Consider the following 61,608-nt stretch of genomic DNA (forward strand, 5'->3'; position numbering starts at 1 on the left):
TATTTTTACTAAAAATTGCTTCTATAATATCCCCAAGAAATAGTTAGTGAACTTAAATTTGGTGAGAAGAGTTAAGTGTTTTCTTCTTTCTTTCTTATTTATCTTCAACCAGTCAACCCACAAGCATTTACTAAATGACAGGTACTTAATATTATATGATATGGTAATAGAATACTACATAATATGATATATTTATTATATCATGCGTATCATGGAAGTACCATTTAAATCTCTGACATACAAAGACCAAAAAACCGAAAATTTCCCTCCTCTCACCAAGCTTACATTCTATTAGAGGAGATTCTGTCTCTATCTCTGTCTCTCTCTCTTTTACATACACACGTACATATAAATATATACATATACTTACATTTATATATTTATGCTTTAGAAAAGCATAGGCAGAATAAATATAAAATATAAAAATTTTTAAAATTTCAATGGTATTTTATTTTCCCAATTACATGTAGAAATAATTTTCAACATTACTTTTTGTAAAATTTACCTTTCTTCAAGAAAGCGAATTTCTATATTGCAAACAGAGAGGTGTTTAATAAATGATTGTTGAATCATTTCTTTTGCAAAAATAATCTGCAAAGGGATTCTTGAATTTTCCTTTTTTGGTGGAATTTTAGGGCATACAATTCTTCTTTTCCTTTCTCTAAACCTTTTGAAATGTGTTCTTCCCACCACTGAGGATGCACAATTCCAGACTGTGTTTGGCTTTTCTTTCTTTATCACAATTTTAATACAGAACAATTTATTCTCCCTTGGATTCCCATAATTTCTGCTTCAACAATTAGTTTTTCCTTACTGGTCAGAATCAAGATCAGGATGTCTTTTGTTCCATAAATACAGCTTGTTCTTTTGACCTGCTATCTTCTGGAAACAATTCTATACTTAGTGGCATGTTGTTATTTCAGAGACTCTCTCGAATTTCCTCAGTCTTTCATCATAGTTAATACCAGAGAATTTTTACTAAGGAAAGAGCACTGGCTCTGAAGTTCAAGAATCCTGCCTCTTCCATTTAAAACTATACCCAAAAGACTATAAAATTGTGCATATCTTTTATCCAGCAGTGTCAGCGTCAAGAGATCATAAAATAGAGGAAAGGACCCACATGGGCAAAAATGTTTGTAGCAGTTCTTTTTATGGTGGCAAAGAATAGGAGATTGAGTGGATGCCCATCAATTGAGGAATGGCTGAATAAATTATGGTAGATATGAATGTAGTGAAATATTATTGTTCTTTATGAAATGATGAACAGGCTGATTTCCTGGAAAGGCCTGAAAAGACTTACACGAACTGATGCTAAATAAAATGAGCAGAATCAGGAGAACATTTTACATAATAACAAGATTATGTGATGATCAACTATGATAGACTTCGATCTTCTCAGCAATGTGATACTCCTAGATAATTCCAATAGACTTGGGATAGAAAATATCAGATGCATCCAGAAAAAGAAATATGGAGACTAAATGTGCATAAAAGCATATGTTTGTTTTTTTCTTTCTCATGGGTTTTTCCCTTTTCTTTGGATTTTTCTTTCACCACATGACAAATATGGAATTATGTTTTAAATGATTGTACATGTATAATCTATATCAGATTGCCTGCTGTCTTGGTAAGGGAGAGAGGGGAAAATTTTGGAACTCAAAATCTTATCAAAATGAATGTTGAAAACTATATTTACATATAATTGGAAAAATAAAATATTATTGAGGAAATAAAGGGGAAAAGAAAGAAAGCACATTAATAAAATTTATTTTTTAAAAAGGAAAAAAATGAATCTGAGAAGTTACCTGCAAAATGAGGGCGGGGGTCTAGGAGGCTTCTGTGGTCTGTTCTAGGTCCCCCTATATCTGTGAAACTATCATGGGGGGGAGGGGAGGAGAGAGGAATGTGTACAGCTAAAATACACACACACACACACACACACACACACACACACACACATACACACACACACATAAACACTTTAAATTTTACAAACTTAAGTTCTTTATAATATCTTATTTCTTAAACTTTACACATATTTTAGGAATTTCTAGTTCCTTGGTTTCTTTTTTCTGCTTTGTCCCTATTTCATTTATTCTCCTTCCTACTAGCTTGTATTTTTGCTTCTGAATGTGCCCAAACTAGCCATTCCATTCTCTCCCTATTTCTATCCATTTTCACTTCTGCTGCCAAAGTGACTGTTATTCCTAAAACATGGGTCTGATCATGTCATTTTTGTCATTCAATAAGTTCTAGTGGCTCACCATTAATGGCCTTTAGAATCAAATATATCTTCCTCTGTTTGACATCTAAAGCCCTGTTTTTGTAAAGCCTAATGAACCACATGCACTGGAAAATTCTGGAATAACTTTATTTGTATTGAGTGTTTTTTGAATTTTTAATAATATTTTATTTTTGTAACAATTTTTGTAAAAATAATTTTTAACATTTATTTTTTAAAATGTTGAGTTCCACATTCTCTCCCTTTCTTTCTCTCTTTTGTGCAGCATGAAACAATAAGCAATCTGATATGGATCATGTAAAACATTTTTATATTAGTCATTTTGTGGAGAAACACTCAAAAAAATAAAGAAAATTAAAAATAGTATGTGCTTCAGTTTGCATTCAGACTCCATCAGCTCTTTTTCTGGAGTTGTATAAGTTTTTTTTTTTTTTTTTAATCATGAATCCTTTGGGATTGTTTTAAAACATTGTATTATTGAGAAAAACTAAGTCCTTCACAGTTGATCATCTTATGATATTGCTATTACTACATACAATGTTGTCCTGGATCTGTTTGATGCTGTTTGAGTGCCTAGTCACTGTTTCTAGGGACAGAGTGTGACAAAAAGAAGCCTTTTGTCAGAAAATGCACATATTCTCCTTGGGAGAATACTGCTCAAACAATTCAAAACCTCACTTGGTTCTGAGTGTCCAGATATTCGGGATTCCCGATCAGGGAACCATAAATATCATGCAGTTTGAGTGGTCTAGATTCCTGGTGGTCTAGAGGTTAGTGGCTACAAAAGAGTTGTTAAGAATACGCTTTAAATCGGCTGCGGATTTTAGGAGAGAAAAAATCCAATCATTCCTGAATTATTAGTTGCAAAATTAAAGTTTATTGTTGGATAGAAATCAGTTTACCAAGAGACTGATTTCTATAGTGGCAGATCTATGGAAAAATGGAGTTTTGCACTGAGAATTCAGTTCTCAGTGGACTGAGGGATCCTGATAGCTGAGTGAGCTATGTTGCCCACCTGCAAAGGACCTTCTTGATGGAAGCTATTATATTGGGTGTCTTGGTGGGGGTTGGGATAGCCCCAGCAGGTCAGACCCAGTGGGGGTTGGGTCAGCCCAAATCTCCTACTGGAATTAACAACATTCAAAAGGGTGCTTTTTGACCAGGATTTCTAAATGAATCAAAGGCCCTGGCATCCTGGAAAGATACCTTATCTGGGGAAGATATTCCTTTCTCAAGAGGGCCTGAGAATCTGAAAGGGATCACAGATCAATAGGAAATAAAGTTTCTTAAAGGGACCACAACCTGCTTCATGTTCAGTTTGCATCAGTTCATGTAAATCTTTCCAGTTTTTCTGAAATCATCTTGCCCATCATTTTTTATAACAACAACTTTCCAGTATTCCATTACAATTATAGACCACGATTTGTTCATTCTCCAATTGAAGGATATCCCTTTAATTTCCAGGTCTTTGCCACCACAAAAAGAGCTGCTATAATATATCAAGTGTTCTTAATCTAAAGTCCACTGACACTCAGAGTTCATATACATATATCAGAAAGTTTGTGAACATGGATGGGAAAAACTACATCTTAATTTCAATATAATTTATTTCCACTTAATCCAGTGAGTGTGGCAGTTGAGAGAGCAGCATCAGAACATGTATTACATACACATACACACACATTCTCTCTCTCTCTGACAGTTGTCATTCGTGTGTGTGTGTGTGTGTGTGTGTGAGAGAGAGAGAGAGAGAGAGAGAGAGAGAGAGATTTAATGTCTTTTCTCAATCTTCATCAATTTTGATCTCTCTGCAACCTTTGACTATTAATTTCCTCCTCCCTTTGGATACTCTTTTCTCTCTAGATTTCATGACCGTGCTCTCTCCTGTTTTTCCTACCTCTGTTTGATTATTCCTCTTCATTTTCCATTGTTTGATCTTCTACTTAAGCACACCCAATAACTTTAGTGTTTCTCAGGGTTCTTCTCTCTTTTTCCTCTAAATGCTTCCTAAGAACTTTCTTCTTATGAACTCCTATTGATTCAATTACCATCTGTGCAGATGACACCCAAATCTAGGTATCCAGCATTTTCTTTCTCTAGATTTTCAATCCCCATTATTAATTGTCTTTTGAATTCATTCCCCATCCCCCACCTTTATTCTTCCATTCTAGTACTATTGTGGACATCATCAGCCTCTCAGGCTAGAATGTCATTTTAGACTCTTCACTCTAACGATATATTCAATCTTTTGCTAGTCTTTCCTCCTTTCAATGGATCTCTCCTATAAATCCTTGTTTCTTCAATCATCCAGCCACCGCCCTAGTTCAGGCCCTGATAACCTCTCACCTGGATTATTACTTCAAGTCTTTCCCTCCAATTTATCCTCCACTCATCTGCCAAGGTGATTCTCCTAAAACTTAAGTTTGCCTAGTCACTCTCTAGTGATTCCCTATTGCCTTCAGGATCAATACAAAGTCCTCTGACTGGCATTCAAAGCTTTTTGTAATTTGGCACCTTCCACCTTTAAAAGTCTTTTACATTGTTCACTTTCCATGTTCTATGATCCAGCTAATTTTTCAAAGGACTCCATCTCCAGTCTCTGTGTGTGTGGACGAGCTGCCTAGGCCCAAGCCATGGCATTCTCTTCCTCCTAGTTACCCTGGCTTACTTGAAGACTTAACTCAGATCCTACCTAATGCCTACCTAATACCTAAGAGCCTCTGAGGCTCTTTCATCTACTTTGTCTATAATGTGTTATATGTATGACATTTGCACTTCGTTTTTGTGTGGGTACAAAAAATTTAATATTTGGACCAATTGTAGTTAGAACGTGACCTTTTTGAGAGCCGGTACTTTAGCCTTTCTTTGTATGTAAGTACCTGGGACATAGATAGCATTTAACAAATGCTTGCTGGCTGACTGGAAAGGTGCTAGACTAGGACTAGAACTCCCCGGTGCAGGGCTCTTTGCTTTACACCCCAAGGTCCACACCGGATTGAAACTGTAACCGCTTGCCTTATAGACAAAATTGCCACAGCTTTCTTTTCCCTGGCACGAAGCATCATATCATCGCATCTGCCAAGATTACACTGTTGCAGCAGCAGGAGAGCCTCCTGCGCCCGCCCTATTTTAGGGGAGGACTAGCTCCTGGGCTCAAGGCTCCTAGCCTCCAATGACGTCAAAGCCGCGGGAGCGCGCGGGCGAGGGAGAGCGTTCCAGAGACCGGTTCCGGTTTTCTCCAGTCCGGGACGTGAGATATAGAGAGCGCGAGAACGGGCGCCAGGGTCGCCGCGATCTGCGCGTGCTCAGAAAAGGGAAGGGGAGGGGGAGAAGGAAGGCGGGCCTGCATTGAGAGACTCCGTGGTTGGTCGACGCCTCACTAACGGGGATCCCTAGGCGATCTGGCAGGGGTAAAACAATAAGAGTGGGCGGTGGTGAAGGGGGCGGGACCCTAAGGTTCCCTGTCGCTCAATGCCAGAGCCCGGCGCCAGAGTAGGAGGGGAGTCGGAGGGAGAGACACGCGTGCGCGCGCCCCGCAGGACAGCGCCCGAGACTCGCTCGGGGGTTTTTTGTTGCGTCGGGGAGGCCGGGCCGTGCGGAACGAACGCGGACCATCCGTCGCAGCCTTTTCTGTGAACTGAATCTGTTCATCGGCTGGCCTCCGCCGCTGTTGGTTGGAGGTGTGTGTAAATGTCTGTGTGAGACAGGAGGAGGGGGGTAGCTGCTGGTGTGGTAGCCGGGAGAGAACAAACTGCTGGCGCACCGCGGCTCGAGGCAACCGTCTGGCGCGAGCCGCCGCAGGACATTGTTCTTGCCGGCGCCGCGGGCGCGCAGAGGGAGCCAGGGCCGGGCGCCGAGGTGAGAGCGGCTGGAGGTGGCACGGGTGCCTAGGGCCTTCGGGGGAGAAAGCGACGAGCGCAGACCTGGCTCCGGGTGGGGGTTAGCGGGGGAGGGGGGGAGATCTACTGCGGCCGGCACCGCCCTTCCCGGGGGTAGGGAGGGGAGGAAGGGGGGAAGGAGGAAGGCCAACGCGGGAGTCGAGGCCTTCGGGCACCATTGCTACGAGGCGAGACCTCGAGCCGGCCGAGGTGGAGGCTCCGGCGTCACCCCCACCCCCCACCGGGTGCATCCATATTTCCCCGGGTGGGGGGAGGGGAGAAAGGGGGGGTCTTCTACCTTTTCCTAGGCGGCCTCCCGTTGCAGGTGGGAGGCCTTTCTCCGCAACCTCTCTTGGCGTTTACTGTTCAAAGGAAGGGAGCTCATCCTGGTCAAGCCTCCCTTCTTCCACAGACCCGGAAACTGAGATGAAGGGACTTGAACCAGAGGTCTCGATCATTATGCCATTCTCCTCCGCAGACGTGCAGGGAAAAATTACTTGGGGGCGGGCGGAGATGTGGTTAGATAGATAGGCCATCCTTGTGTCTGTCGTTATTTAGATAAAAAATAGTGAAATCCAATTTTTAATGGATTTTTTGGGGGAGGTTGTTTTGTTTTTGCCATTTTAAATGTTATATTTAGTGCTGAATCTTGTTAATATACAAGCTTTCTTTTTTTGTTATACGATGGGCACGTTCACTTTAGAACCCACCACTGTTTGGCTCCAACCTACCTTTGCGGCCATGTTTTATAATAGTCTCCTTTACACGTCCCTGGTTCTGTATTCGATCCTTAGCTAAACCTCACTGCTAGCCATTCCAGATCGCATTTCTTGCCACCCTGTCCAAATAGGCTCCTTCCACACATGCCTTAGGGCCAGCTCAAGCATCCTCTTCAGCACTCCCCCCAGTTGGAAATAATTCCTTCTAGTAATCTCTTATCTCGCCGATTTTACCCATGCATTTATGCTGTTTTAACTTGTATCACATTGAAACTTATTTTTTACTTCCGTGTATCCAAACGTATCTTAGATAAGTGTCTGGAGCTTATGTCTTGTGGCATGGATGGGGGGATGGGCAGGAGACAGTGGGGGCGCAGCCGCTGCTTGAGGTTCTTCATCTTTGTCTCTCTAGGGCCTTGCGTGAAATAGGTTTAATAAATGTCTGTTAAAATATAATTCAGTGGATGGATATTAGGGTATGTATGTACTGTTGAATGATAGAGTACTGATGACAAGAAGGTCTCCTGCAGTTCATCAAAGTGCATGAATTGCATATACCTGGACCTTTATAATGCTGTACTTTCGAAGGGTTGAGGGCCTACTAAGCAAGCCTTAACAGTTTGAAAATTCCTACCCGAGTCTATATTTGCCTCTTAATTTAGACTTCATTATGTGAACAAAATGACCTAGCTAAACATTCTATGGGCCTTTGGGCATCTAATTTTAATTGAATTTTGGCAGATAACCTGAATTTGAATCCAAAAGGATGATTTTCCAGATGAAATAATTTTCTGACATAATATTTTATTTCTTGAAATGACCATGTATTTTCTTTCTGATTTCACTTAATTGTCTACTTTAACAATGCTTCATTAAGAATCTATAGGGGCAACTAGGTGCCATAGTGGATAGAACACTAGCCCTGAAGTCAGGAAGATCTGAGTTCAGATGTGGCTCAGACATTTAATAATTCCTAGATGTGTGACTCTTGGCAAGCCACTTAACCCCAATTGCCTCAACAACAACAAAAGAAGAATCTGTCTTGCTTGTGGTCCAGAATGTATTGTTTGTTACCTGATATCTGTCATTGTTCAAGTGGAAATATATAATTTGAGAAGCTAGTTTTTTAAAAAAAATTATTAGTGGAATCAATGTTAGGGGTTATAGTTGAAAAACAAATTTTGGTAGAGTGCAGAGCAGAGATACATTTATTTTAAACTTTGATATCAAGGCATCCTTAGTAGAGAAGGTAGGAAAAGCCAACCCTAATCTAGTTGATGAGGATTTTTTGGGGGGCAGTTTGAGCAATTGAGTAATATATTGTGATCAGATAACCTCCAATTTATGTTTTAAGTTATTTTTAATTGATTAGCATTTATACGAAATTCAGAATATCCTTTAAAGCATTTTACTGAAGAAAATAATTCAAGCTTTATTAGTAGCTTTCAAATATTTAAATTTGATATCTACTTGCAAATGTAGCATTTCATGCCTTAAAAACCTCTCCTCCCACAACCTTTTGATTTTTTTTTATTTTATCCTTTATTTTTCATATGATTAAACTGAGATGTAGCAGCTTTTGTCGTGCCCATAGGTTTGTCAAACTAGTAACTATCTTATAAATTCATTCAAGATTATGCCTGAATTTGGGTTTCTCTTTCTATCCTCCATTTATTTTTTTCCTTCAGCAAACATTTAGGAGTCAAAAATTGTCCTCATGGAGCCATTTTTAAAAGTTTCTCTTTTATTAACTAAGGCAGTTTGTTCCTGTGAGTAAAAGGGGAGGAATATTTTAAAGACTTAAAGATGAATATTTTTTTATAAAGCATTTACATATTCCTTAAAACCAAGGCTTAATGGCCAACTTTCAATCCATTTTCCATTATTGGGTCAATGATTTTTTTTTCCATAATTGGGTCAATAATGGCTGAAAACCTGTTTCTTGTTTCTACCATACAAGATGCCAGTATTGGCCTGCAAAATGATATATTTAGTGATTATTTTTTCTTTTTGAATCTTTTAATTAACTTCTGTTGCCCCAGTTTGTTATTTATTTCATACATTTTGAGTCTCTTAAAAGAGAGAGTGTGATATAGAATCCTGGAGTAATCTCTGCTTTTCTCAGTTTGCTTACTAGCTTGAAATAAAGTAGCTGTAGATGATTTGGACTCCAGTGAAGTTCTTAACTCTGCATCCCCAAAGTTCTGTTGCCTCTGTCTCTTTTGTAAACTAGTGAAGGTGGCTTGCCATCCTCCCAGAGTTGTTAAGATAATTATGTGAGAGATGGGAAAGCACTTTGGAAACAAGCTATAAATGTCATACAATTGTGTTGTGGCATTACTCTTTTAGTGATATTGATGTAATTCTAGATCTTTGATTGTAATCTTAATTTTTACCTGGTGGATAGCATCTTACTGCCCTAGATATATTGCTGTCATAAGATTTCTGAGTCTGCTTATCACCTTTGATTATGGCTGAAAAATTTAGGGCTTGGGAGAAGTGACGTGGCAGACTATATTCCACAAAACCACCTTTTTTTTTGGTGTTTTGTGAAGCTGTAGTTGTACTGAATTTCACATAGGTGAATTTTTCATCTCCATGTAAGAAATAGCTTGTTTATAGACTAGTACAAAAGTTGGAATGGGCTATTATCAATCAGCAAGCATTTATTAGATATGAACTATGTGCCAGATACTGAGAATGCCAAGACCAAACTTTTGTTCACTGCCCTCAAGGAGCACACATTCTTTGGGGAATTGGGGGAGTGGGCATTGGAGAGACATTTACATTATCTAGACATGCATAGGCTAAGATTAAATGCAGGAAGGCCTGAGCAACGGAGGGAACTAGGAAAAACTTCCTATGGAAAAGTGGCACTTGAACTAGGTCTTGAACCTTCTAGAATTTGATGGAGTCAGCGGAGGAGAGATTTTTAGAGAAGGACGGATAGCTAGAGTAAAAGTCACAGAAAAGAGAGTTAGACTTCCTACTGGAGGAACAATAAATAGTGCCACTATAGCTAGGCAAGAATCCATAAGTAAAGGAGTAAGTAATGTGGGAAAGGTCAGGTTGTGAAAAGCTTTGAATGTCAAGTAGAGCTGTTTATATTTTGTCCTAGAGATAGTAGAAACTCACTATAGTTTGAAAGAAACAGGCCTGAGATGGAGCTTTGGGAGACACCCAAGGTTAGTGGGTATGACCTGGGTAAAGATTAGGCAAAGGAGATCGAGAAGGAGTCAAGGCAAGTAGAAGAACCAGGAGAGCAATGTCCTGAAACTCAGAGAGGAAAGAATATCCAGGAGGAGGTGATCAGTAGGGTCCAAGGTTGCCAGATATCAAGAATAATGAAGACTGAAAAAAGGCATTAGAATTGGCAGATAAGGGGTTATCAGTAATTTTGGAGAGAGCTGTTTCAGTTGAACAATGAGGTCAGATGTGAAATCAGATTGCAAAGCATGTAAGGAGAAATGAAAAGGAAAGAAAGTGGAGGGACCCAAGTATGGATAGTTTTTTGTTTTTTGTTTTTTTTTTTTCAAGAGGGGTAAAGGAAGAGATAATAGATTTGGGTTTTTTAAATTTGGAAGAGATGTTCATTGAGTGCTGAGGAGCTTGTAGATGGGGAATATTTTAACAATAAGAATAAGTTAGTACTTAGAAGATTGGGTGAAGAACTAGCCTCAGCTAAGTGGCTGTGCTTCTTGTGTGATTATTTTCAGTCAAATCTGATTCTTTATGACCCAACTTGGAGATTTCTTGGCAAAGGTACTGGGGTGTTTTGCTTTTTCCTTCTCCAGTTCATTTTACAAATGAGAAACAGACAAACAGGATTAAATGACTAGTCCAGGAACACACAACTATGATCTGAAATCAGATTTGAATTCAGGATCATGAGTTTTCCTGACTCTGAACCTGGCACTCTATCCACTATATTACCTAGCTGCTTCGACAATCATAATAGGTTCCCCTTAATAGAATTTTTCAAGTAGTTGGTGGTGCTAGGGAAAGTATTCTAGGTTTGCTGTGATTTGTCATAGATAGCTTCAGAGATCTTCTTCACCTTTGGATTTAATTATCTTTGAAAAGCTTACCAAATTGGAAGTATATTTAGAGAGATAGCTGTGCTGCTCAAAATGTTGGACTTAGAGTTAGCAAAAACTGAGTTCAAATCCTGCCTCCCACTTTTTGGCTTTGTGACCCCAAACATTCACTTAATCTCAGTAAAATAGGGATAATAGCAACACTCATATAATTTTGTGAAGCACTTTGCAAATTTTAGTATCATCATCATTATTGTTCTAGTTCCATTCTACTAGTTATGTGACTTTGGACAGGTCACATATGTTGGGTCTGTGAAACCATTAAAGTTTTTATTTATAGTTCAACTAGAAGTAAACAGATTACACTATCACTTCCAGATGAGCACTAGACTTGAATCAGGAAAACCTCTTGTCTTTGAATCCTGCTTCAGTCACTCACTAATACTGTATGATCCTGGGCATCCATTTTATTTTAGCATCAGTTTCTTTATCTTTAAAGTGGGGGTAATAATAGAACCTGACTCAGTGAATTCAAATAAGTTAATACATGTAAAAAACTGCAAAATTTATAAATGTTCCATAAGAGTAAAGTTTCTATAAGCAAAGCCTGGGTATAAAGGGTATTGGGGAAGCCTCCATGTTGACAAAGTGTGGCTCTTTCTCAGACCTAAGCCACTGGAAGCTGGGCCAGGCTCAGAGAAATACCTTACTAGACTGCCAAAAAGAAGATGGGAGTTTCTCCATTCTTAATTAATATCCTGGAATGCATCTCCTTTGTATCAGAGGTACCAAGTGTCTGGAAACAAAATGTGTTCTGTTAATTAAGAGGAATATTACTCACTCCCACCAGCATAATATAGATGTATATTTATATATAAGCATGTAAGTGCTTTTTAAAAATGGTCTTTAGCATTTTATATTTAAGCCAAATATTAAGCAGCTTGCCCTAATATAGGAGATTGTTGCCAGGAAAGCCTTTAATTTGGGGGAGGGGAAGGCTTTTTTTTTTTCCTTTGGTAGAAAATTTATTTATTTAGAAATGGCTTTTTAAAATTTCTGTTAAGGTCATTAAGGTTGTGATTTTATAGATATAAATAACTTGTTTTCAGGGGTAATTAAATTTTTTTTTTGTTTCTCTTTCTGTCCACTTTTTTGGTATTTTGAGGGCTCCTTCAAATGTCCAACAAGGGTGGATAAGTATAGGAAAAGGAGATAAAAAAAAACAAAACAATTGCCTTTGCTAATTGTTAATTTCTTTACCATTCTCCACCTTCAAAAAAATTTTTTTTTTGGGGGGGGAGGATGATGAGGGGAGATTTTGCAACTATTGGCTAAATTGAGGAGATTTCACCAATTCAAAGATAGACATAGGTAACAGTTTTATAATGAGTAGAATTATTCTCATAATTGAAATGCTTTTGTATGTCTATTTGACATGCTTGTGTTTTACAGTTAGCTCTAATTATCAATTCTTATGCCAATCTACAGTAAACTTTTTAATCCCAGTTCAGTTTATTCCCCAGCTTCTTTTGTGAAGATGTATGTGATACTGGATATGTTGTTAAGTAATTTCAATTGTCTGATTGTTTATACACAATTTCTTGTTGTTGAGTCAATTGGAGTTAAGTAACTTGCTTAGGATCACACAGCTAGGATGTATAAAGTGTCTGAGACCTGATTTGAACTCAGGTCTTCCTGACTTCTAGACCAGTGCTCTATCCATTGTGTCATCTAGCTGCCCCTCTGGGGTTTTCTTGCAAAGATAATGGAATACAGTCCCATATAATACCTCTCAGATTGGCTAAAATGACAGGAAAAGATAATAATAAATGTGGGAGGTGATTTGGGGAAACTGGCACACTAATGCATCGTTGGTGGAATTGTGAACTGATCTAATCATTCTGGAGAACAATTTGGAACTATTCCCAAAGGGCTATCAAACTATGCATAACCTTTGATCCAGCAAAGTCTCTACTGGGTCTTTATCCCAAAGAGATCATAAAAGAGGAGAAACCCTTATATGTGCAAAAATGTTTGTAGCAACTGTTTTTGTAGTGAAAAGGAACTGCAAGTTGAGGAATGACTGAATAAGATATGATATATGAATGTAATGGAATATTATTCTGTAAGAAATGATGAATAGGATGATTTTAGAAAAGCCTATTTAAGACTTATGTGAACTTATGCTGAATGGAGTGGGCAGAATCAAGAGAATATTGTACATAGTTAGAAGATTATGTGATGATCAAAAGTAATAGACTTGACTTTTTTCAAGAATGAGATGATTCAAGGCAAATCCAGTACACTTGGAATGAAAAATATCATCTACATCCAGAGAGAAAACCGTGGAGACTGAATGTGGATCAAAGTGAAGTATTTTAAATAAGCTTTTTTCCCCCTGATGTATCGTTTTGTTTGCTTTTTTTTTTTTTCCTTTTTTGTGTTTTTTCTCTTTTGATCTAATTTTGTGTGTGTGTGTTGAATATGGAAATATATTTAGAAGAATTCCACATATTTAATCTATATCAGATTGCTTGCTGTCTTGAGGAAAGGGGAGAGAAAGGAAAGGGAGAAAAATTTAGAACATAGGGTTTTGCAAAGGTGAATGTTGTAAACTATTTTTGCATGTATTTGGAAAAAATAAAATACTAATTAAAAAAAGGGAAAAAAAGCCATGGCATTTAAAATTCAAATATAAATGAATTTTTGTGCTTATTGTTTGTGCTATAACTAACATGCTGCTAATTACATTTTAGCTTGTGTATTAAATTTAGCCTTTTGACCTTATTAGAACTGCTAAATAGGGGTAATTCGGGAACCTGAATTTTAAATGGTTTATGGTGGCCAGTATAGAGTCTGACCTTTGGAGGCAAAAAAGCAGAGGTAGTATTGATACAATATCAATTTTATTTCTTGTATTATTATTTAAGGATTCATAAATACAGGCCTGAAAGGACCTGAGAGACTATTATCTATTTCTACCTTCTCTCCCTTACAGAAACTTTATGCACAAAGTCACACAGGCAGGATTTGAAATCCAAGGTCTAGGTTTCCAGAGATAGTGTTCCATATTAATACACAAGAACTAAGGAACATATTTCTCATTATACTGTAGTTGCTTTTGATTCTATTTGGAAATCTGCTTTTCTTGAAGCACATTTATGTATTTTTTTCCCAGTATAAATCAAATACTTTTTAAGTATTTGCTATATTTTAGCACTTAGGTGATATAGGGAATTCAAAAGAATTGTGTAGTCTTTGTTCGCAAGAAGCTTTTAACATTTCAGAGGCACAGTGAAGATGAGAGGTTTGAGTCTTTTTTTTTTTTTTTTTTTGGAGGCAATTGGAGTTAAGTGACTTACCCAGAGTCACACAGCTAGGAAGTGTTAAGTGTCTGAGGCTAGATTTAAACTCAGGTCCTCCTGACTTCAGGGCTCTATCCACTGCGCCACCTAGTTGCCCCTTGAGTCATTTATTTAGAGGTGAGTTTTAAAATCATGGTTAAGGTCTCAACTTAGCTTTATGGGTGAGAGAATAAAAGAAGTTCCAACAAAGGTGATTAAATTGGCCTGATTACATCATAAATGGAGGAATAAGAGTTTTTTTTTTTTTTTTTTGCTGATGGAGAATGTTGTAAACTAAGAAAATGCCATTCATTTGTCAGGATTTATTTGGTTGCTTTTAAGAAAAAAGTTTTAGGTAAATGGTTAAGGGAAAGATTGCAGGGTTTGGAGAATAGGCTGGGTACGAAATGGACTTGGGTGAAAACCATAGGAGAGGAGAACAATTTAGGAGAGTAGTATCAGGTTAAATGAAAATTATTTGTTCAAGAGTGGAGAAATCTGAGCATGTGGAGGCTGGCAAAGAACCTTTGGAGAAAGAATAACTGGAGAAGCCAAAGATTGTGGAATGAGTAGAACTAAATAGTTGCTCCTGAGAATACTGTGGAGCAGGGTTCTTAACTGCGGATTTGGAGCTTAAAAAATTTTTTTTATACTTTTATTCCACTTTAATTGGGTTCTTTTGTAATCTTTCTCACCTCTTTAACATACACACACACAGAATTTATCTGACTATCCTCAGTTTCTAAGACAAAAGCTTTAAAACCTTTACTATAGAGTACCATTTTGAGTTATTAAAAAAAGCTTTAGGTTACAAGTGAACTTAGATAGAATCTGTATATGCTTAACTTTAAAATTAAAACATTCCATGCACGTGTATAAAGGAAAGCAAATAAAAGGTGAACTTAAGTAGACTAAATTGATGTTATTCAAGGCACATTTTCATATTCTCTATTCTTTCTCTTTCAAAACCCCCTTCTCCTTCCTTCCCTACCCCCTCTAAAAAAAAATCAACATAGCACTCTGTTCTCTTCCTTGCTCAGTATGTTGACCACTCTACATTGAATTTGGTGGTATTTTTTTATAGCTAAACTTACAAGAGTAGCTTTTGGTTACTGGCTAATGTCATTTATAACATACATTTGTACCCAGGTAAGTTTAGCATTATGTTAAATCTAGACAGGATTATGTTTAAGTTAATATCTTATTCTCTTCTCTATCCTTCCCCCTCACCTGCCATCGTGATCATATCTCAATTCTTAGCCACATATTACAATCATTTGTTATTATGGTGAGGTGTGTGTATGTATGTTTCCATAAGTAAACATGGTTTTTCTAACTTTTCACAATGAATGTATGTTTTCTGTTTACAGTGTTGGTGCCATTGTGTATGTTTTCTGAATTTTGCTCATTTCATTCATTTATTTCATTTAAATATGATCTTTTGTTAATTGATAGGTAGAGATCTAGAAAGGCTATATGCAAAATGATTAAAGCATTGTAAATGACAAAACCATAAAAATGAAACTCTATGCCATGTCATAACAACTAATTTTGGCTCTGAAGAAGGGATGAGAATATGCATTTCCCCTTTTTTGCAGAGGAGATGTTGTAGCTATACTGTCAGAATTGGTGTGTTGGTTGGATTTGCTGATATTCTTTTTTCCCTCTCTTAAAAAAATTCTTTGTTATAAGAAATGGTTTTGTTGGAGGAGAGAGAGACACAATGAAATAAATGTTATGTAAAAACTAAAGATCAATTACAAAAACTTAAAAGATATAAAAAGGGGAAAAATGTTCTGCATTCTTGATAATTTCTGTTTCCTTTAATTCAAAATATTCCCATCCATTCCTATACCACAACAATTCCCAAATTAACTGGTAGTAATTTTTGCTTCCACTTCAAAAATTATTAGAAATTTGGCATTTATGGTACTTTTCTATGTTAGAAGCCCTTAAGGTTTATTATCTAACAGGATCTCAAAATCAAAGGGTATGGACACTTGAGCCACTTAAAAAAAAAAAGAATTCCATATTGCTTTTCGAATGATTGGGCTAATTCTCATTTCCATACTATATTCCTATTTTTCCTCTAGTTATATTTGGGAATTTGTGTTTCTTTTTGCCCATGACAATCTTTTATGTGATGGTTAGTTGTTTGCAGTTGTTTTGAGAATAATTTGTTAAAATTCTTTGGCTACTTCTCTATAGGTAAATGGCTCCAATTTTATGTATTTGTATCAAATTCTTGGCTGTCAAACCCTTGACAATCATATCCCTTAATCTTGATCATTAGACTTTTATCAGAGATTTAAAAAAAAAAGTTAATATTGACATTTCATTTCAGTCAAAAAGACTGTTATGTGCCAGACTATTATATTGCTACATTTTACTATACTACTACAGTAGAGATAAAGGAAAAATTGAAAACAATCCCTGCCCTCAAATTTAATTTAAACTCTTAACTGCATTGAATTTATTTGTTTAAAAAAAAAGCCCACAAATTTATTTGCTAATACTTTAAAGGCTTCAGTGCATAGATTTTTATAAATAACAATAAATTAAATGTTGCTGCAGGACAGAGGATGAAACTCTTCTATAGTTGCAGCTTTCTGTAAATGAGAAGGAAGATGTTTCTTGGATACTGTACCACAGTCTTATGTTACATGGTATCAGACAATCGCTTAGTGGGCTGTCAGGTACCTTGAAAACATTTGTATTCTGAACCATAACCAAGTCACTATTTTAATTTATGTTTTTTGCCCTTTTTTTCCCTCCTGGATCTTTCAGGCTATTCATGTTCTCATATCTTTATTGGACTTGGTCCAATTAAGTCCAAGAAAATTGTTAGAAGGAGTATATGTGACAAGTGTAAAGTACTTTCTATACTATAAACCATTGTATAAATCATTTATTAGAATCCATAAATTTGTTCACATCTCTTTAGTCTGATTATTCTCATCTTGCTGTTTTCTCATTTTATTCTTCAGTCGTTTATTCTTCAGTTCAGGGAACAGTTATTCCCATCTGTTCTAGCTTTTTTATTGTTTTTTATGGTACATCTGTAGTCTATAGGTATGTAGTTAGTATTTCATTTTTTAATGAAATGATTAAATTCTATTTATATATTAGTCTTATGTGTAAGCATTTGTTTTAATTATTATTGTCTTTTAGGCCATATTTGCTAAGAAGAAATTATAAGAAAGTTTTTTGTTTTTGTTTTTTTTTGCTTGAAATCAGCCATCCCATTAATATCCATAAAAGTTTGCATATCAGTTTATACAATAGATCAGTTAGTCCAACCCCTTTATAAATATAAGGAAGTAGACACACAAAGGTTGTGTTTTGAACCAAGGACTTCTGATTTTGTCCAAAGAACTTTTGGAAAAGATAGCTTGGTTAAATAAGATGGAGAAAATTACCTATTTATAGAACAAGAGAATTGATAAGAAACACTTTAAAAGAATGTATATTGAGCACTTTCCTACAGTATGGACAGTCCGTAAACTTGGTTTGTCTTATCAGATTTTTCTTAAAATGTCTTCCTCTTGTCTCTTTGTGCTCTTTTTTCCTTCCTATCTTATGGTGTCTATACAGTTTAGCAAATACTAAATTATATTTGAATGCATGATGTGGCCATCTTAAAAGTTCTTAGGCCCCTACAAAGCAGATTTGAGGAGCAATTCATTGAATGATCTGTACTTATAATGAAGAATAAGTGATTTTATTCTAATTCTTTGGAAATTGTACAGTTAAATATTGCTAAGAATATATGTGAACTTAACTTTTAGTAATTAAAAATGAATTTTCATTAATTTTTTCCTCTCATTGTAGTAGTTTTGGACACTTTACCATTATTTCCACACAAAATACTTCACATTTATTCTAGGGTGCAGAACACTGGACCTTGAGCTGAAAGCTCAAGAAAATAGTCTTCACTTTCAGATAAAATGTTTCAAATTCTATTTCCTAACTCTGTTGTCTTGGATGAGTGACTGCCTCAATTTCCTTATCTGTAAAATGAGAAGTTTGGATCAAATTTTTGAGTTGATTCAGCTCCTTAACATTTTGTGATTCCAAGGGTGGGATGGTAAAAAGAGAAAAGGTAAAATTCAGTGACAGCTCTTGATAATTTTTTAGGGAAGGTTTGAGTTCAGAAGGACTCTGGGGAAAAAAATTGCTTTCCTACTTTTATTATCCTTTCCCCCCGGTTTGTTTTTTTGAGGAGGGTTATTGGTTTTCTTCACTATAGTTCAATATGAGTATAAGTCAATCTCAAGTTTTAATAAAAGGCAGGTTTGAGGGGAAATTATATCCTGCATTTGAACTAGACAAATATCTGCGGTCTTGCATGCTACCAGTCATGCCTTTTTAAAAAAAAAATATATATATATATATACAGGGGGCAGCTAGTTGGTGTAGTGGATAGAACACCAGCCCTGAAGTCAGGAAGACCTGAATTCAAATTTTGTCTCATACATGTAACACTTCCTACCTGTGTGACCCTAGGCAAGTCACTTAACCCCAATTGTCTTAGCAAATACACATGTGTGCGCAAATTCATTCAGACCATGATAAGTATATGCCCTTTAGAGCTGTTTTAAATTTAGGTTCCCAAAGAAATCAGATATAAAAAGAATAAAAGTTTTGGAGTTGAAATGGACATGACTAGAAATATGACCAAATTGAATGGCTACTTGTCTTTTTTTTTTTTTTTTTTTAAATCAGTCTCTATCTGAATACTTCCAATTATATTGTCTCTAGAGCTAGATATGAAGGATGTTGAAAATCAGGAAAATATCCATGAAGATGACAGGCAAGAAAACCCAGCCCTGTAGATGAGATTTGAAATTAGCAGATGTTTAACCTTCAGAAGTGACTTACAGAGATAAATATGACCATCACTGTACTGCTGAAATATTTGAAAGCTCTGTAGAAGAGGTATTTATTACATGTATTATGCTTGACTTCAAAGGGAAAACAAGTATTTGCTGTATGCCTACATTGTGCTAGGTATTGGAAATACAAAGACAAAAGGGAAAATAGTTTTTACCTTTGAGGAGCTTATTTTTTGTTAGAAACATGTGAACAATTAAATAATAAGCACAAGTTATATGCAAAATAATTTGAGGTGGAGTGGGAACACTGCTAACAATTAGAGAAAGACCAAACTTTTTGTGGCACATGAGCGAGTTTTGAAGGGAAATAAGGATTCTAGGGGATAGGAGGAAGGGATCCCATTCCAGGCTTGTAAGATAGCTTGTGCAAAAAGGCTTAGGGATAGGATATTGAATATAGACTAGTAAACAATAAGAAATGTCTAGAGAAAGAGATTGGAATAATATTGTAAAAGGATTTAAATGTCTAACTGGGATTTGTATTTTATGTTGAAGGCAATAGAAAACCCAATGGAGCTTCCTGAGTTCAGGAGTGACATTTAACCCTAGGCTATAGAAATAAAACACCAGTTTTTCCCAGAATGAATTGAAGGAAGGCCTTGCAGATGGCAGGACCAATTATTAGGAGGCTATTTCAGTGGTCTAGCAGAGAGATGTTAAGAGCCCAAAGTAGTGTGAAATAGATGGATGGATTTGACCAGTGATTGTTAGAAATTGTGAGAAGGAGCAAAGAGTAGAAAATGATTTGTAGATTGCAAATCTGGGTGACTTGGCTAATGCTAGTACCTTGAACAGAAATAGGGAGTTAGGAAGAAGTGTGAGTTTGGGGAATGATAATAACCTTCTGTTGAACATGTTGAATTTTAGATGTCTGTAGAATATTCATTCCCAGATATTCTTTATACTGAGCCAAAATTTGCTTACTTGTCATTGTAAATCATTGATCCTAATTTTCCTCTTTGGAGCGAGGCATAATAAAGATAATCTTAATCCCTCTTCTACAGAACATTTCAAATATTTCAGCAGCAGGGTAATTATTTATCCTTGTCAGCTTCTCTTAAGGTTAAATATCTTTAATTCTAAGCCTCATCTAAAGAGTTTTGAGTTTGTGTTTCTTGTTTTTCTGGTCACCTTATTGGATGTTTTCCTGATTATTAACAGCCTTCCAAAAACTTACTCTAGAAAAGTATTTCAAATATAGTTAAAACCATGTTTTTCATTATGGACACAATCATTAACATTCCTATATATGTAGTGCTGTGACCACCTAGCCTTTGGTGTACTCTATTTTATACCTTGCTTAATATTTATAATTGGGTACATGAAACAGTTATCTCTAAATCTATGATTATAACATGCATGGAAGACAGCTAGCATATGCACTGTTAACAAATACAATTTTTACATTCAACAAATCAATCAGTAGCATCTTGTTTTCTCTGTAATTTGTGTCCAAAGGATGGTTTGCCATAAAATATAGTTAGCAAAAACCTGTTTTCTTTTCAAAATGTAAAAGGAATTGTTTGGTATATTGATTGTTCTCATGTCTTTATAGAGGGCATTTAGAAAAGGAATCCAAATAGATGGTGAGGTCTTTCTGATGTTTCTATTTGTACTGGCTGCATTAAACTCTTAAGTATTGTCAAGCTTGGTAAATAAGAATCCATAATCTGTCAAAAAATGAGTTATAACTAACCACAGAGGAAAACCAAGTGGATAAAGAAAGTCTATTGACCTATACTATGATATTTGAATTGATATACAATTTGTAGATTTTGTCATATAAGTATATTCTGGAGAGACTGCATTTGGGTCCAAAATCAAATAGATGAAAAAGTTATCTGGATTGACTTTAGTGAATTGAATAGCCCTTTTCAATGATGATCAACTTTTTCTTCTCTTGGACGAAACGTAATTATTATATTTAGAGAATATTTAACTTCATTTTTACCTCGGTGTTGTATAACTTGTTTGTCCTTGTTATTTCACTTAGTTCATACATATCTTCACATGATTCTCTGCATTTATACTTGTTATTTCTTGCAGCACAGTGGCATTTTTCATATGTGCTATGCTACTTTTTTAAGCTATTCAGTAAAATGGCAATCTTCTTTGTTTCCAGTTTTTGTACTATCATAAAGAAAAGTACTTTTTAGTACTGATATTCTTCTGGTCAAGTTATACATACTCAAAACATGAAATAACATAATTTCCAAGGAATTAAAGTTGCAATTTAGCCAAAGGGAATAGAAAAATCATAAAACTTGATAGTTGAAAGAGCACCATCTAGTTAAGTCTCTACATGAAAAGGAATTCTCACTAGAATATACTTAGTAAGCACTAGAATAGCTTCTCTTGAAGACCTGCAAGAAACAGGAACTCACCACCTCGAAAGGAATCCAAATCCTGATTTTGGGTAGTTTTACTTTTTCTTGATATCAAGCTTACATTGACTTCTTTGCTATTTTCATTTGTTCTTCCTTATTCTGTCTTTGAGGATCAGACAGAACAAGTTGAATCTTTCAGCAGCTGGGTAGTACAGTAATACAGGAAAACCTGAGTTCAGATTTGGTTTTGGACACTTAACTGTATAACCCAGGATAAGTCACTTTAACTATAAGAGAGAATAAATAATAGCACCTACCTTCCAAGGGGGATCAAATGAGATATTTGTAAAAGTACTTAGCATAGTGCTTGCTTCGCACACAGTAAGTGCTATATTAATGCTTATTTTCTTCACTCCCATTTCCCTCCCTTGTCTTCTTTTAACAACTCTTCAAATACTTGAAGATTTGTCATGCATGCTTTGTCTTTTCCAGACTAAACATATCTGGTTTCTTCAGTAGTTATTTATGTAACTTGGACTCAAGGCTCTTTACTATTTCAGTTATTCTTCTCTGGAAACTTCAATTTAATAATGTTTTTAAACCAAAGTGCAGAGATTTGAAACATAACGTCCTAAATGAGATCTGAAGAGGGCAGAATACAAGTATGTCCATCACCTCTATTTCCTGAAAACTGTGTACCTTTTAGTGGTGCTCAAGTTTGCATTAGCCTTCTTGCTAATGCATCACACTGCTGACTCATTGAACTCGAAGTCTACTAAAAACTCTCTAGACATTTGTCTTACTCTCTAAGCCAGCCTTATGCTAGTAAAATTATTTTGTATTCAAAATGTAAGACTCTACATTTATCTGTAGAACTTTGTCTTAGATTCAGTCTATTGTTCTAGCCTGTGAAAGATATTTAAAGAAGTTGCTGTTGCATCAGAATGAGTTTCACATGAGGTGAAATTGCAATTACAAGTCAGTCATCTTGCACCTAGTTCTCCCCTCTCTCCCCCCAGAACCAAATCAGGATATTGCAATATTTAGAATATTATTTGAAGACAATAGCCATCATTGTGCAGTATGTAATTTTTAGAAACACTGTTAATAAAAATGCTTTAGTGAATAAATAAAGCATTTGCTGCCATCAGACCAATAATACTTTCAGAAAAAAAGTTTCTCTTGGTTTCTTCAGATTGTAGAGAGGTTTGTGCAATGGTCTATATTATGCAGGGGAAAAAAAAGAGTCTACTTAGTAGAAGGAGCAGCACCTGAGCAAGATAGCAGTTTTATGCTTTGTGATGCAAGTAAAATTCTTTTTAAAATGTAGGCTTTGAAAAAGGGGTTTCTGGGAGATGGGAGCCCAAAATTTAGGATTTTTAGAGTGGAGGATGTTTCTAATTAGGAAACAAGATAGTTAATGTAGTTGAGTTGGGAAATAGAGGTAAATGTGGGATGTAGAGTTATAATACAGTTTGACTCAGCTTCAGATTGGGGAACAGGTTACTGAGGACTGGTGAAAATATGAATTTTTGTCTTTCATTAGGTTTAGGATTAGTACTCTTTCATTCTTATCCTTCATCTGTGATTTTTAAAATATTTTGTGTCATGTGCTCTAGTGAAGAAATTATTTTTGTTAAAAGTTTAGTTGAATGCAAGCACTTTCTATTTGTAAATCTCTATGCTAGGTCCTAGGATTGAAAAAAAGTCTTAACCTTTAAGAAGTTAGACTATTAAAAATTTTAAAAAGGTAGGGGTGTGTGTGTGTGCGCGCGCGTGTGTGTGCATGCATGCGTATGCGTGTGTGTGCACGCACATAGGTATATATATTTCAAAGATCTGTAAGATATGGAAGAAAACTTTTTTAGCGTAGGGAATCAGAAAAGGTTTTCACATGAGAGGCAAATATGATAGTTTAAGATAGAGCTTTTTAATTTTTCCATCACAATCCCTTTTTGTCTGAAAATTTTATGTGACCCTGGGTATATAGATATATAAAATAGTTATACAAGTCAAATATTTACTTATGTCATAATTTTGTACTCATTTAGTTACAAGATTCCAGAAGAGCTCATGACCCACAATTTAAAAAGTGTCAGTGAACTAAACATTTTTTAAGGTCCCTTCTTGATTTAAATCTGAGACTCTGATTTATTTCCTCTCTTATCCTTTCTTAAGCATATCCCTTCCCCTTTCTCCTTCCTCCCCCCTCCTCCATTCCTCTTTATTCATTTATCTGTGGTCTATATGCATTGCCTCCATTTCCTCATTACTGCTCAGAGGATTATATATTTAGATGGAAAACACTTTAATTAATCTTTAATTCAGGGATTCTTCACCCTTTTTTGTGTTCTAGACACCTTTGATCTGGTGAATCCTTAGACCCTTCTCAGAATAAAGTGTTTAAACATGCATAAAATTAAATTCATAGCAATACAAACTAAATTATGCAGAAATAGTTTCTCTCTCTCTCAAACACACACACACACACACACACATACAAACACACACACACACACACACACCACACACACACACACTTTTTAAAGTTCACAGGTCTTAAGTTTTACCTAATTTGATCCCCTCGTTTTATAGAAGTCCCAGAGAGGTAACATTACTTAGGTGTTCTCACTTTGATCACATCTGCTTCTAAGATTTCACTTACCTAAACACACACACTTTTCTTCCATATCTCTGTTTCTAATCCTGACTCTCCTCTGAGTTCCATTCTCACTCTTGCTGGTTATCTCTACCTTAAACATGTTTAATCTCTACCTTAAACATTACATATTGCAAAAAGAATTTATTGTTCTCCTACTCCTTTCCATTTCTGTTAAAGACTAAACAAAGACTAAGCTTCAGTTTCCTTTTGCTACTTCCCCAGTCAGTCAGTTACCACAGCTTTGTCAGTTCTATCTCTGTAGTATCTCTCAAATGTGTCCTCTCTTGTCCATTCATAGTGGCACCACGCTAGTTAATTAAGGCTCTTATCCTTTTGTGTATAATATCATTAAAAATCTAAGTAATTTCCCTGCTCTTAGTTTCTCTCTCTCAATCCATCTTCCACATGACTTCCTAAATAATCTTCCTAATGGCATTCTTACTTCAGTTCTCTATATACAAAGATTTTTATTCATTCCCCATTACCTATAGAATAAAATACAAACTCCTAACCTTTATGTATATGGCTCTCCAGAGTCTGGCCACAGCATAACTTCTTAATTCTATTTAAGCACTTTGTACATTTCAGCCAAGCTGAATTATCTCATTTTGTATCCTTGTATCACATCACATAGTTCCTGGTTTCTGCCTATTAAAATCTTTTTATCTCTCCTTTCAGGACTAGCCAGGTGCTTCTTTTCATGTTAAAACTTTACTGATTTATTTCTACTCTTTTTTCTTTCTCTGCTCTCCAGGATCCCCTAATTCCATTCCTACTCCCTCCATTTTTGTTTGTAGAGCTAGAGGCTGACTTCCTATTTAGCATCTGCTTGGGATTCCAGTGATGGAGCCCCTTCATTTTTTTGTTTTGCTCCTTCAAGAAAAGTTGTATTGATGCTTTTTGTTTTCATATCACAATCATTTTGTAATACTACCTCACTGAATTGTTTCTTGAAACAAATAGTTAAGAAAACTCAATCAAGGCTAAGATGACAGGAAAAGATACTGATAAATGTTGAAGAGGAAGTGGGGTAACTGGACACATGCATTTTTGATGAGATTGTGAAATAATCTTATCATTCTGGAGAGCAATGGAGCTATGCCCAAAGGGTTATTGTGCATACCCTTTGATTTATCAGTGTCACTACTGGGTTTATATCCCAAAGAGATCATAAAAGAGGAAAAAAGGATCCACATGTGCAAAAATGTTTGTAGCAGCCCTTTTTGTAGTGCAAATTGAGTAAAAATTGAGTGGATGCTTATCAGTTGGGGAATGGCTGAATCTGGACTTAGCTCTTCTGGGAAATGTGATACTTAAAGACAATTCCAGTAGACTTGGGATGGAAAATGTCATCTGCATCCTGAGAGAGAACTGTGGACACTGAATATGGATAGAAGCATAGTATTTTTATCTTTTGTTTATTTGTTTGTTTCTTATGGTTTTTTTTTTTCTCCCTTTTGGTCTGACTTTTCTTGTACAACATGACAAATATGGAAAGAATTACAGTTATTTAACCTAAAAAACCCCAAAAAAACCCCAAATCAACTTACCAATCAGTCTGACATTATATATAATTTGTACCTTCAAATCCCCTCGCTCCTCCCCTCCCTCCCTCTCTTTGTGATAAGGGCATCATATGTTTCATTGTATGTTCTTGATCACTTCAACTACTAGAGTTCTACAACTTTAGGATTATTTTATATACATTATGTGTATTTTCCTGGTTCTGTTTACTGCATTACTTCACACAAATTCTTATTTTTCTCTGAATTACTCATTCACTTATTTGCAATAAAATTACATTGCCATTATATGTTAAAATTTGTTCAGTCAAAAAGTGCAGCTATGAATATTTTGCTATGTTTTTGCTTAGTAGTGAATTTTCTGAGTCAAAGAATATGTGAGTAGTATTTAATAACCCCACTCACAATATCAAATCATTTTCTAGACCATTTGGGCCAATTCATGGCTTTACAAATAAGTATAATAGAGTGCTCTCTTTCTGTAATCTTTGTCACCTTAGGTATAAAGTAAAACCTCATTCATGTTTGAATTTGCTTTTCTTCTTTTGGTTATTTTGAGCATTTTTGTTTATTGACATTTTGAAGTTCTTTGATAATTCATATTTTTGGATCACTAGGTGTGCTTTGCTTTTGATAATGTGTTTGTTTCTAGTTTGATGTATCTTTTGAAAGTTCTAATCATTAAAATTCTCATTTCTAGAAATCTTCCTTCCTTTAGTTTTGTTTCTAGTTCTTCCCTCTTGAATAACACAGAATAAACTTAATGGCACCTGATAGCCCTCCAAATATTTGACAACTTTGATGTGTGCTTTTGATGTTTCTCCTCTCCATGTTAAATATTCCTGATTTCTTCATCTGTCTTTCATGTGATATTGTTTCCAGACTTTTGACATTAAGATTATTCTTGAATGTTCTCTATCAGCTTCTTTAAATTACCTCAAAATGAACTTTTATAGCCTGTAGGCAAAGTGTAACCTTTCTCGGTTTTCTTGTTCATTTAAGGGAAGGAGAATCAATGATATCTTTTAGGAAAGAGAGAGATAGATAGCTGTGTTTGTAGGCAGCATAGAAGAGCCAGTTGATAGGGAGCAAAGTGGATAATAGAAGAGTTAGTCTACAGGACAAGATAGGAGGAGATGAGATCCAAGTCTGCATGTTGATAGATTGACATTGACAAGAAGACACTTCTTCAAGCAATATGGATATAAAAGAGGAGAGAGGGGAAATTAACAAGTTTTGTGAGATGAATTGAAGAGAAAGAGGGAGTTCTTGGCAAATGACTTCAATTTTTTCTGACGTATAAAATAAGAATCCAGTTGAGATTATTTCATATAAATTTGTAGTGAACCCAGTCTATAATTTTGTGCTTTTTCTACAACTCTTCATCAGTAAGTGAATAAATATGAACAGTGGAAGTAGATGTTGGGAATAATCTAAGATTGGGATTTGGCAACATGTGATCAATGATAGGACAAGAAGACAAAGGACTTTTAAGGAAGAGGGAAGCCAGTGACTCCATTGTAGGGTTGATAGCTTAGAGATTGTAAAGGTAAAGATGAAAAAATAGGTCAATGTATTGTAAAGTGCAGACAAAAAAATGTATAAGATTATCATTAGATAAAGGAATTTTGGAGTTCATAAACAGAAAATTGGAAGAATTGTGAGTGAAAACAAGATCCGCCCCATATGGAGAAGGTCATGATAATTAGTGTGTTATGCTATTAACTTGGAAGGTTAGGATATTTAAGGGAGCAGCAATATGTATATTCAAATTTCTTAGTATAAGGGCAAGATCAAGTAGAAAGACTGAGCTGGGTATTCACTGAAGAAGTGAATGGTCCTGGGAAATTGATAGATAAATGGTTGCCAGAATCTGCATTGGGTTATAAACATGAATTGTGTAGACTTCAAAAGAAGAGAGGTTACTAAGTGATGGGCAATGAGACTGAAAGTGTTTTCCAATTCTCCCAACAAAACCAGTGAGTTGAGAAAATATGAGGCCAGAAAAGGCAGTCTGAAAGTGGCAATGAGACAAAGAAAGTGTTTTCCAATTCTCCCAACAAAACCAGTGAGTTGAGAAAATATGAGGCCAGAAAAGGCAGTAATATTATTACTTGTTGGAAAGGTCCTGAAGAGAAGTCAAAGTGGAGATGGAGATGCAAGGTCCTTGGCTGACACATGGCTCCATGAGAAGGCTCTAGAGAGGAGATAGAATCCTGAATCATTATAGGGAAATGTGCTTAAATGCTGGTTCCCATCAGTCATATCTATATCTGCATTATATTTTAATTTGAGAAGATAAAGGGATATTTTATGGATAAATTTAATTGCTTCACTTGAATTTTGTCCTTATTCCTTTCTAATGACTTGTCCATTTGAATAATTTCTCCATATTATGTCACCTGTAGTGTTTGTCTTATTGAAAAGATAATTGCTTATGTAGTTATTTTTTTCCCCTTTTACAGCATTTGACATTGCGCAGCAAAGAAATGGTGATGGAGAAGCCAAGTCCCCTGCTCGTCGGGCGGGAATTTGTGAGGCAGTACTATACTCTGTTGAATAAGGCCCCAGAGTACTTGCACAGGTAATTAGAAAATAGTTAAAATTTTTTTAAAAAGCAGTTTTATTGTGATCAGTATCATACAGGTCATTATTTCTATTCATCCCTCTTTTCTTTTCTCTCATTCTTGAATGTAATTCCATGTAATACCTTAGTTTTTGTCCCATGATTTTATTTTTAATTCTAAATTCTGTGGATCTTTGTTATTATATAATAATAATAATAATATAATCAAAATGCTTAATTTTCCACCCTTTTTGGATACATGGAGTTTTATTGTATGTATGAAAAAAGACTGGGAGAAAAAAATTTGGAACATAACTTTCAGCATTCATTTTTGTAAGATTTTATTTTTACATGCATTTGGAAAAAATAAAATACTATTGAGAAAAAAGAAAAAGAAATAATGTCCCCAAATTTGGCTCACTTAATCAAGAGTCTAGCCTTTTATCTAAGGAAACAATGTGTACCTCAATAAGTTTTCTTTTTTAAATGAACACAGGATAAAGAGTTAGGGCAGCAGCAAATGGGAAGTCACAAAAAGATTTGTATAGGTGATGGAGAAAGGTATGTCCAGATTAGCTGGATTGTAAGAATGGAAAAGGAAGGAGGAATGTATCATAAAACTAGAAAGACAGTTTGGGATCAGATTGTGAAGGGCTTTAAAAACTGAACAGAGTTTGTGGTATCATGGAGTCAATAGACAATCTATTGGAATTTGAGTTGGAGATACTTAAGGAAAATCACTTTGGCAGCTGTGTGGAGGACTGCTACATGGCTATTGCAGTCATCCAGGTGAGAAGGGATGAATCCCTAATTCTGGTGGTGATTGTGTCAAATAGATGGTGATATGGAGGAGAAATGTAAACATAGAAAGATGGATTTGGATAGGGGATGGTGAGAGAGTAGAGTTGAGGATATAAACCTAGGAAACTACAATCAGTAAGATGATGTATTTTACGGAAGTGGGGAAGTTTTAAAAATGATTATAGTAATATTAATTAACATTATATAAAGTTAGGAAAATATAACAAGATTATACATTAAATTTATTTTTCCTTTTAAGATTTAGGGATAGGGACATTACCTGGATTTTATTTATATAAGATGCTTCCAGTAAGGTACAGCGTAGCAATGCAAGTTGCTTAGAACACTGAATGATTAAGCAACTGGCCCATGTACCATCCAGTGCCACCTCTATCTATTACAATACTTTTAATTCAACATAACTTTCAAAACTATTTGCTCTTTGTCTTTTCCTTTTGACTATTTCTTTTCCTTATTAAAAAAAAAGTGCTCAAATGACCCTTTCCCCCGGGGATATTGCTAGTCTCCTTCCTTCCTCAAATTGCTACAGGTTAGTGGGACCAAAATCTTTGATAGAAATATGCATTGTCAGGCAAAACTATGTCATTTACCAGAAGTTAAGAATGAAGAACTAAGATTCTCAGAGTTAATAGTGAAGAGATTTTGGGTAATTTTGGATAGTTTTTCATTTAAGTGATGAGGTCAAAATCTAGATTGCAAAAGGTTGAAAAGTAAGTGAGAAGAAAGGAAGCAGAAATTAGAAATGTAGACTGCTCTTTTCTAGTAGTACTTTGGCTGAGAAAGTTGGAAAGAATGATATCTTGAGAGAAAGATAGGATCTATGTGGGTTTTGCTAATACTATATTTTAAGATGGGGGAAACTTGGAAATGGATGTATTTTGAATACTGTGGGGAAGAAATCAAATGAGAGAGAGTGAAGATAGATGGGGCAGCATTCTGCAGAAGACAAGAAAACACTTTAAGGTCAAAGGTCATATAAAAAATTGGCCTTAGCAAGAAGGGACTTCTCTTTATCACATACTGAGGGAAAAGAAGAGAGAGTGAGGGTGATAGCAAGGATTTATGTGATAAGAGGAGGAGAGTGAGCTTAAGGGAAGGCAGTAGCTTCAATTTCCTTTGTCAAGAGGTAGCCTTTTCATGTTTATATTTAATACACTAAATTTTTTGGTTAACTTTTAATATTGCCATGTATAATTTGAAAAGAGCATTTGATGAATGTAATAATAACTATTCAATTGTTTTTACAGGTTTTATGGTAGGAATTCTTCCTACGTTCATGGTGGAGTGGATGCTAGCGGGAAGCCCCAGGAAGCTGTGTATGGCCAAAATGTAGGTGATTTTTTTTTCCCCTTGCCAAGGGATGTGGATTGGAATGGATAGAAAAAAATGGAAACTTAGCATAGCACTTTAATGTTCAAAAGTATTTGCTCAGTATACTTATACTAGATACTTAATGTTCCCAGTTCTATGCCAAGAGCTTTGAAGGTTTGATCCTTATTCTGAAGCATAAACAATAACAGTCACATAAGTTTAATTGAGAGTAATGTGACACTCTACTTTCCATTGCCTAATTGTGTGTGATAATAGTAGGAATCAAAGGAGCAAAAGTTAATCACTTACAGTTATATTGTACATTGTGGTGATAGGTAGTTGAGTAGTATGGTAGGTAGTGGTGAACTTGAAATTAGGAGGATCAGATTTTAAATCCTGCCTCAAGACACTTGGGATGACCCTGGACAAGCACTCTTTCAACCCCAACTTTAAAATAGAGTTAATAATAACCCTTTTCCCTCAAGATTGTTAGAGAGAATATTATTGTTATGAAATTGTTATGAGAGAATCTGTGAAGCTCTATTACTATCAAAAAGACTTTACATGTATTGCATTTTTTAATGAAGAAAGACTGAAGAAGTGGGATTTCACCCAAGCCCTGAAAGGAGAATAGGGTTTGGATTCTGTGTTAGATTTAGCTTTGAAAAAAGAGTGACTGAATGAATATTGGCATGAAAATGAAGGTGAATGTGTTTGTCTCTGGTGGGTGAGGTGGTAGAGTTGAAACAGTTGGTAAGAATTGAGCATTGAATCAGATGTAATCCTTTGCTTAGAATTCATATGGTTCTTTGGGTTAGTTTGTTTTTCATCTAGGGGAGTAATAACATAAAAGCAATGATTTTAGAGATATATAGTGGAGTTGATTTTGGGTTGGTGGGAGGATATACAAAAAGTAAATTGGTTTGGAAATTAGGATAATTCAGGTCATAAATGATGAGGGATTGTATTAGGAAATAACAAATCAGTATTATGTTTTTGATGTCTGTTTTAAAATCTTACTATAAATTTATCTTTAAATATCAGCAAAACTAAAGTTTGTTTATGATTAAATATCAGTTATTCTATCTTTTTATGTCTCAGGTTTCTTTGCTCATTTTTATAAATTTATTCTAATCGTAGTTGACACATTCTTTAAATTTATGTCTTTCTAGATTTCTTTATATTACTCATATCTGTATTCCATTTTAATTGTTCCATTGTATTTGTTAATTTGTGTTGGTTAGAAAGATTATCATCAGAGAGCTCCTTATGGATGAAATCACAATTCTGAAACAAAATACCTCCAAACTTTTATAAGCCAGAATTTATTAAATAGTCTGTTTCTAAGCATTTAGATTATTTCCTCTTTCTTCCTTCCTTCTTTCCTTTCTCTTCCTTCCTTCCTTCCATTTGCCATTATAAATTATACCACTTTATTCCCAGTAGTGAATTATTGGATCAAAATTAAAATTTTTTTTCATTATGCTACCAGATTATTATTGAAAATATTATACAGTATGAATGTATTTTTCCATTAGTACTAATTGACTCTTGGCATTTTTGTTTTTCTTTTTAAAAGGATATTCACCATAAGGTATTGTCTCTGAAGTTCAGCGAGTGTCATACTAAAATTCGTCATGTGGATGCTCATGCAACCTTGAGTGATGGAGTAGTTGTGCAGGTCATGGGTTTGCTGTCCAATAGTGGACAACCAGACAGGAAATTTATGCAGACCTTTGTCCTGGCTCCTGAAGTAAGTTATTTGAGTTTTTATTTTTATCTGTGCGGTAGTTGTAACTGTATGCGAGTTAAGCATACAAAAATATCTTCTGGTTGTTTTAATTTATATATTAAAGGAATAGGCTTATAGATTTAGACTTCAAAGCCTTAATAGAATAGATGGCCTTAGAGCCACCTGTTCCAATCCTCTCATTTTACAGATGAGGAAACAGAGGCCTTAGGAGATGAAGTAACTTGTCCAAGGTCATACAGGTAGTAAATACATTGTTAATTTTTAAAGGTATAATTCATGACAGCTGTTAGTCTGTCAGTGTGGCTATTAAGAAGTTAGTATTATATTTAAAATTAAATAGATCATTTTAAGTTTTCAGAAAATAATGCAGTGACTATTCTGCTTTATCTGTAACAATTATCTCTTCAAATAATGACCTTGTCCAGTAGGCTACTCATTCCTGGTATTTTTTTTTTTTACTCAAAATCCTTGGATTCTATTAACTTTTATTTTAAGAAATTTTTTTGCCTTTGAAAATCTCCATCTAAGGGAAGTGCTCCATAAATGATAACCAATTGAGGGCCCTAGGTTCTGTGAAAACATGGAATAGGCAAAAGAATGTAAAGACAAGATATAGGAAATAATATGGCTATATACAGATGCTTGGGTGGCCCAATGTGAGCTCAGATTATTAGCCAATGGTATTTCAGTAGGGTTTAGTTATAATGGCTAAAAGGCCCCAATTGTGAAACTTGATTGGGAGAAATTATATGGGATATGCTTGACAATGTTGAACTTGGAAGTAGAAATTTTGTGATTCAACATATTAGGTATTTTGGATGATATAGTAGAAATAATTGACCATTGAAATTCTTTGAAAGCTCAATTGTGTACATACATGGTTTCAAAATACATATTTGAATATTGTATGTGGTTATTGATAGATTTTCCCCCCTTTCCTGCAGGGATCTGTTCCAAATAAATTTTATGTTCATAATGATATGTTCCGCTACGAGGATGAAGTATTTTGTGATTCTGAACCTGAACTTGATGAAGGTAAGGGAAGTCAGATCCTTATAACATAATTACTTTTTTAAAAGTGGGAAATACTCTTTTTTCCCTCCTTTGCACATTCATGATCTTATTCTGTTAAAATCTTTTCAAACATAGCTTTGTTCACAAAAATGATTCTTCTTACCAGTATGGAGTACAATTTGAAAACCTTATCTTCTGAGTTATTTCCCTTTGTGAAAAGATGAGAAATTTGAGATGTTGCTGTTGATTAGCAGATGTTTCAAAAGCAGTCTTTTAAATTATATCATTGTCCTAAAATTTAAAATTCAGGTTTTTCAAAATTTTCATATTAAATTTCCTGAAGAGAGATGCTATATTTTATATAATGTCTGTCAGAATCAGAAGAGGAAGTAGAAGAGGAACAGGAAGAACGGCAGCCATCCCCTGAACCTGTGCAAGAAAATGCCAACAGTGCTTACTATGAAACTCACCCTGTGACGTAAGAATGGTTCTAGTGTTGAGAAGTTAAATTGGATGTTATTATATTGTTCCAAAGGGCATTTGTTTTTCTAGAAAAACCATGGAGATAGTAGGGGCAAATTAATATATATCTCTTTGTTGAGAGCTTTTCTTTGGGTAATCTCTTTATAACTCAGAATTGATAGAATACTTACTTAAAATGTGCTAAGTGCAATATGCAGTTTTCTGTCCTTCTTAGAGGAGTTGGTGTTGTTAACTTAATGCATAATCATTTTGATTTTTGTTAAACTATAGGAAAAATTGCCAAGGACACTGAATTTGCTATGTTTGTAAAGTTTAGGAATTTCACAATTGACACCCTGAACTAAAATCAGTGTAAAGGAGTGGGGCAATGTTGCCATCATTTATTATTCTATGGCCCTTACTATTCTACATCTTCTTCCAAAATAATTATAAAACCCATTTACATATAATTAAGTGCCCATAGAATTGAAGATTGAAAAATTGGATTAATCTTTAATTTCCACCAGTAGTTTCAATTAAACATTTGAATGTGAACAAACTATCTTGTCATAGTAATGGAATAGAGGAGCCTTTGGAAGAATCTTCTCATGATCCTGAACCTGAGCCTGAATCTGAGACAAAAACGGAGGAATTGAAACCTCAAGTGGAGGAGAAGAACTTGGAAGAACTTGAGGAGAAGTCGGCTTCTCCACCTCCTGCAGAACCTGTTTCTCTGCCACAGGAACCACCAAAGGTTAGATTAAAGTGATTTCTTTGTAGATTTGTAGCACTAAATGTTCCTACTCAGTGCAGTACATATGTTCGACTTTGCTTATTTTAAATAAGTTGAATATATTAAAATGCATAGTGGAATTCATGGATGACAATTTTTATATCTAAAAGATGCTGTTTGAGCTTTTGAACTTAAATACCTGAACATAAATTTTCATGTTTGTGTTTGTTTTTTTCCTAAAAGATCCCCAGTCAGGGTTGTAATGATTGATTTAATGATGCTCAGTCACAAATGTGCTGCATCTAATACAGTATTGGTATATTCTACAGTTCCATGTAAGAATAAATTGCTGTTTCATTCTGTACTGTAGCATCCTTTGGACACAGATGAAAATTTAAACCTTGTGGTTGAAGCTATAACACATACCTTTCCTAAACAAAAGAATTTTACTAGAAATTTATGGAAACAAGTCTTGTTTCCATTTTAAAATAAGTTCCTTTTTCTTTTTAGAGTACTAGTTAGTCTGGATTAGGCATTTGGTTAATGAAGATTATGTTCAAGTTGATAAAATGTATGGACTGATTTCAGATCTCATTCACAGATTATTATTTAAATCTACTTTAATCACTTTTTTTTCTGAATATGATTTATGTACCATAGAAATAGTAGTGAACTTTTTCTTGAAGTTCTTTGAAGGCTAAGATGTATTTTGGGTAATGGGAAGGGGTGCTACTCTTAGAGGAAGTGCATCATATGTTACTATAAGGGATTGGGAAATGTCTGCTAATCTTTCTAATGAGTACTCTATCCCTTCCACCCCTCCTATCTCCTTCCGAAGGGATAAAAGGTGAGGTGGAGGTGGAGTGGGGGGCACACTTGAATTGCTAGGGTCAGAATTTTCCTGCATAAGTAGTAGTATAGTTTTGTTGGGCACTACCTCCTCCATAGTATTTTTTTGTGGTGTGGTGTGTGGAGGAGCTTGTTATCTAAACATTTGGAATCATTCATAATTTAATAAGTGAGCTCTTATAATTGAGGAGCTTTTGAAAGCGGGCATATAGGCTGGCATGTGTATGCCTGTGTTCAGTTGTCTTCATAAATAAATAGTTTAGAAATGAACGGAAAATATGTATTTGGAAGTTTCCCTATAGAAATGTTGGTGGTTTTCCATGATTAGTAGTCTAGGTTTGTTGCATTTCCTGCAGGCTTTCTCCTGGGCTTCAGTGACCAGTAAAAACCTGCCTCCTAGTGGTACTGTTTCTTCCTCTGGAATTCCACCCCATGTTAAAGCACCAGTCTCACAGGTAACCAATCTGTGAACACATTGGATTGTATCCTTGTTACATTGCCAATTGCTTACTTTTTTTTATAAGTCAATCAGAAATTGTCATTGCTTAAGCATACAAAAACCAACTTGTCTTATATGTTTATGCACTCACTTTAAATGCTGAATCTCCATTACTTACAAATAGGTGGTATTTGAGGTATGAGTGTTGATATTGCAGATTAAGTTGGCCTCCAAAGAATATATTTTAGCTTAAAGGCTTCTTCAGAAAATATCTAGAGGTGCTAATTTTTATTTAAAAAATTATTATAGCAAGGAGTTTTTGGTCTTCTAATTATTCAGCCTGCAAGGAATTTAATTACTTTAGAAAAACACAAATATTTAATAAAAATTTATTGTTAAAATAGAAAATAATCTTTTATTATATACTGTATACCAGTCATGTGTGGTTCACATCTTTTAAAATGGAGCCTGTACCAACTTATGACTGTAGTGTTCACTTACTGATCAAGTATTTTGCAAATTAGCATCAGATTTTTGAAAAATATTGGTAATGTAATTCATTACACAAAGTCTCTACTATAGTCATTAATTTAGGTTATATCAGAATTGATGGTCACATTTATGCTAAGAAAATATTTTCCAAATAGATAATTGGGGTCTTTTCCAATCAGGCATAATTTTAGATCAAGAATCAAAATTGATTTTTAGTTTTGAGGTAATTTGTCTGATATCTATGATTTTTTTTTTTTAAGTCCTTGAGGTTCTTCTGAATAATTTCTGACATTTTTCAGCTAAAATCCTTTGAAAAAACCTTTGGGTCTTTAAAACTATTGTTTTCATTTCATGCTCCTTGTGATAATTCTGCTTTAAGCTGCTTGTGGTGGTGTTCAATTTTCATAGAACTCTTTTTTTGTTCTTTTTTTTTTTTTAATTTCTCTGTGTCTTCATGGATTTTCTAGGTTTCTCAGCTATCTGGAAAGGGAAATTAGCCTTATTTTTGCTAATTTTTTTTTAAATTAAAATTTTCATGTTTTTCTTTGTTAAAAAATACTTTATTTGGTTTCTAAAGTCACCCATTCAGCTGTATGAAGCATATGTTGCAATTAAAAAGGATTTTCTTGTTCTTAAAAACTGATAAATGTTGGCAGTTGGGTTAGCCTGTTCATGATTGGAGCAAATGAAAAGTATGCCCCTGCCAGTGACACAGAGAATTGCTGTCACCAATTCTAAGATAATGGATGTTGTCTTATAGTAAAAACAAAACAAAAACTCTATTTGTATTCAGAAATTTTGATAAAGTCCCCTTTGAATAAGATTTTAATGTAATATATATTGCTCACATTAAATGATACAAAATTCTTGTGTTACTTAAAGTATAAATATGCAAATAAATTAATGTAGTGATAGAACTTAATGGAAACCATCTAGTTCATATAAAATAGTATTCATTCACCTTTTTTTAATGATTAATTGATCAGTATTTCTGGCTTTCCTGAAGTTATATTCAGTAACTTTTTACAGTGACCTCCATTTTATAGGGCTTAGCACTCTGGCAAAATGTTAATTGCCTTCTTCATGACTTCCTCCTTTCCAAACTCTTCTACCTTTCCAGGTAGTATTCCAGAATATGCAGTTACGTTATTAATCTTACTGTTAACCAACTTTCATTGAATGTTTGAACCAAGATTAATGAGAATGGGGAGCATTTGCACTTCTATAAAATCACTAAAAGAAACCCTGTTTGTCTTCTGACTTATTTTCCCCCTCATTCTGGCATTAATACACATGACTAGCGTTCATCAGTGATAATTTTTGGAGTTTGTTTACAGGTTTTTGGATAGTGGTTTGAAACTTTCCTCCCTTTAAATTGCTGTTGTGTTTCTTTACCCTTTCTGATCTTTGTAGTTTTACTTCATTCCTTTTATTTGGTTCATTTTAAACATAGAAAAAAGAAATTATTAGCTTAGGAATCTAGTTCTATTTTTTTGTTTTGCTGAGGCAATTGGGGTCAAGTGACTTGTCTAGGATCACACAGCTAGGAAGTGTTAAGTGTCTGAGGTCAGATTTGAACTCAGGTCCTCCTGACTTCAGGGCTGGTACTCTGTCCACTGCGCCATCTAGCTGCCCTTCTAGTTCTGTTTTTAAATATAAAACTTGAAAAAGATGCATTTAAGAAATACAAAGAAATTTAGTTTTCTCTTGAGAATTTCTAATGACACATTCATTAAAATGCGATTTTAGTAATTTTTTAAACAAATAGCTGTTTTGATCTGTAGTAACCGTTCTTAGTGAAATCTTATCTGTATAATACTTCCTAGTACATGATCTCAATCTCATTCTCACAGTAATACTGTTTGGAGGGCAGGTAGTATCTGTCCAAAATGGAGTTCAGAGAAGTTAGTCTTTTTCCCTAAGGAAGTTGCTGAGCTAGAACTCAAATTCTGGTATTTCATGGAACTCTTGAAATGGAAAAACTACATTGATTCAGATCCATATAAGCAGCTCACCTATAATTTAAGTCAATTGAGGGTTACTTGAAATCTTGAGAGGCTAAGTTAGTGAGTTACCCATGATCAGACAGCAAGAACATAGATGTTTAAAGGAGGATTTGAGCCCAGCTCTTATTGATACAAAAGCCAGTTTTCTATTCACTATTCCATGCTGCTTTTCAAAAGCAAAATACTGTAAAAGAGTTTTATTTAAAGTCCTCATTTTATGATTCTTTGCAGTTTTCTCTGGTTTTAGGTCATTTTTTGAAATATCAATAATTTGTTACAATTTAAAGAGTGCTATCGAATTTTCAGCTCTTTTCATTAAAGAAACTGAGGTGAGAAGTACAGTGACTTGGCTGAATTTTGTCCAGTTGATGCAGTAGAACCAAGGTTTGAACACTGACTTCAAGACTTGTTTGTGGTTTTGTGCTCAATTATGTACTTTTTATAGTAGTAGTTTTGGCTGCGTTATTCTCAAAAAATTAGATGAGACAATTGTTTCTTTGAAATAGACCATACAGTTGAATTATATCCCAGGAATGGTTTTCTTATTGGAGAACAGAGGGTCCTCAAAGTTGTTATGAATCAGAGATAAGAATAGATTATTTGCTGTATTGAAGGGCAAGAATTGCTTATAATCTATTATTTAGTTAATTAAATGACTAGAGTAAAAGTTAAAGAATGTAATTTTTTGCTTGTTTCCTTATTTGTAAAATGGGGAAGTTGGATTAAATGACCTAAGGTTCTTTTCCAACTTTTTTTGGTAGACATTTTAAGCAAAATAGATTCAACAGTTGAATAGTTATCAGTTCATGAAAGAAAAAATGGTATGAAAATATTTGAGGGGGATATCAACAGTCTATTGATAATTTAATTATATGAAGGAATTTCTGTTTGACCAATTGAGATGCTATAAGAAAATTATTGAGCTTCTGCCTTATACGTGAAAACTTAATAACATATAGTATTTGGGGGACAATAGAAATTGTCTATTTTTAATTTTTTAAAGCTAGAGGGCTTTTTTTTTTTTTTAACTTTTGAGTCTTCTGTTCTTCATCTTCATGCTATTTTAGATGTCTGCAGGTAATAAGTTATAGCCATTGTACTTTTCTGGTAGTGAGGTAGACATTTATTGAGAGTGCCTTTTTGGTTTGCTTCTTTCCTTTATAAGTTCTGAAAGTATATTTCCATGGGATGAGTATTTAAGCTCATTTGAGATTATTTCTAGATATATATATATATATATATATATATATATTTGATCATCTTTTAGTATTATCTGATTTATGATTGGGAAAATAGAACAATTATTTGAATTTCTTTTCCTTTATAACTTAGATTCTTATGAACCAAGACTGATGGTGCTAAAGTAGTTTTTTCCCCATATCACTTCTGCATATTTTTCTTACCAATCTGCTTGGAAGCCCATTACTTTGTATAAATTCACTTTCCTTTTGGGTCCAGTCTTAATAAGCATTTTTTTTACTTTGTTAGTGGATCTGTCCTTGATCCAGCCATAATAAATTAAAATTCATTTTTAATTGGTGAGTTAACTGGGCTTCCATAAAGAATAGAGAAGCAATCTACAGTCCTAGATTGGTACAGAATACTGTATAAAGATTATTTTTCACATTGATAGGTCTTTATATTAAATTCTTCCCTAAATTACCATTATAGATACTTGTGAGCTGTTTGTAATTTTGAAAATTTTTAAAGTAACTGTTATTTTGAAGATGCTAAGTTAGCATATTGCTAATGGTATTTTTTCTCCCATTTTAGCCAAGAATTGAAACAAAATCCGAAGCTCAGTCTCAGCCACCTCGTGTGCGTGAACAACGTCCAAGAGAACGACCTGGTTTCCCTCCCAGGGGACCAAGGCCAGGTAAGCCTCTTTTTATCATCTTTTGGTAAGCAACATTTATAACATCTTTCAATTAAAATGATTTTTAATTAGGAAGGGGTTTCTATTTATGTTTTGGTTCTCTGTGGTCAGCAGAGTGCTGAAAATATGGATATAACCAAAAAATGATTTTACTGCAGACTATAAAATATAGAGAAGTTCTCCACATTGATGAAATCTTCTCGCTATAAGGAATATTTCATTGATGCCTTTTGTTTTTATATCAGTTGTTTATTGCTATACCCTCATTTCCAGTCACCCTAAACACTTCCTTGAAACAAAGAGAAACAGGAACATCAAGTAAGGGAGTCATAGCACCCAATGAATAGATTCCTATTCCCTTACTTGTGCCCTCTGTCTCCTGAGCTCTGGGAACAAAATTCTTAAATACTTAATTCTTTCATAAACAGCTTGATTGGCACACTGGACCAATGTAGAAAATTGTTGAAAGATGCTTTAAAATTTGATTGTGAAAATTCAGGTCTGTCTGCCAAGATTCCTTCTCTCCTTTCTTGATGGCCTCAGTAATCAGTTTTCTTAAGTAATTAGATGAATCAGAATATGCTAGAAGCTCTGGGTACCTTTGTAGGTCTGGTAACTACCAGCACTTTGAGAAGTCCCAAGAGTTCTAGAGATGTCCCAGTGTTATAGCTTTAGAGCTGGAAGGAGCCTTTGATGAGGTCTTTCTATCTGATTTCCCCCATTTTATAGATAAAGGAAAAAATAATTGCACAAAGGAGAAGAGACCTACCCAGGATTACAGTTAGTAAGACTGAACAGTAGAATTTGAATCCAAGTTTTTTTTTTTTTTTTTTTTACTCCAAGTCAGTCTTTTTACATTTTTTCAACTTAGCATAGTATTTGAATAGATACCAAACAATTAATCTAATTTGGCAAAATTCCTTTTAGGAATTTTTGGTTTTTTTCTGTGAGGGCTTTTTTCCATCCAGAAGGAAAAGAAAGCATATTTTGATTGAGAAATTTTCAAAAATAAATGAAATAAAAGTAGGAAAAGAGAACTGAAACATTGTGATGATTGAGCTTGACATAGGAGAAGAGAGAAAATGCCCCTCCTCTTCAGAGATGAGACACTTTTGAATGGGGAACATTGCATACACTGTCATGTCAGACTCTTGATGTATTGGTTTGTTTTGATGAGCTTTGTTGTTTTTAACCTCTTTGATAGCTTGCTGAATAGAGAAAGGAGGAAGGGATATATTCAGAAATGAAAGGGATGTCAAGATAGCAATAATAATTTTTAACTTGTGAAAATGTTCTTTTTTGTTCATAGGTCGAGGAGATATGGAGCAGAATGAATCAGATAACCGAAGAATAATTCGTTATCCAGACAGTCACCAACTCTTTGTGGGCAACTTGCCACATGACATTGATGAGAATGAGCTAAAGGAATTCTTCATGAGTATGTTTTCTCTTTAAAAACTTCTTTTATTTTTAAATATGAACACAGATTTTTCTTGTCAGTGTAGTGAGGTAAAATTTTTGTTGTTTTTATTACGGGTCTATACGGTATCTTAGAAATTTGCTAGTTTCTAGCAGTTTATCAAGCAATCATAAGAATGTGATATACCATTCTTGCTACCTTAAGTGGCATATGCTAAGATAGGGAAAGAAGGAAAAAGAATGTAGAACCTTGGTGTTGTTATATAGTTAAACGTAGGCAAATGGGATGAAGAAATGGAGCCAGAACCAGGAAAGTATACTCTGTGTAGAGCTGCTGAGACTTAGAGGGAGAGACTGAAATTCCTAATTACAGTAACTGCTGCTAAGACATGGGCAAGACAGTGGCACAAATTATTAGTTGTCTGCCACCTGCTTACACTACTGAATTTACCTTGATTCCAGGAGTCTTCTCTTCAGCATTAGAAGTCTAGGGATCTAGATTTAATTTGTCACCAGTTAGGTGAATAATTAATTTCCTTATCTAAACTATCATTTGTTTTATCTTATAGTAAAGTTGTTAAAATTCCTAAATTGCATGATGAAAAATTCTGTGACGTTTTAAAAAAATATTCTTTTTAAATACTTAAGACTTAGACTTTTTTGTACTATTCTGTTTTTGTAGGTTTTGGAAATGTAGTGGAACTTCGCATTAATACTAAAGGAGTTGGTGGAAAGCTGCCAAATTTTGGATTTGTGGTTTTTGATGACTCTGAGCCAGTTCAGAGAATCTTAGTTGCAAAAGTAAGTTCTTTCAAATTTATTTGAAATAGTGTGATCTTTCTCTTGTATCTGACAGCACTAATGAAATTAATTTCATAAGCTTGTAAAGAGTTGGAAGGAATTTATCTGAGGCCTTTTCTGAAGACTTCTATAGGGTGGAGAGGTAAAGCTAATGGACTTGGAATCAGGAACTGGGTTACAGTTCCATTTCTGCTTTTTATTCTCTCTGTAACTTTGAACATAATTTCAAAACTGTAGGAATATTTCAACTTCAACTATTATGATCCCATGACAAATCAGTGTATTCCTTGGTATAATTATGTGAATAAGTTATAAAATATAGATGTGTTTTTCATAGCTTACCATTAGTAAGGAAGTACATAATTTTCTGTACTTCAGTACTTGGAGAGGGTGGGAGGTAAAAACTCAGGATTGCTAATTTATTGTATAGAGAAGTAGGAAAGTTGATTAGGTCGTGATGTATTTTTGTTTTTAAAGAATTTTCCTTTTTCTCTAGTATTTAGTGACTAAGTCTAATTTAACTACTTAAAATTTCTTTCCTTTTTAAAGCCAATTATGTTCCGTGGGGAAGTCCGCTTGAATGTAGAAGAGAAAAAGACAAGAGCTGCAAGAGAACGAGAAACTAGAGGTGGAGGTGATGATCGTAGAGATCTTCGGCGCAATGATCGAGGTCCTGGAGGTCCTCGTGGCATAGTGGGCGGTGGAATGATGCGTGACCGGGATGGAAGAGGACCTCCTCCTAGAGGCGGCATGGCACAGAAACTTGGCTCTGGAAGAGGAACCGGGCAGATGGAAGGCCGTTTCACAGGACAACGTCGCTGAAACCCCACTGTTGGCAGACAGTCTTGGCAGTGGTACATTATTCGTCGTGTTTGCATTCTTGTTAATTTTTTTTTTGGCTTTGGAATGTGACACAGCCTTTTTGATCATTTCTTTGATGTGAAAAGCATCCTTTGGTTACCAGTTAAATTGAGGTGGACATTCTTTCCCCAATTTCACAACAGGATTCACATTGTTAATTTATAAATCTAGACTTGGAGAAATAAGGACTGAGAAATGACCAATATCTTAAATGATCTACAACAAAAGTGAACCTAAAAGACATGCCCAACTGAATTCGGGTCCTTTTCAGTCAAAAGTCCTCTGCTGCACATTTTGTTTAAGTGTTACTGTTTCTGCCTATTACTGTTGGAAACATCAATAGTGCAATTTGTGCAATTGGAGAATCTTGCCTTTTTTTTTTTTTTTTTTTTTTTTAAAGAACACTTGGCTAAAAAACAAAACAAAACAAAACAATACTAAACCCACCAACAAAAACAAAACAAAAAAAACAGACTCGTGTTATGCACTTATCAAAATGCACTAATGGGTACTCTGAACTCAATTCCATTGACATCTGCAGGAGGAGGCAGCAGGAAAACAGAAAGTCCTTCTACTTCTTCTCTAGATAGAGAATAGATTCTGAAATGATGCAGGCATTTGGTCTGCTGGCTATGACCAACATGTGCACATGTAAACCTTAACCAAGACTATAAGTATATCCAGAGTGAAATCATTTAGATGTGAACTAAATAATATGGTCCAGAACTCTATTGCTCTGGTCTTGAATATTTGACCAGTGTAGTAGCTCATCTAAGATTTTTCTACCTGCCCCTCTTCAGTCCAGGGATGGTTGGCTGCTCAACACACTCCTCCTCCCCTTTGTCCTTTCTTTAAGCTGTGTACAGTGAAAATTGTCCTTACTGTATTTTTAGTTCTCTGGTAATGTAATAAGCATGATGGTGCCTTCTCTTAATACATCATTCCAGTCTCGCTGGTGATTTTGTACAGTAGAGTGTATGGTTTGCTGTGCTGCAAAGCCAAACAGCTGCAAAATGTTTAAAGAAATCATTGAAATGTATAAAAATTGCAGTATCTTTAAATCAGTAAAAGTGACTAGCATGTTCTTTCCCTTGTTTTCAGTTAACAGCTGTGATGTTTTCTGTGGGAGGGAGGTGCGGTGGCATTAGGGAAGGGTGGGAGATGAGGGAGACATCTGAGTAGTCCCCAGGTCTGACTTTTCACTTAAAAAGCATGAAGGTGAATGAGTATTATTGGCATTTAGCATTTGGAAGTGTTTTTGAAAAGTCAATCATCTTAATGGATGTTTCTAGTAATTTTTTAAGTGATCAGATCTATATGTGACAAGTAAAATAAAATGAGGATACTGCAATTTTCAGAGCAGAGGGCAGCTATAATTGTTTGCATTTTGTTTTGGGAGGGGAACTGTCCATTTTGCACAATTTTTGAACTAGTACCCATGTGGCTCAGAATTTAGGGCTGGGGCAACATCCTTTTTTATTTTTACACGGATCTTAAGCAATTCTGTGAGGAAGGTTCGCAACTACTGAATTACTTGCTATCCTGTCTTCACAGAGTTTAATAATACTGCAAAGCAGCAAAGGATATTACCCAGTTGTGTGCAGTGGCATTCAGTAAACACCAATATCTGATGCTTCAGGTTAGGAGTGAAGTGAATAAGTGTGACTGACCACTTAAAGCTGCTTTTAAACATGGAAGACCTCATTACATTGCAAATCTTTTTTTTTTTTTTTTTTTTTTTTTTTTTAATACATATGGTATAGTAGCAAATGTTTCTGAATTATGCAACTGTTTGCTTCCTAGTAAACCAATGGATGATGCACATCTTTTGTTTTTCCTGTACTAAGTAATGTGAGTGAAATTATATTTGTCTAGTTTTTTTTTTTTTGCAAAATTGAGGTCTTCCATGTTTGATGGGAAGTCTTGCACTATTTCAATATGTTTTGGGGGACACATTTCATGGTTTCCATTTCTGGTTTAAGGATTTTTTTTTTTTTCTCTTTGAAACCATTTTACAGTTTCAAAAGTTCAGTATAGTACTTGAAGTCCTTACCAGAAAACATGACTTTGGTCTTAAGTTTTGAAGCCTTTATTCAAACCATTTAAAAATAAGTAGTTTATTACCCATGTTTTCTTTTAAGCCTCTTAGCCCATATCTCATGTCCTCCCCTATCTCATCCCCCTTTTTTATCCTATGTTCTCCTTCCCTTTCTTACTTTGATTATTCTTAATGCTTCATCATTGCCCTGCCACCATATAAACTCTTTCTGGCACCAGGAGTAATTACAAATAGAAGTGTAGAAACCTAGAACAGCAAAGAGCCATTCCGCTTCAGTATTGCTTCTTTGAAAACCATGGTTAAATCATTAAGATATCAAACAGAAGTTTACATGGTGATTGCTCACCTACTGTATGTACTGTGGACTGTAACATTCTTGTCCCCCTTTTATTCAGCAAAAGCAAAGACTCATCTACCATTACTGTTAATTGCTGATTTGTTGATGGTAGTTTTCATCATTCTGACCCCATTTCAACAAAACTGGCTTTACCATTTGGGCTTGAGTTAGGTATAGAAGACAGTGGATTACCATCTTTATTGCTGTAATGTGTTAAACATTATATGCTCGTAGAAGCTAGTTAATTGTTTCCGGTGGAAAGTATTCTTTGAGTTTCCATTTTGAATGTGTTTTGACTAAACATACAATAAACTACTGATGTCTGCAGCATTTATCTATGTCCTTAATTTAATCTGTAGGGTTTTTTTTTTTTTTAAGAGTTCAAAAGAAAATAAAATGGTCTCGGGTAAAAATTTTAAGAATGTTAATTAGAAGAAATAATAAGGAAGATCACAAGAATTGCTTCATCTATTACAGAAAGAAATCTAAAATCCTGGGTTCTCTAGTTTGTCTTCTGAGTTCAACATTGAGAGCAAAATTAGCCTGTCTTTCAAGAATCATTGGAACATTGAAAGAGAGAATTACCTAAGTATCTTCGTATAGATGATAATTTGGTATTTGTAAACTCTGATATGAACACATGCTTTAGATCCTCTGTTTTCAAATCATGAGAATTATTGGCATGTACAATTTTTATAGACTTTCAGAGCAATTTTAAGATTCATATTTTTTTTCCTTTAAAGATATTTAGTAGTACAGTGAAATATCTTTTCTTGGATTACATACTCCTGATAGTTTGTTTTAGGTGTCGTGAAAGACCCAGTATTACCTTTCGCAAAATTTGTGGTTTAAAAAAAAAAAAAACAAATAGAGACAAATACCTTAATCTTGGGTCTGTATTAGGCTTGTGATTTTTTAATTAACATGTTGAATTTACTTTCATTTTTTAAAAACAATGATCTTTTGGTGTATCTAGCTTAAATGCTTTTGAAGAAAATGAATTGGGAAGGAAGAAAATATGTTTATGGACTGGGAATGATCACATCAGAGTTGTGAAAAGTTATGAAGGATTGACTAACATAAACTGAATTGTTTTAGATTCAGAAGAAAGAAAGGGAGACTAAAATTCTTCTTGGTTAGTGTGGCATTGTCTGCTTAGAACTTTTATGATGCAAATGAGAGTTGATGTTGGGTAACAAAATCTCAGAAAAGCCCAACAAAAAAGGACATGGGGTTATTCTTTTAAAAATGAAAGAGTGGTATTTAGCCACATTTTGTGTTAATACACAGATAATACCCTGGATAAGGTGTCATTCATGGACCATGACCCTGAAGATTTTCTAGTATTGAAATGGAGTTCCTGAATTTAAGATTGGAATACTGTGATTTGTTTTTGAGGATAGACACCTTGAAACTTCAGGATATGTTTACATTTAGATTATTAAAGGATACATGTGTTTTTAATTAGAAGAATTTTTTTTTTATCATTGGGAAGTGTGATATGGGAAGTAGGAATAAATTGAATACTGTCAAAAGATGAGAAATTATGTTTGGGGGAATTAAAATTAAGAGTTTAGATATTTCCTTTATAAATTCATTACTGTTTTCCTGTCAGTTTTAAAAATATAATTTATAAATTATTAGAAAAGTAAAATTGTACTTTTATTGAGGATATCTATGAGTGATTCACTTGAAAATTTCAGTTGCAACTCATAAGGCTTTTGACTACCAACAGGTAATGATAGGATGAAACCAAGTTAGGGGAGAATTCACTTCCAATATATAATTAAGCCAAATAACAGACTATATATTAAGTATATAATCTGCAAAAAATGAATTACAAAAAAATTAAAAACTATAGTAATTAAACCTATAGTAATTAAATTTACTCTCATTTCTTTTTCATAAAAAATTCATTTACAAAAATCCCCCCAACTCATTAAACAATTTAAAAAACCTTCACAAATTCATAGCCCAATGAACCAAATTCTCACATGATCCATATGTAAAAATTAATATCTCATTTCTATATTTAGAAGGTAGGAGTTGGCTAGTATGATTTCATCTTTAGTCCTTTAGTTTTATTTGTGATCAAATAAGTTCTAAAGAGTTTCTTAAAAATCCCATTTCTTTTTAAATTTAAAAAAATGTAGAAAATTAAAATCATAGTATTTTAGTTGATCCTAACTATGTTACTAATTCATTTTTATGGCCTTGATCTATATAGCATCCTTTCAGCAATGATCTCTCATTTCAACTAGCTCTAAAAACTCTAGAATGAGAGAGGCATACAATATCTTTGAAGAATGACCTATATCAGTTCAGGTAATGGATGAGTCTAGAATCAGAGATCCTTGGTCCAAATCTTGCCTCTAATAACAGTGTGACCTTGGATGAACCACTTAAGTCCCTCAGTGGAGCCTCAGTTACCTCATCTGTGAAATGAGACATTGGCCTAAGTAGCTTTTAACTTTCCCTTCTAGTTTTAGGTTTACGAAGGTGTGATCTGTAATTTTGAGGAAGAAGTATGCTAATAGAACTAGTATAGCATAATGGATCCAATAGGCAGTTGGAGATATGAGACTAGATGTCACAAGAGAAATTAGGACTGGATAAATCTCAGAATCTGTATGGGCATTCAATAAATCTTTTTCATTAATAGTTGAATGCTATCTTTTGACTATAAAGATTAGAAAGTGACCCTTCTGACCCAGCATCTATCTTTAGATAGATATTTCTGTGTAGGACCTATGCTGGCTATAGTCTGTCTCGCTTTGTGACTGTAGGGTAAAATGTTAAACAGTCTTCAAAGTTCAAAGCATTGTGTAAGTGTCAGTTATTAAAATTTTACTCTGTGTTCATGCTCTACTAAAGATGGAAACTGTACTCCAACCTTTAAAAAAAATGGAAGAAATGTTTTAATGTACTTCCTAAGCATGATTTTAAATGAAACAAGGGGAGGGGGAGGGGTGAAGAAATCATAGAAACATCAGCTTTCTGAACCGTAGTACTAGATGCTAGTTGCTAAGGGATACAAAAGTAGAAGAAATATTCTTTGTCTTCATTGATTTGGAGACTACATCAGTAATAAGTGTAACTATGTAACTGTACACTGTTGTAAATAAAATAGTGTGCCCTTAACAGGACATTTGTTCTGACTAGAGAGAAAAGGCCTGTGTTGGGAAAAAGGGCCTTTGAAAGTCAGTTGAAGATTTGGACATGATATAAAGGACTCTTGAGAAAAGGAACAATCCTAGAAAATGTTTAAGGAAACTCCAGCTTAACAATGATGCTGGTTGGGTTAAAAATTGGAATCAAAAACAGTATCCATTTGTAAAGAAAGAACTAGAGTGGAGGTAGTTGGGAAAGCAAGAGAAGAATGAGATAGATTCTTGGAGTTGACTGAAATGGTATTGATAAGTGACGGAATATAGGATATAAGTTAGATGGCTAAGTCAGAAGATCATAGACTTGGGGCTGAAAGGGAACTTAAAGATTGTCCAATTTACCTCCATTTTGTAGGTAACCATCAGAGACAGGATTTGAACCTAGTTTCTTTGACTCCAGAACTTCTCATTCTTTCTGCTGTATTATTTTGTCTCCTATCTCTTTCTCTACCTTACTCTTTGAACTATTTTTGTTCTCCCCTTCAATCCCTCTCATTTCTATTTGCCTATCAAATAACCCATGTGTTGGCTACAGTACTCCCTCTACAATAATGACCTTATGGTTGATTAATCCAACTGTACATCATTCTCCACTTTAGAATCCTTTGCCTCTATTGTCCATTACAAATTCATGCTATCTCATCTCATCTGAGCCCTCAGTATTTTTTCTTATTTTTCTTATTATTATTAAAGCTTTTTATTTTTTGACTTGCTCAGGGTCATACAGCCAGGAAGTGTTAAGTGTCTGAGATCAGATTTGAACTTAGCTCCTCCTGATTTCAGGGCTGGTGCTCTATCTCCTTGCCACCTAGCTGCCCCAAAGCTTTTTATTCTCAAGATATATACATGGACAATTTTTTATCAGTGACCCTCGCAAAATCTTGTGTTCCAAATTTTCCCCCCTTCTCCTCACCCCCTTTTCCTAGATGGCAAGTAATCCAATATATGTTAAAGAAAAATATATTATATTTTAATATATTTAATACCTGCCATCTCAGGGAAGGGGATGGGAAGGAGGGGGAAATCTGGAACAAGGTTTTGGAAGGATTAATGTTGAAAATATTACCCATGCAAATGTTTTGTAAATAAAAAGCTATAATAAAAATGTACATATAAAATATCTATATCAATCATTCATAATGATGCCATTAAATAAATTATTCTCTAAAAAAACTAAATATATATTAAATCCAATATATGTATACATATTTATTCAATTATCTTGATGCACAAGAAAAATCTGATCAAAAAGGGAAAAAAATGCAAACAAACATCAACAAAAAAAGTGAAAGTGCTATGTTGTGGTCCACATTCAGTTCCCACAGTGCTCTTTCTGGGTGTAGATGGTTCTCTCCATCACAAGATCATTGGAACTGGTTTGAATCATCTTATTGTTGAAAAGAACCACATCCATCTGAATTGATCATCGTGTAATCTTATTGTTGCTGTGTATAATGATCTGCTCATTTCACTCAGCATCAGTTCATATAAGTCTCTCCAAGCCTCTCGGAATCATCCTCCTGATCATTTCTTGCAGAATAACAATATTCCATAACATTCGTATACCATAATTTATTCATCCATTCTCCAACTAATGGGCATCCACTCAGTTTCCAGTTTCTTGCCTCTACAAAAAGAGCTGTCACAAACATTTTTGCCCATGTGGGTCCGTTTTTCTCCTTTAAGATCTCTTTGGGATACAAGCCCAGTAGAAATAATTGCAGGGCCAAAGAATATGCGCAGTTTCATAACCTTTGGGCATAGTTCCAAACTGCTCTTCAGAATGGTTGGATCAATTCACAACTTCACCAACAATGTATCAGTGTTGCAGTTTTCCCACATCCTCCAACATTAATTATCTTTTACTGTCATCTTAGCCAATCTGAGAGATGTGTAGTGGTACCTCAGAGTTGCCTTAATTTTCATTTCTCTGACCAATAATGATTTAGAATATCTTTTCATATGACTAGAAATGATTTCAATTTTCTTCATCTGAACATTTTTATATCTTTTGATCATTTATCAATTGAAGAATGACTTGAATTCTTATAAACTTGAGTCAATTCTCTGTATATTTTAGAAATGAGACCTTTAGCAGAACCCTTGCATGTAAAAATTTTTTTCTAGTATATTGCTTTCCTTCTAACCTTGTTTGCATTGGTTTTGTCTGTACAAAAACTTAATATAATCAAAATTATCTATTTTGTCTTCAATAATGTACTCCAGTTCTTTGACCACAAATTCCTTTCTTCTTCACAGATGTGAGAGGTAAACTATTCTATGTTCTTTTTATTTGCTTATAATATCACTCTATGTCTAAATCATGAACCTATTTCGATTTTATCTTGATATATGGTGTTAGATGTGGGTCATTGCCTAGTTTCTGCCATACTAATTTCCCATTTTCCCAGCAGTTTTTGTCAAATAATGAGTCCTTATCCCAAAAGCTTGGATCTTTGGGTTTGTCAAACACTAGATTACTATAGAGCCCTCAGCATTTTGCTGAAATACTTTTGTTATTCTTGATTGAAACTGATGATGTTCCTGTCAGTATGTAAAGTATTCCATGCATTTTCCTCTCTCCTCCAGCTTCCTTCATTCCTCATATCCTTTCTTCTCTCCGCAAATGTTCCTACATACTTCTTTCCTGAAATTTAAATTGTTTCCTTATCTCTACACATCTAGTCCTTCCCTCTTGCCCTTTTCATGTGTCCTCTCTTAATTCAGTCTGAGGAACCTTCTTGACAATGTCGACCCCTTTATTTGTACATCTGATCTTATTCCTTCTTCTGCACAGTATGTTTGTTCCATGAGTAATTCATTTTCTTTTTCTCTCTCACTTCCCCTCATCTTCCTATTTACTGGTATCTTCTCAATTGCCTACAATTATGATTTCCACATCCTTAAGAAACTTTTGCTTTGAGCCTACCACTCACATATAACCAGATCTTTTTATGTTTTCTCAATTATTCATTTTTGCTCTCAGCTACTATATAAAAATGGCTTAAATCTATATACTTCTCCTGAACTCTAGTCCCAAATTGGTCAATATTGGTTGAATTTTACCTTTATGTCCCATCAAACATCTCCAAGTCAAAATATCTCAAACTAAATATCAATGTATCCTCCAAACTCTTTTTATGTTGAGAGTATTATTTTCCTTCAATCATCAATATCTACAACCTTATTGTCATCCTTGACCCTTCGACCCCCTCAGTAATCCTGTTGCAATTACCTCCTTGAGAGCACACATATTTATTCTTTCATTTCTAGCCTTCATCATCTCTTACTAGGATAACTATGATAGACTTCTAATTTTCCTTCTATTTACTCCCTCCCTTGCAATCTCTTGCAATAATATGAAAAACATTTCAGGTCAGGAAATTATTTCTGAATTGAGAAATAAGGTTTCTCAGTCAGGTAGGACTGAAGTATTGTCCTAATACGGGATTGAGAAGAATTCAATATACATGCTTTCACAGTATGTTTAAAAGTCAGCTATTCTCCCTTTATTTCAACTTCCCTTTATCTTTTAGAAGCAACTACAATTCTCAGTTTTCAGCTTTTCTCTGTCTTGGATTATTCACTTCAGTTCCTATTTAATTAGTCATCACACCTTAGTGCTACATTCCCTACCAAGCAAAGATTAGAGGAGGTAGAAAAGCATAGCTCACAACCTACCAATTTTGTTAATTGCCTTTTTAAATTTTAGGAGGTGAGGCAGTTAGTGAGAGAACTAAAGAATAAATGTTACAATTTCTTAGAAATATTGTATATGGCTCTAATCCCAGCACTTGCTTAGTTTAGGTTCAATATTGATATGAAATGAAATACTCAGAAATCAATGAACAATTAAGAGAAGGAGGGTAACTTCTCCCTAAACATAGTAAGGACATGCAATAAGGATACAACAGCACTTGGTTTCTTTAGATGTGGCTCCCAACATCTCTATATGAAAATTTGGTCATCCGGGCAGAATATGGTGAAGGAGAGGGTGACTTGTGTGGTGTTTGTAGATTTATTAAATCGGAGGGGCCCAGATTCCATGTTGTTGGGGGTTTTATGCCCTTGGGCTACCAGGAAGCTACATTGGGGGAGTCCAGGAACAATCAGATGCCAGGAATAGCTTTGTCTTCTTTTAGGGAAAGCTGATCTCTGTTGAAGACAGGATAGAGAATTCTCATTGTTAGAGCTAGGAGATAGGTGGAGAAAAGTTGTATCAGAAATATTGGTAAAGATTAGTCCTATTACATATTACTCCTAGTGACAAGGACCTTAAGTTTTTCCAAAGTTGCTTCCACCATTTAAATGTTTTTTACTCATTTTACTGAACAGTCATCTTGGTCAATATTAAGGGGGAAAAGAGAAAAGAAATAGCATTCTCCTCCCTGTGGAGTCACCACAATGAGAAAGGAAAAAAAAAATTGTGGAGAATAAAAGACTTTTTCTTCTGTCTTAAAAGAGCAAGTCTTAAGTCTCAGCAATCTGGTTCATGTTTTGAATAATGTCATATCTTTGCAGTTGATGGATCTCCTAAGGTAAGGTGATAAAGATGAACAGAAGCAGCACCAGGAAAGTCAGAATCACTATACAGCTGACATGTTTGGTACAGTTCTGATGTGAGACAATGCAGGTGATGAGCAGGAAAGGCTTCATGAATCTCAAGGCCATCAGGGACACTTCGGACACAGCAGTTCTCTCTCTTACATGAGGGTCATCTATAGAAAAGTGGCCAAGGGGTCATGAGCCTCTTGCTTGCAATCTGGATCTAAGTTCTGCCTCTTTCTGAGGCAGATATGTCAAAGATGTGATATAAAATCTTTATCCTCTGAGAGGCCATTGTGGGAGGACTATTGGCTTCTTCCACAGGGGCTAAACGGGGACTCTTCTTCACCCCCTTCCAGTGACTTAGAATTACCACTAATCAGTTAAGGTAATTCTTTACTTCTAAGTAAATAAACACTAGATAGTTTTATCTCACTCATGCAAGAATACATGACACCAACAATACTACCCCGTGGCCCTCCAACCCCTTTTTGGGAAGTTGTCTAAACTATCACAGGGAAAGGAAGCCTGCCAATTGAGAGACGCCTTACTGCTTCTCCAAGGTGTCAAGAGGATTGAGGAGACAAGTGTTGAAATTCAGAAGGGATTCCAAAAGGTTAGGGTCACAGACCCATGTCATGAGTTGACTTTGCAGAATCTGCAGGCTTGAACCCATCTCCAAGTCAAGGGGCAAAGTTTATTGTAATTGTAACACCAATTAAAGCAGACTGAATTCCAAAGGATTTAACAAAAAACCAAGAGCAAGAAGATAAATTTATAGAAAAAAAGATCTGTTCATATCACTTCATGTCACTGATATGCTAATTTTATGGCTTAGAGATGGAATTGGTCCTAGAGGTGGAGTTGTAGAGTGGTTTGGTATGCACTTCATTATTATCTCAGAAGCTTTATTATTGACCAACAGATTGTTATTTGACAGCAGGCATTACAGCACTCTCAAGGCCAGGTGGCCTTAGAGTTAAGGCCAGGTAGCCTTACAGTTGCTGCTACATCTCCCCTAGAAGCTGCACCCTATCTCAGAGATTTTGAGAGCAAGGCAATTGTGCACTAGGAAAGGACTAGGGAAGGCCTGGAAAGAATCAGCTGCAACTCTTTTCCCAAAAAAGTCAATTCCTATCAGGTAAGTCTTCCTGGAAACTAGATTCCAGAAACCATTGGATTAGAGAGCCCTTATCTTTTTCAGATTTTTCACAGACATGGCTTCTGGACAGTCAGATGCAAACAATATAGTTGTGTACTTCCTAAGATGAGAGAATGCTATTTTGATAGCTGGGAACAAATTGGGTGCAGAAATAGCCCAATTGGGAAGAAATACTGCCATGTCCCTAGGGGGATTGTACTTAACCTGAGATAGCATTACCATTCCAATGTCCATAATAAACCCTCTTCCCCAACTTGTGTTTTGAAGTGTCTCCAGTTTAGTCATTTAGCATATGATGTTTCAGATGACTGTTGATCTGTCCCCATAAACAACTATTTATAATCGGAAGTTAACAACAAAATTCCTCAGTTGATGCTGATCTCAAAGGAATGAATCTTAAATTGCCTTTCTCTATTTTCTTCAGGGTCCAAACAATTTGGTTAGATCAAGACCACTGCCCAGGAAATAGTGTAAATGAAAACCTCTGTCTCATCCCTTAAGTCTCTCACATGTTAGCCATCCTGTCCAGAACTCAGTCTACTGGAAAGACTCCCACGCCCTAGGAAATCCCATTATCAGATTAATGGCTGAAGAAGTCCGGTTATTTATGCCTCTCTCATAGCAGATGGTGTACGTGCTAAATCAGACAAATTGGCTTTCTCAAGCCAGCTCCTTTTAGGTGGAAACCCAAAAGGCTAGTAGAGGGGCAGGATTTCAGGGTCTGCACTGGAAGCCCCATCTGGGAAGTAGTCACCACCTGTGACTATGTGCTGGGCACTAACATCGGGGGATCCAAGCAAATATGCTTCCAATTGTACCATGTCCATTTAGCAATAGACGCTGGGGAACCTCCTTGCATCTCTCACCGCATAATAGCCAACTCTGGACAAAGTTTATTGTATGATCCTGCATCATCTGTTCAGCACCAACGAAGGCCCAGGAACAGGTGACCAGCTGCTCTTCAGTGGTGATCTACTGAGTGTCAGAAGCCCAACTTTTAATTAAACTGGTCACTTTTGGTGCCTGACAGAAATCTTTATAGATGGAGACCTCCAGAAGTATGAGACTTTGAGAGTCATATGGCCTGCTTTCTCTCTCACAGGGCTCTGATTTGTTCTGAACCCCACTGAAAAGAGGCAGACTTGTAGGTATGTCAGTAAATGAGGGCTACTGGATACTGGCTCTCCAAAACCTCAAGTCCTATCTCTTTGTGTTCTGATGGCTCAAAGAGAGCTTGAATGGCAACTTTTTTTTTCTGTTCTGGCCAAAAACTGAGAGTCTGCTCCTCCCAGATTGATTCTTTTATGAAGGCAAAGTAGGCTTTCTTTTACCTCAATTCTTGCTTGCCCTTAACCTCAGATAAACAGACCTGGGAATAACCTACCTTTAAAAGGCCAAGGTCTCCCACTGCATCCCATGACTATCTCCAGTCATCCTGACAATTTTGCCACTGGATTCTGATGACTCTGGAAGAGATACTGATGAAGGTACACAGCTCTGCCTCACTTAAATCCAATTCATTGCAAGTCAAGATGTCACCCTCCTGATTTTTTTTCTTTTCTTTTTTTTTTTTTTTGAAAATGGGCTTCCTTCTTGAGTAGTAGAGAAACAATTGCCAATATACATTTATTAAGCATCTCCTATTTGCAAGGCCCACACCTCAACTTCTCACTTTTTCTTATCCCCTTCCCCCCATATCTAATTTATTGCCAAGATCTGTTGATTTTACTTCAGTAACATCTTTTGTATAAGGTTATGGACCTGGATAACTGGAAGGATGGTGGTACCCTCAGTAGTAATAGGAAAGAGGTAAGGTGATAGGTAACAGTTTGGGACATGCTGAGTTTAAGATTTCTGCAAGACATCTATCTTGAGATATCCAATAGTCATTTGGCAATGTGATTCTGAAGTAGAATCTTCAGCAGAGATAATAATTGAAGTCACTAGAACTCATGAAATTATCAAATGAAATAGCATAGAGGGAGAAAAGAATAGAGTCCAAGACAGTCCTATGGGATGTCTACACATTTCTATAACTTATTCTGGACTGTGTCTGGAATCTGCTGAATTTTCTCCATCTACTGTATGGAGATTTGAGTGGGCTGAAATTTGGATTTTCTTAGGGTCAATTTCCCAGCCCTTTTCCTTCCTATGGGCCACCATCTCATCTAGAGCTTCTTATCATTGTGATCCCATATATCCTGGTCAATATTATGTCATTAATGGAGTGATATACATCAATGACTTCAGGAGGGAAGCCTCTTAGGTTTCTGCCCAGTATACTGTGTCAGTATGAGGGAAGAGTTCAAATAGCCCTGGTCCTAACTAGTCTTAGCCACAAAAACAGAGAAAAAAGCTTGAGTGAGGTCAATAAACCCATACAATTTATTTTGGGCCTTGGCTACCTGGTCTAATGGGGTCAGGAGCAGTTGTAATGATGACATTACAGTTATTGAGCATATGATTGTTCAGCAACCGTTAGTTCATTGTAGGTTGCCAGGTACTGAATGTCTTTCACACAGAGCTGTTATGAGGGGAGATGATATAACAAAGTATTCCAGCTTCCTTCATCTCTATCATCACTAAAAAATATCTTTCAACAGCCTTCCCTTAAAAAATAACTTATTTACTTTGAATATGTTTTCCATTTGGTTTCATGCAAATGTTTTATTTCTTCCCCCATGGAACGTAAGCTCCTTAAGGACAATATTTTTTAATGATTATATTTTGTATTCCCCCAGTACCTAGCACAATATCTGGCACAGAATAGATGCTTAATTAATATCTGTTATTTCACTAATCCCAGAATATTTAAACAGAAGAATCTCTGTTTTTTTTTTCCAGGACATTACTTAAGAAAATGTTCCAGAATTGCCCAAATAAATAAAAATATAAAGAATCCACAAAATACCACATGACATTTAAAAAGTTTGATATACATAATTTCTGGGTAATTAATCATTATTATTAACAATGCTATCACTTTATCAATAAAATAGATCAGTGACACTAGAATAACTAACAATCATGGGGGTGGGCTCAAAGATTATATGACCTTGAAAGAGAGGATGTTCCTGAGGATAACAATCAACTCAGCTTGGCTGATAATAAGAGAGAATGAATATTACAGTTAGAGGTGGATCTGTTCTAATGAGGGGTGAAAGTAACCTAATGAGGTGAAAGTAACTTTGATTATGTCATTTGCTTGTAAATTGCCCAGGCTTGGTCAATCTGATCAAATAATTTGTAGATACAATAGGCTTCCCCATCTTAGATTAAATTTCTTGTAAGGTCTGATCAAGTTTGAGAATGTTTAATTCAGCCTTTGGAGACTAAACTTTGAAATGAAAAATTTAGAAAAAGGGGGAGACTCTGGATCTCCCCCCATTGGCTATTAATAATAATTTCTCTTAATCAGCAAGTACAAATTTCAAGACTGAAATTATTAAATTATTAGTATTAAATCCTGAAAGCTGCAAATAGATGTATAGGTATAGGCCTGAACACCAAGGGCGTAAGTGGATTTTATAGGTTTTCTACCCTGGTTCGTTGCCCTTGGAAACTGGAATTGATTGCGGGGGCGGGGGGGTGACCTTGAAACTGTCCTCCCTGACTTGGGGGGGAAGCCATGGGATGAACTCTGAGAAACTCTCCTCTGGGAGATGCTCACTTCAGGGAATCAAGGTAAGTTATCTTGGTGGGACTAACTGCACCCTCTATTGGGTTGAAAATTAATCCAGCACTACTCCTAATAGCTGGAACTTAAGGGGTCTCATTCAGCTGGAAATCTAGGCCTGAGGACAGTGACAACATTGAAAGAATCCCATTCAATTGAAACCCAAGTCTCAGATTTAGTATTAAAAAACACAATTTTAAACTCATTTCTTTGCAGAATGTCCAAAGCAGGATTATGCCTTGCCAAGGAAGCTCCCTCTCCTTGGCACAGCTGCCTGCCAGGACTCCTGCCCTCTGTGAAGAGACCCTCTTCTCAGTGAAAACCTTCTGTTATTTCTCTGCCAAGATTTCTCTGGTAGAATCTTTATTTCTCTACCAGGACTTTGCCACTGAGGAAATCAGCCTTCCAAGCAAAGCTGACTTCTCAGTGCCTATAAAACTTCTCCCTTTTGCCACAGTTTTCTGGTTCATGAATTCTTTTCACATTTGCTCCTCTGACCAAAAAAGGGGATTCCCACTATTCTCTGCACTGCCACAAACGACATCAGAATCATCATTATCTAATATATTGTCTAGTATGTTACTAATTCCTCTTGCAAAAAGGTGATTCACAAAACTCAAAGAATTAAGGTTCAGAATCCCAGGGGAAGTCAGACAATTGCTTAGGAAAGAAGCAGCATTATCCAGCCATCTGAAATCATCAGTTATTACCCCAACTTCCCCCCTTGACACTATTGAGAAAACCTCAATCTCTATTCCTTTGATGATACTACCAATAGACCAGGAGTTCTTAAGCTTTGTCGTGTCATAAACACCTTGGGAAATCTGATAAAGTCTATGAGCCCATTCTCAGAATGTTCATAATGTATAAAACAGAACATTTAGAAGCACTAAGGAAGCCAGTTATGTGGAAATAGTTATCAAAATTTAAGCAAAAAAAATCTAATTTATAGACCCCAAATTAAAGACCCCTTAAACATATGTTGGTGAAGAGATCAAGCCCATGGTTGTGTGTATGTATGTGGGGTGTGCACATACATGGAGGGGAGGAAGATGGAAAAGGTTTTTGAGTTTATTGAAACAGAATAGAGATATGGAAAGGAAGAAAAAGGATGGAACAAGAATTTAAGTACTTACCTAGTACTGTGCTAAACACTTTATAATAATTATCTCATTTGATCTCACAACAACCCTGGGAAGTCAATGCTATTATTAATCTCATTTTATAGTTGAGAAAACTGAGGAAGACAGAGGTTACTACAGGGTCACAAGTGTCTGGAGCTGGATTTGAGTTCAGATCTTGATCCCTAAATTCAGCACAATATTCACCCAGTTGAAGGTAGAGTCAGGAGGAATCTAGATCTGTTTAAATGTATATAGCTTGTGTGATCCTTATAAAATTCAATAATTTAAAGACATCTGCATCCTATTTCTTAGGATATCATTTGAGAAAATGTTCCAGAATTACCCAGATAAATGACAATAAAAAGGATTCATAGATCCATGACATTTTCAATAGAGTTGGGATAGAAATGCCATCCGCATCCAAAGAGAGAACTAGGGAGATATATATGAATATGTATGAAAGCATACTATTTTCACCTTTTAAAAAATTTGCTTTTTTTTTTGTCATGGTTTTCCCCTTTTGTTCTGACTTTTCTTTTACAACTCGACTAATGTGGAAATATATTTAAAATAATTATATAGATCACCTTTTTAGATTGCTTGCTATCTTGGGGAGAGGGGAGGGAAGAAGTAAAAAAAATTTGAACTCAAAATCTTACAAAAATGAACATAGGCAGTGTTATTATACAATCCATATCTGTTATGGAAAGAGAAAACATGCATGCTGGAATTGGGAGAGACTTTTGTTACTATGACTGGAGACATATGGTTTTATATTCTAATGCCGACTTTCCACAAAAATATCTGCATTTAGTGAGCAATTAATTAAAGGAAAGCAATGGCAGATATAGATATCTGGCATGGTTCTGCACCTCTTACAGAAGTCTGCATGAAAAGAGAAAGTATTTGGGAGGAAGCCAGTAGACCCAGAATCTAGCTGTTAGATTGTGGAGGGGGTAGTAGGGTGTTGTCTGTGTCACAAAAAAACAAAATAAGTTCATAAAAAATTATAACCTGTAACCTATCCTTAATTTATTATTATTTAAATTTAATTTTTATTTTCAACGTCAAATTATCTCCCTTTCTCTAATCCTTCCCCAACCATTAAGAAGGTAAGAAATAAGATTTTCATTATACCTTTGTTTTTAACTGATTATATATAAATAGATATGTAATAGCTTTTTATTTACAAAACATATACATGGGTAGTTTTTCAACATTGATCCTTGCAAAACAACTTTTCCCCTTCTTCCCCCTACCCCTAGATGACAGGCAGTCCAATACACGTTAAATAGGTTTAACTGGTTATTTTAAAATTTTTATTTATCATTTTTAGTTTCATTGCTAAATTGTCTCCCTACCTCTACCCTTACACCCCCCTCCCCACCTACTTAGAAGGCAAGAAATATGGTTCCCATTATGCATATGAAATCAAGCAAAACACAGATACTATCTATAAAATATCTTCCCAGAAGCCAGTGTAGCATCAATTACTTCTTCCTCTTCCTCTCCTTCCCACCAGAACATTGAGTTCTATCCATTAGTCATTTACTTTGCCAAAAAGAACTTATTAAAAACTATGGTTCATGATCTAGGTCAAGTTCTGAGAACACAAAGAAAAGCAAAAAACTCAGTCCCTTTTCTCAAGGAACTCACATTCTAATGTAGTGGACAATGTATAACTGTATACTTACAAGATATATTCAATATATGTGGAAGGTAGTCTCAAAGGGCTCTAGCAAAGAATCTCTCCTTTCCCTCCCCCACAAAAAAAAAGATTTTATAGTAAAGGAGATTTGAACTGAATCTTGAAAGGGACCAGAAAAGTCAGAAGAGAAAGGAGAGGAGGAAGAGCAGGGACAGACAATGAAAAGTACAGGGTTAGGAGATGGAGTGTCACATTAAGAACAAGAAAAAGGCCATGGCTGGATCACAGAGCACATGGAAAGGATCAAAAGCCTGGAAAGATAAAAGGAATCAGGACCAGAAGGGCTTTAAAAACCATACATAAGATTTATACTTAATTCTGATGGCATGGAGCCATTGGAGTTTACTGAATGTATATGTATGTACATGTGTGTATTTGTGAGATGTGGGCAGTCTGTGCCTTAAAAGACCACTTAAGTAGCTAAGAGAGTTATCAGGCTTTGAGAAGGAAGAAAGAAATAAGAACTTTTAAGAAATGGTTATTTATTTTTAACATGTTTTAATTTTGAATTTCCTTCCTCCATTCCCTCTCCTACTACTGAGAAGGCAAGCAATATATCAAATATATATGTGAAAACATGTAAAGTATATTTCCATATTAGCCACATAGCAAAAAAAAAAAAAAGCAAGTAAAACAAAGTAAAAATAATTATACATCAATCTATACTCATAGTTCCTCAGTTCTTTCTCAGGAAGTGAATAACATTTTATATTATGAGTCCTTATAATATCTAACTCTTTTATAATTGATAATTTTTGCAATATTACTGTTATAATGTTCAATTATTTCCTGGTTTTGT

At 35.2% G+C, this 61,608-nt stretch overlaps 1 protein-coding gene across 3 annotated transcripts; it reads left to right on the plus strand.

Annotated features, from left to right (window-relative positions):
- The first annotated feature begins 5,713 nt into the window (after window positions 1–5,713).
- G3BP2 (G3BP stress granule assembly factor 2) lies at window positions 5,714–45,757 on the plus strand. 3 transcript variants are annotated; one of them, XM_051967621.1, is made up of 12 exons: window positions 5,717–5,922; window positions 28,093–28,211; window positions 30,263–30,344; window positions 31,906–32,079; window positions 33,024–33,114; window positions 33,475–33,571; window positions 34,129–34,309; window positions 35,494–35,592; window positions 39,848–39,950; window positions 41,260–41,388; window positions 42,052–42,170; window positions 42,720–45,757. In XM_051967621.1, exons 2-12 carry the CDS (start codon window positions 28,117–28,119, stop codon window positions 42,990–42,992), a joined length of 1,443 nt encoding a protein of 480 aa, XP_051823581.1. In that variant the 5' UTR covers window positions 5,717–5,922; window positions 28,093–28,116; the 3' UTR covers window positions 42,993–45,757. The 3 variants fall into 3 exon arrangements, with proteins under 3 accessions (XP_051823582.1, XP_051823581.1, XP_051823580.1); XM_051967620.1 differs by having other exon boundaries at window positions 5,720–5,922; window positions 33,469–33,571; XM_051967622.1 differs by lacking the exon at window positions 35,494–35,592 and having other exon boundaries at window positions 5,714–5,922; window positions 33,469–33,571.
- Window positions 45,758–61,608: the final 15,851 nt, after the last annotated feature.

The sequence above is a fragment of the Antechinus flavipes genome, chromosome 6 (assembly GCF_016432865.1).
Source record: "Antechinus flavipes isolate AdamAnt ecotype Samford, QLD, Australia chromosome 6, AdamAnt_v2, whole genome shotgun sequence".
Lineage (NCBI taxonomy): Eukaryota > Metazoa > Chordata > Mammalia > Dasyuromorphia > Dasyuridae > Antechinus > Antechinus flavipes.

Coding starts and splice junctions, on each gene's coding strand:
- G3BP2 (XM_051967620.1), top strand. CDS start 28,117: ATGGTGATGGAGAAGCCAAGTCCCCTGCTCGTCGGGCGGGAATTTGTG. Junction 30,345..31,905: donor AAGCTGTGTATGGCCAAAAT/GTAGGTGATTTT, acceptor TCTTTTTAAAAG/GATATTCACCATAAGGTATT. Junction 32,080..33,023: donor CCTTTGTCCTGGCTCCTGAA/GTAAGTTATTTG, acceptor CCTTTCCTGCAG/GGATCTGTTCCAAATAAATT.